This window comes from Phalacrocorax aristotelis, chromosome 5, assembly GCF_949628215.1.
Source record: "Phalacrocorax aristotelis chromosome 5, bGulAri2.1, whole genome shotgun sequence".
Lineage (NCBI taxonomy): Eukaryota > Metazoa > Chordata > Aves > Suliformes > Phalacrocoracidae > Phalacrocorax > Phalacrocorax aristotelis.
In genome coordinates, this window is record NC_134280.1 from 35,481,990 (window position 1) to 35,543,157 (window position 61,168).

Sequence of the window (61,168 nt, forward strand, 5' to 3'; positions counted from 1 at the left end):
TAAGACTTACGACAGAAAGGCAGGTAATTGCCAGGACAACCTCAATAAGAGGCAGGCTAAGCACAGCTGCAAGCTCCTCATGCCTTTCTATATGCATTTTTGCAGCACAGATATTCTCTCAGTTGCAACAGCGATGCTCTGTGCATCACAGGCACCGAGCCTGTCTTCTCTTGGCTTCCTAAGACACCAGAGCCCACTAACACCCTCTAAAGTCGTGTGTTCCTCCTCTTTGATCTTTCCATCCACATCCCTGGTCACCAGAACACGAGCTTTAAGCTTTCTAGTTTTCAAATGCCTGCATTGTTCACTGCATTGCCAACTTCAGCCAAGGGCTCGACAGCTTTCCTTTGGACAGAGAGGCATTGTAAGGAGGGGACAGACTAAAGGCAGCAAAAGAGAGCAGAGGCATGTCCCTGGAAATCGCCTTTCAGTGTGACTTTGGAAAAGAAAACCTGCAACTGACACACAGAGGAATAGGTTACAGGCTCCAAACGGTGGCATCTGAAAATCCTGACCTTTCCCACGGTGGGGATAATTGTTGTGCTACTGTTCCAAGTAACTCCTCTACAAGGCTTACTAATAACAACAATTAGTGATAATAATAATGGGTTACAGAACAAATTTGGGTTTCTGACTATCATTCAGCAAGGAATGAAATGTATCACAACTGTCTCTTTTAGAAGTGCTGGGAAAACTTGTCATAGTTAAGAATGAAAGTATTAGGCAGACGTGACATTTAATATCTGAACAGCTATCAGGCAGGAAATTGCATTGTTACCCAAGTTAAATAAAAAAAAAAAAAAAAGAAAACCTGGCAGTGAGCACTAGGGACCAGCTTCATCCCCAGCACAGCACTGTTTGCTGTAGCCCCTGACATCTGATGGCAGTTCCCGTTCAACAGCATCCTTTGGGAGGCAGCCCTGCGGCTGGGAACGTGAGCAGGCTTTGCACAGAGTTCCTGTATGACTGTGTCAAACATGTTGCAAGTTTCTAGGCCAAACTATATGGGATGCAAACCAAACAGAAACTAAGAAACTTTCCAAACCAAATTAAAGTCATCTCTACCACCCCGCCCCCCGCCCCGACTTGTTTCTGAAATGTCTCGCTGTGTTTGCTTCAAGCTTTCAGAGCTCAAAAGGCTGCAGCACAAAAGCAGCAAGCTGCAGATGGAGAACTTAGTTCCGTCAGAGTTGGATGGAGCAGGAAGGAAGTTAATGGGGAAAAAGTTTTCACTTTTCAGTAGACAGAGACAAGAATTTCTCTATAATAAGACAACAGGACTTGACAGAATTTCTTGTGTTTTGAGCTTTGCATGCCTTTCTTAATAAAAGACTAAGCTCCCTTTCTCCTTCTGACAAGGTGCATTGTGCCTCAGATAAAATCCTTTTGAAGCACAACATGCACACACAGTATAATCTGACATTACTCCATGCTACAGGGAACATCTTGAACATAATTGCACCACATGGAAGTTGACTTGCTATGATAAAAAACACACAAAAAAGCCTTCACAACAAATCTGTAAACACACTTATGCTCCCAATAGCCATGATAAATCCAATTAAACAGCCAGGATTTGTGCTACAAACTGACACTAAAGGAATTAATGCAGTTTCTATGGCAGGGAATATACCAGCTTTAAGCAAGAAACCACAGTTCCTAGCTGCCTGAAGTTCACAATTTTGTAGTCAAGCCTAACTTGAGAGGGCTGGCAGCCAAACCAACTCAAGTTCACTCGTATCCCGTCCACAGTGGTACTGCACTGTCTCACCCTCACTCTGCCTAGTCTTGGCATCTCCTTTCCTCTGCCCCAGCTATCTCCTTCAAGATGCTCTAATGCCTCTTCCAGAAGTGCTGGTAATAGGACTGAGGACATCAGAATGAGGTGTGCCTGGCTTTGTTACAAGCATCGTTTCATTTCAGGTATGACACTGACATTTGCAGAACAAAAAATACCAAAAGTCAAATATGATCCTGCAGATGCACGTGCCATGCCCCACACAATACCAGTAAGCCCAATTTCAGGGTGCCACACTACAGAGAAGCAGTCGTAAAAGCACAAGCCTTAAATGTGAAATAACTCATTTGCCAAGGTGTTGTTCGATTTCCCCACAGTTGTTAAAAAACTGATAATAACCACACTTCTAAAGCCAATTGAGCAGAAGGCCTGGTTCTAGTCTGATGTTCTGCTCCCAATACACTGAAAGCATAGAGCTACCACAGAAGAGGAATTACCTCATCCTGGAATTGAAGATTTTTTCCTGCAGTTGCCAGTACAGAACAAAGGAGGAGTGCTGCCTTTGCACTGGAAAGATCATGGTGTCTTGCAGCATCAGGGAACAAGAAACTCAGACCAGAGAACACCCATTTCTGAGGAGCATCAAGCAATGTATGGTGAGGTTTGCACAGGCTACCTGTTAGCCCTGCTGAAAACGAAGACTACCAAATTAATAACAGCACCATATCTATAGTACCATTGCTTTCCATCAGAATAATCAAAACAATTTAAATCTCATCAGTATCTCTTGTGAGGGAGGAAATTCTATTTATGAAAGCTCGGAAAAAAAGTGGCAGTGGCTGGTTCAGATGCCCACTGAAAGCTGGTCCCAGCTGCAGCACAATAATGGAAACCCTGAGTGGTGGGGGACATCTCAGCACTGGGCTCCATTTCTGAGCACCCTAATGGCACGTTAGCCATTTAGGTGAGACTTCAAAGCTTAATTATCCTTCAAACAAAGGGAGTGCAGTGACCCCACGTGTTCCACCCTTCAGCTGGAAGGGGCTAAGGAACACTCTAGCCATTGCTCCAGTGCAGTCTCGCCATTGCCCTTCCCCCCCAGCTGGTAGTTTCTATGCATACAATAGGTAGCCCCTTCACAACCTTCTGATTTCCAGTATTCTTCTTCAAAGGTTCAAGGCCTCCATATTCAGTAGACATAACAATGGTCTCTCTCAAGGCTGCCATACTATGACTCACAGCAAAAGAAACTAACGTAACACCTGCCTTGAATGCACAGCTAGGAGGTAAAACCATCTACAGGAAACATTTACAGAGCAATGTATACCTACTCAGCATTGGCCAACAACTTTGAGCGTTGCAAGTTTTGGTCACTTTGAGAGTAAGAAATTTTTAAAGCATATCTAAAGCAGCTGTACCCTGTCTTTTTCCAAAATGAACATTCTTCTAAAGGCATCCCACAACCCTGCCAGGTCAGTTCAGAGAACATGAGCATCTTGGGCTGGAAGATGCTGTTGCCGACAGCGGGCATGGTGGACAGAAAGGGCAGGAGCAGAGCTGTGCCACTGGCAGCAGCGACCTGCCTGCAGAGTAGGATGTTTCTGAGCCCCTCCCAGCATGATGCCTGCAGGTGCTGCTTACCCCCCGCCCCCCACCTTTGAACACAACCATGAATGTTTTCATTCCTGTCCTTTCTGCACCCAGGTACCTGGAAAAGCCAGGATCTTCTCTCCCTACATAAGGGCTAGAGAGACATACATATGACCAAGTTAAGAAACAGACAAGTGTTAGCTGCATGACTTTAGCCTGCTGAGTTTCTTGGGGCACCCAAGCTGCCAAAGCCACACCTGTCTGGCTCACACATTGTTCGAATATTTGCAGAGCTGCTGGACACCTTGAGCAACAGTGATGAGGCTCAAGTGTTTTTTGAGTGCTTCCAGGTGTGTCTAAGTTGTTTATGACCTCCTTAGACTGCAGTGTGTTTGGCTTACAAAGCTGGCAGGGTCCCCTGGTGTGTTTAGTACTGGTAACTTCTTTGAAGCAGGGAACAGTGTTTGCCAGGTTACCAGTTCTGCGGTGTGTTACTACACTGAGGAAGCTTGCTTGGAGCTAGGAACAGCCAAAGGTCTAAATCAGCTGGTAAGTAACACCTGCCTATGGACGCTTTCCTTTGGAAATACAGTTCTGGGAATTCAGACTAGAGGTTTAATGACACAGAAGAAAAACCCCTGATACTTCCAGATTATGCTGCTTTTGAGATTAAAAGCTTTAAAAGGTTTTTTTCCAGGAGTGAAAGAAAATGTCCAAGTCAGAAACTCACTGTCTGGCTAACTTTAAACTTGGACATTGGTTCATTTAAAAATGGACAGACATAACATATCCCTTTGCTTTAATACCTGCGTTATACAGCTGGAAAGCCAAAAAAGTGCTGTGCAGTTAAAAAATCTAGCATCTCATGGAAACAAAGAGTTTTGACTTTCAAGCTGGAGTCACTCTTCTGCCTCCACCTCTCATGCTTTTTCTGCAGTAAACATATACATAGTTCAGCAGGCCTAATGCTGAGGTGAGACTGTCCAGGTCCCAGTGCCACAGGGGAGCCTGGTACTGATGCCACAACCTTTAGCAGATTTATAACCAGAATGAATGTGGCTCCACATGTCAAGAAAATGGGAGTATGATACAAGGTTGGTCATGAGTAGACAGTAGGAACCAGAGGGACCAGCCCAGCATCTACTCTAACTTTCAGAAGGAGGTATCAATCCACAGGTTGCTATGGTAAATGACACAGTACTGTGAAAGAGTCCGTCTCCCTGCGCGGCATGCCTGTCCTTCCCCAGTCTCAACTAGCCAAGAAGAAATTACAGCTCTCACTAACAGCTTACCCTGCTAATGTCATGGACAGGGCTCTCCTGCTGTTTTATGCTGCAGAGACATGCCCTACAGTCAGGAGCAGCAGGATTTTTGTACAGGCTGGGCAGCAGCCTCAGCATCAGAGGAACCCTACCAACTCCAGCAGAAGCAGAACAGCAGGGCACAGACAGGCATAGCAGGGCAGGTGCAACACTGTAAAGACCCAGGCCATGTCCCGTTGCAAGGGCATTTGGCAAGTACCTCTATTGCATTTGGCACCGGATTAGAAAATAAACCCTACTGATACTTTGAAGAGGACGCCTCTCTCCGTGCCTTGCCACCCCATTTCTTTAAGTTATTCTTTCTTATCTTAGAATAGATGACGGGTGGAAACACTTTGTGAGGAGGATGGAGCGGGGAAAAGTATTACTTTATGCTTGTTTTATTCTTTGACTCTCTTGAAGCTTCTCTGGCCACTGCCAGAGACAGGAGCCTGGACTTGTTCAACCTTTCATCTGAGTCAGCATAGCAAGTCTTTACCTTCACTTTCTGGCTGGCATGAAAGGGGAAAAAAACAGTATTTGTACTCTGCTGCAGTCACTGTCACGAAAATCCCGTTGTTGTCAGCAAGAGTTAATAAGAATGCCGGGAAAGGCTGAAATGACTGCAGCGGGGAATATTTGTAAAGATCTATTTGGGGCACATCCTGCATTCCTCAAGTGCCTGCAGGAGCGGCTGTGACTAGCAGGGGCAAAATGACTGTACATCCTGGCTCTCCCTACCTAGATGTTCACACATGCACCAAGTATCTCCTGTTTATTGGTATTTTACAAAACAGAGCCCGTTAAGCAGATTACCTTGTTTTAGGGAAAGATGCTGGAAAGCTGCCAATGGGTAGTGTACAATGTAAATCCATTAATCATGCAAAGCCACTGCCATATCTTTACTTAATCATTCAATAGCACTTATTTCTTAGTCTCTCCCATGTTTATATTCAGATAGGAAAAATGCAGCAGTGAAAAAATTCTGGGTTGCTAAGGAAAAAAAGTTGGTAAGCAGCTTCTCTGGAGATGCATAGGAACTTTATACTGATGTAGCACTGTGTCTGAAAGCAGGAAAAGCAGAAATTTAAAAACACTGGGTGTGCTGGGAAGGAAGGGGGTACATGCCAAGCTGGCATACTTTGCTGATAACAGGAATTGCACGCCAGTGGATTTCACATGGGTGTGGGGTGAAGGGGTACAGCAGTGCATGGGTAAGCAATGGCAGGCTGTGAAAAGAAATGGTCAGCAACCCAGACCAGCCAGGCTCTGGGAAAGCAAGGACAAGTTTCAGGTAGTTTGGAAGTGCTTAGTTATGGGTGTGCTAACAGCAACCAGCCTGAGCTGGACCAGCCAGAGCACACACAGAGGATGCAGCAAGGCACCCAAAAACTTCATGGGTCAAAAGGCACCAGAGAGCCACAGGCTACCTTTGTGTTGTACCTGAGAGCTGTAAGAGGCGCTGTCCTTCCTGGGCCTTCACACCAATAGGGTAGCTTAGGCTGCCCTGTCTTTCTCACTGTTTACTTGCTTAAAGCCAGCAACAATAATTTCAAACTCAAGCAGGGCTGGCCCTGCTGTGGTGCCCGGGCTCCCCTAGGCAGCATGCAGGGCAATGCCCGCACCCTGTGGCGCTAAGGCAGCAGGTCCCTTGAATTCCCCTGTCCTCCATATCTTTGTTAAGGCAGGCTACCGCCTCTCTTTAAATCTCACGTGAAGCTTCACAAGAAGGTTTCCACAAAACAACTGGCTATTAACAATTAATCTACTCAAGCTCAGAACATCAATATAAAGAGCTAGGTTTTGAGCCATTTTAACCCTGTGGGGCTGCGGACAGGCCCGGTTCAGAAGAGGTGCCTACCAAACATGCACCTGGCTGATCAAAAGTCCTCAATTTTCCCCAACCAGTGTAATGGCACACCAGCAGCTGCAACTGCGTTCATGCAGAAGTGTGATTACAAAGTAATTGAAAGACATTATCAGAATCTTCTTAATACAAAACAGCATCCCTTAACCTAAAAGAGCTTGACAGTCTTCTCTGACAATACAGAGATTAATCATGAAGGTAGCTGAGCACATCAGGGCTAAAATTTCATTTCAAGAACCATTGGAAAGAGAGTAATTCTTTTCACATTTAACACTGCCAGCAATTCATTTTTCCAGGAGTGCTTCAGCAAATCCCAGAACAACTACTGGAGGTTACTGTGTAAAGGTAGTAACAACAGTTAATATGAAGGTAAAGCTGAAAGCACAAGACAGATACACACATGCTTATCCATAAATAAGACATTGTTCCCATGGCCTCTTTACAAAACTGTATCACCTCCTGTGGCTTCTCATAGCAGACACAGGGGCTGAGTCTATCCGTTCGTTTTCTTTCCTTCCCAGGCTCCCAACACTTGTTTTTTGAATCAGATATGGAATGATGTTTTAAAATTCACGTGGGTAAGTCCCCTGTTTCTCCACAGGAGGGACACAACAAGACAACTGGTCCTGCAAAGTGATGACCCGCCTGTCTCTCAGCGGTGAGGGCTGTTCAGCTGCCAGTGGAATCCCGGGTACGTGTCTGAGACTATCAGTTGGGATGGCAACATTAGTGATAGGGCTTGGCTTTTGTGATGTGGTTATTTGCCAAATTAAGACCAGGCCAGGATCACCGTGTTTGTTTACTACAGACCATCTATAATCAAAAGAAAGTAATAGAGTTTGGTAACTACTAAGCTGAACCACATATAAACTAGCGGCCTAAGAGCTGAAAGCGCTAATTTCTGAGCCAGCACATACAAGCAGATGCTATTTTCTAGCATCTCTGTCACCAGCCTAGTTTACTCTTCACGGATCTTTTCAGAGGGAACGTCCTTCCCCACCACACTGACATAGATACGGGCTCACTTGCAGCAGTACCACCACCTGCCTGTCCTACATCCAGCAAAAGCCTCTCGTAGGAGAGTGTATTTTATTCTAGGATTTTATTAGTAAGCAAATAACCAACTGTAAATATGCTTTTTCTTTCCACCATGCTAGATGTTATAAAAGAATACTGGCTCCTTTCACACTGTTTGCTCTGCCATGGAGCCTCCTCACAATTTTGGGACCTTTCCCCGTGGATAAATCCATGTAAGGTAACCACCAGGCAGACTCACAGCGGCTCTTAGGCTGCATCAATGCTCCTTTAGATAAGTAACAAGATCCCTTATGCTTAAAAGTGTGGGCTAAGAAGCCCTTGAAAAAGTCTGTAATATATTGATTAGGCAAGTTAAATATAATAAATAAGAGCTTGTGGTCAAAAAAATTAATACTGCCTCTCTATTGCAGATTCAAAGAGAAGGAGGAATCCAGTCAGATTTGTATCACTGCTTCCTTGCTATATAAATAGCTACAATTGGCATGCTAAAAATAAAGCAGATAAATATTTAAGGCCCACTGCTACTTAACTTACTCTTGTGCTTACTTACTTACTGCTTACTGTTGTGTAAATCAGGAATCGTATCAATGAGAACAATGAATTTACACCAGAATACTTTGCTGAAGTCAGAGGGAGGAACTGAGTTACCAGCAATTGCAGACAAGTCCTCCCATGAGCACTAACCATCAGCTGACTGAGCTTTCCTTCCTGCTGACCTACAGGTCCCCTTGACAGCGATGGGAAAATGAGTGCAGGGTTAAATACCAAGAAAGCTGTGTAAATCTGAAGCCATAGAAGAACAAAAAAAAGCTGCTTTACTCAGAGGCATTTTCCTAAAATCATTCAGATTGCACCCATCACAGACACACCTGACCCCCACCAGTGATGCAATGAGAAAATGTATTATGGCAGATAGATTTTCAAAAGCACGGACAGCTAGAATAAGTATCTTGCACTTAGATTAAATAGGGAAAAGGTTTAGAGAAAAAAAACAGCACAAGAAAAAAATACAGTTCTTTTGCCTAATCCATAAGCTAGGGCACAGGTAACATTTAAAACATTTATTTCTCTTGTTAATTTTTAAGCTTAGCCTGAACAAAGGACTGCAAAAAGATATCTACTACCTAGAACAGCTTAGGAGAAACAAATACTCTGAATAGAGCAGTATCTAGCTCAGCATCTATACATGTCAAATAAAATAGCAATTACCATAAAACTACTGTAAAAATAAGTAGCTATACTTTTCTTTCATAGATCATTTTTCTCCCCCCAAAATAACTCAGTATTTTGCCTGTGAAATACTTCAGACTAATGGACTCTTGAAAAAACAGTTGGAGATGAACAAAATAGTCTCAAATGGCTCTTCTGTCTAATTTTAACTCTAAGAAACCATTTTACATCAAATAAAAAGACAACATAATGTACCTGATAATAAATCACATTATTTGTGAGGGCACTTTAGGAACACGAATTATTTGTATTACTGGAATAAACATTCAACGGAATCCACCAAAGCATGTGAAACCATTTGAAGGGAAATACAGTAGTTCTCCATCCTGAATAAACCAAGGCAAAAAAAAAAACCCAAACCAAAACAAACCGTGCTTAAGCACATACAGGTATTTTGTTATTGTGATTACGTGGGAAAACTTAAGATACAAAGACTGCCTGTTTTGTTATTTTTTTCTTGCTTTTCCAGGAAACCAAATATTAAGTACCTGGCGTACAAACCTCCTCCAGCAGTTGATCCCACTTCCTTTGACGTTCACCTCCTACAAATGACACAATCCAACACCCACACACCAGCTCGAAGAAAGCAAGAATGCCGTGGCTTTAACAAGCCCCATCCACTTGGGACTGGCCAAAGAAAGATAAAACACCCTGTAACTCTGCAAACAAATTATACACATTGCTGATGTAAAGAGGGGGGAAGGGACAGAAAAGGGGAAAAAAAAAATCAGAGGAAGCACTCTCAATCATCTAGAACACATATTGAGATTCTAACAGGATACCTAGAATTTAAAAACCTCTATTAGCTCTAGTTATAAAATAAACAGTAGGCTGCAACTGGGTAATGACATCAGCTCACAGGGCAGGAACTAGGACCCCAAGTGCTTTGTCCCCAGCTTGGGCATGCAAATGCTATGGGGGCAAAAGGCTGTCTCCAACAGCACCAAGGCCCAAAGCAGGAGAGGCTTTGAGGAGCACAGAGGACCACCCCATCAGTAGCTTACACAGGTATAGCCGATTTCTATGGCTGCACAGGCCAAATAAATCATCAGAAGTGAGTAGCTGGGGTCTTTCTGGAAGAAAAAGGATTTAGTACTACAGCTAATGTTGCAGTCAGCTTTTTAAGCAGCTAGGTAAGGGTATTGAGGATTATATTAAGAAGTGTTTTAGGGGCCAGAGTGTATTGGGTGGCCTAACCCAGAGCTCCAAATGCCTGCAAGAGAAGCACATACTGGGGACATGGCTCTGCACTGCTCACCTACCACCTTTCCAGTTCCTGAAGTGGCAATTTGTTGAAACCATAGCACCTGAGAGCCCTGCATGCTGCATCCCAGGAATGTGAGCTGTTCCCAGCACTGCCAGCATCACCGCCTGCCACAGCCAGATCTTCCCCCAAGCTCTCCCAGCCAAAAGCTGGTCTCAACTCTCCTCAGCTTATGAGACCTGGGAATGGCAGAGCTTCCACAAGCTGAGTTGCTTCCACAAATGACCTCCCCCTTCTTCCCCCATTTTGAATTAGATTTGTGAGCAAACAGTTAAAAATACCACCTTTAAGCTCAGAACCCAAGCTTTGGCCTAAGCAACACCACCATTAGGAAGTCGAAGAATCAAATGGGAAGCCAAGAAAACTACGCATAATTACTCAGAGCCACCCTGGAAGGAGGGCTGTAGCAAAAGCACTGAGTCTCTTTTATTAAGGATTTCTTACTGTGGTGGAATACTGCCTAATAGCTGCTGTATTCTGCTTGAGCGAGTACATTCTCCTTGGAAATCAAGCAAAGGTTTCTAATTGTTTTTGACAGAGTGTGGTCCCCTAAAGCTACATTTTCCATCTGATTCATGCTGACTGACTGTAACCCTACGACAGTTATTGAAAGTTAATTAGCAGTGAAGTGCAAAGAGCTCTAGGAATGAAAATACAAGTGAGAACTGAATGTGGAGTGTCTCCTTTTCCAGCAAAAATACTGTCAAGAAGGTTAACATAACAGAAAAAATTATTGCAAATTGAAAATATGAAAGGGATTCCTCTAATAACTTGGCTATGATTGTCCCTTGGTGCTTAAACAGACAAATGAGAGGTAACATATTTCAAACGGTTTATTAGGGAAGTGGGTAAGCACAAAATCCAGCATTTCTTTCTTCACCACATTTGCTAGAGAAAGCGCATGAAAAGTTATATAAAGACAACACCCAAATTGCATAAAGACAAATAAAGATACAAATCAATAGCTGCTTCCTTTGGAGACTGAAGTTTGTCAGATGTTGCACACGCTATCAAATCCCAACTATTTTTGCCCTTGTTCTCCACTTCCTCAGTACTTGCAAGGAATAATCCACAGTTACGTGTGAGCCCAGCCAGCGCAGAGCGGGTGTAGGAGGCAAGGCGAGGAGAGCCACAGCCCCGCACCGCCCACTCCCCGCAGATGTAAGCGTCGAGACAAGGTGCGAGGCAGTGGGCAGCCCCCTTCAGGTGTTAAAAAAGCCCATCCTGGCATCCTGGGAATTGGATCCAGCCCTATACAATCAAAAATAAACCCAAAAGCAATCTTGAAGCAGAGAAACGGCATAGTTTTAAGAACAAGGAAGAGAACGCATTGTAGAAAAGCATGTAGGTTGGAAAGGCCAAATGTAGGGCTTAGTACAAAAACAAGACATTGGTGATGCCAGAATGCCTTGGAAAAATTATGTTTATTGATTTTCATAGAATAGGAAAAAAGCTCCAGCCCTTTCCACCCCTGACTGCTGACAGTGACTCACAAGCGATCGAAAACAACTGCAGTGAGCAAACGAGGACTGGGCTGAGCTGGACCCTGCTCACGTCTTCACAGCACTGATGGAGGAACTGTGTGTCCTGCTCCAGGCTTTTCTTGCCGCTGCCTAGGAAATACAGAAAAGCTGTGGATGTTCACCTCCATCAAAGCATCTCATAACATTTCATCCAGGGAATTCCTCTAGGTGGGCAGAGGGTCTGATTAACGCACTGGTGACCTGACTTGTCCTTTCCCTCCGGCACCGGGAACAGGAACAGAATTAGGAGGCAAATATTAACCTTCCTCTGTTCAGCTGGGGTGTCTGCCTTGGCCGAGGTTTGGGAAGCATTGCAAGCTGCTCACGCAAACCTGTTTCAGGACCAATTTGTACCCTGACTGTGTAAGTCCAGTCAACGTTTTTGAGACCACAATTCAAGGAAACGCTTTTGCTGAACTGTTATATTCATAGGATTTTCCCTTTTCTTTCCAAGCGCGCACTCTTAACCCCACCGAAGTCCTAAAACACCAGTGAGGAAACCAAAGGTAGTCCGTAACGCGCCCCAGGAGGTGCCTCCTGAGAGGGGGGCCGGCTCCCCACACAAGTGTTCGGTATAAGGCGGGGTGAGCCTCCCGCCCAGGGCCGGTCCCCCCGAGCCGCCCGCCGGCCGAGCGGGCCGAGGGGCGACGGGGGGGCGCGGGGCCACCCCGCACCGCCCCTTCCCCGTGCCGCGGCCCGCCCTCGCCGACTCCGTCAGGGGCGAGGCCGGTGCCGGCAGCCGCCACATGAGTCCGGCGCGGCCGCCCCGCCGCTGGCAGCGGCCTCGGCCCCGGCCGGGGCCGCTGCTCCTCCTCCTTCTCCTCCTCCTCCTGCCGGGGGCAGCCGGGGGCAGCGGGCAGGCGCCGTCAGCAGGTACTGGCCTTTCCCTCCCGCTCCGGGGCGGGAGGCGGCGGCCTCCGTGGCGGGGTGGGTCCCCTTCCCCTGTCCGGGGCGGGGGTTCCTTACCCCGTCCCTCTGAGAACAGGGAGCGGCGGGACACGCTCTCCCCCCTGTCGGCCTCCCTCGCCCCCGGTGCAGCGCGACCCGCTGCCTCCTGCGGCTGCCCAAAATGGCGCTACCCTGAGGCGAGGCCGGGGTGGCTGCCGCCTTCCCGCCCGCTCCGGCCGAGAGCTAAAGGCGTTTCCGGGGCCAGGCCTGTCCCTGCGGCGCTTTGATGGTTTCTGCTGCTTGTCCCTATCTCGGTTCAGTTTCCAGTAGAGTATTTTGCGTGGTGCCCGGCGGGACAGGCAGACATAGGCGCTGAGGACCGGCCTGGAGAGCTTCCACGAACAAAGCGGCAGCCAGTGCCTCTCTCATCCGCTTCAGTGGCAGAGATTGGAAGGCTGGGTGCCACTGGCGTGGCAGACTGGCCTGGAGCATATACTACTCCCTCTGGCTTTCTCATTAGCTTGGTTCAGGAGAATTGGGTGCAGGACAGATCTTTTATTAACAAGGGCAGCCAAAACCCTAAAGGTTATTCTCTGTTGTAGTAGTGACACGTAACTCAAGAAACTGCTGCCGCCCTTTCCTTGATGCTCCTGAGTCTTGGGCATCCTCCAAGTTCAGCAGCAGATGCTGAGTCTTTCCACTGCTTGCAATCTCAAAACTTGAGAGTTGCCCTCTGTGTGTGTCCTCACGGTAGCTACAATCCTCCTCCATCTCGTGTTTACCTGTTTGGGAGCATCTTTCTTTTCGGAACATGATTGTTTCATTGTATGGAGCAGTTTTTTTCAAGAAAATGCCTTAAGGGTATTAAGGGGGGGGGGTAGGAAGATACTTTCTAGCATTGTGTATGGAGGATGTTACTTCTAATATGAATGGATAGTTTATCTGTAGTGGCAGAAGATCCTAATGCACCCTGCAGGGAAGGTGTGGGCACTCTCGGCTGCGTTTTGACCCTGCTAGGGTATTGCCATTTCCCATCACTGGGTTATCTCAGTCTTAGCCCTGGGTAGTGCCTGGCCTCACCTCTTGCTGTGTCAGTCGGCAGCACTTTGCAGAGACAAATGAATCCTTTTGCAGCTTTCTCTGAGGACCTTTATGGAAGTGCCTGTCAAGAGGTACAGACAGCCCTTGTCTGAAGGGTTGTGCTCTGCCCCACTGGATTTGTTGTGGATGAAAATCATTTTTTCACAACAAAAATGCCCAAATTTCAAGCTTAAACCAATTTACTTTAGCAGGATCATCTGTGGACTCTTTAATTCTGGAATGACTTAAACTTACATAAGAACATCCACATAGGTATTTTTCATTGGCTTAATTAAATTGGTTAAAAAAAAATTTAGCCTAAGTTCAGCTTCCGTATAGAGACAGGTTTTTACCTGCAAACAGTATCTCCTTGTCCAGATTGAGACACTTTTGCATGTATTCATTTTGCTGTTTTGAGTGTATGACAGTGTTTTAGCAGTTACTACTGATCTTGGCTTAGACCTACATTTTCTATTCAGTGAGCCAGATGATGCCCTCTGTTCAGATCTGTAATTATTTCCTTTATTCTTGTCTTTAATTATGTTCCTGGAACACTGCAGTAATGCACTGTAGGGTATATTTTACACATGTATAGAGATTGGAATGCATGTAATTCTTCAAAGTTTGCTCCATAAATCTTTTAGGTGCATTTCTGCTCATAAGTGCAATTTAATTCTGAAGATCGTAGGGGGTCACTAAACGTTTCAGGAGAGTTAGACTAATTAGCATCCCTAATTAAATGACTTACAGCAAGCTATCAGTGCAGTTGCCTTATTACATGTCATGGCTGCACTGTCAGGAAAATCTGTTTTGAAGAGAAGAGTTGTGTTATTTAACGTTAGAAACACTTCCGAGGGAGAGGAGTATGATTGTTGCGATCAGGAGCCATGTCATGTGCTAAGTGACTATTTTAATATGTACGCCTGTTTACCTGCTCAGACTCCCACAGTTGCATTTACCACTGGTATAAGCATCGACTCCGGTGGAGTTACACCCACTCGTGCCAGCAGTGAATTTGGCCCAGAGGCCCTATTGCAGTGCCATCAAAACACTGACATCGAAGCCAAGCTTTTAGGGATTACATTTTTTAAAAATATCACCCTAGATTAATATTCCCGCCCCCCAAAGGTGTTGCAGTTTACTCTGGAGCCTAAGTGACTTGATGAGAAGTCTAATTTGAATTTTCATCTAAATCACATCGAACATGCTACTCTGCAGCATAGTTTGTACATTTGTTTATCTGCAAATTGCTTGTGATCCCCTCAGCATGTACAACGATTAAATGGAGGAAAATGATACATTTGTATTTGATACCTGCTTAAAATTAACTTTTCTGCTCCCCCAGGTAGAAACTGTAGCTTTTTGCAGGAAATGGATGTCATCCAGAAACAGGATGAAAACTGTTATTGCTATGTGCAAAACAGAACCGTTCACTTACAGTACATTTGGTCAACTCTTCAGGTAAGAGACCATTTTGGAAATCATTCAGATATGCAATACATTTCACATGAACTTTTGCCAGCAAAGTGTACGATCAGTTAGCAAGATCAAAGCAGTATCTCTGTGTCATCAGTAATTTGAACAGCATGTAGGTAGGACCATATAAAAACGCAGCACTGTGATCCTCCACTTCGGATGCAGTTAGGTTTTATCTCCCTGTATTAGAAGGATGTCAGCCAGGCTTAGAGTATGATGCCGCACAAACATTAACTTAGCGTTGTGTGTTATTCTGTTGCACACCTTTTCTACTGATAGGCCACTGTTAACCTCTGCAACAAATATTTTTGCTTGTCACCAAAGGCCTTTATAAAACTAAATTGGAGGATAAAATGCAGTTCTGTGATTTGCTCGCTGTAGCATACCAGGCCACAAGTGTAGGAACCAAAGGTGTATTAAACTGTGACTAATGAGAAAAGGAGCAGTAGCAGTGTGTTTCTGTTTTTCTGAGTAATAGAGGGCCGTCTTATGAGAAACATGTTTAGAGATTAGCTCGAAACAATATAAAAATCTCTTTAACAGTGGAAGCATTAATAGCTAAAGGAACAAGCTGACTATCTGTTGACTATCTGTGTGGTTCTTTCCCACCCCCCCCCGGGAAGTATGTCTCAAGAAAAGTGAAGGAAACATTTTCACTTCATTGCTGTTGGAGGAATTTGCTCTCAGATACAAGTAGCACATCTGTTTGTCTGTTTCCAGGACCATTTTCCTTAGGAACATGCTGCAGATGTTTCTATGAATGTTAGCAGACTTCAGGTGGTGAAACCCTCCAGCAGTCAGACAAGCTTTCCTGGAGTAAATGTTTAAAAGCAGGAAGTTCAGATTTTCCCCACAACAAATTGCTTGCTGACGTGTTGTCTTTTCTCCCAGTAAAAGCCTGTTTTATTCCCTGTTGCATCACTTTTTTGTAGATGGGTCTTTGTTGTCTAATAGGCCCTAACCAAGAGCTCACAATGAATCACAATCTTCAGGAAGATCATCCCATCTCAGAAGATCAATGAGACTTTTTACTAGTTTGGTGGGGAAGGATGCTAGGAACTAGCAAGAAACCCTAAAATACTCAACAGGAACGTGCTTATATTTAAATTTCTGGTTCTGTTATTTTTAATTTTCCTTATCCTGTTTCTGTTGCTAACATGAAAATGGCATTATTAACTACAAGAAAAGCAAGTCCAGTTTCTTACAGTTCAGAAGGGGAATGGGGAAGCATATGACACCCACAAAATAAACTGTGGGTAGTCAAATATTGATGGTTTTGTTAGAAATTTGTGAGTGGGTGAGCGTCGTGGTAAAACCAAACCCACTGAGCTTTTGGATGGATTGAGAGGCCCCTCAATAGAACTTACCGAATGTTGAGTTCTCTGAATCACCTTGTAAGGCCTAAACAATTAAATACTTGCATAATATTAATAACCAATATGAAACAACTAAGAATTGCACTAGCATTTTATTCTCGAGCTCTCTATACTGATTCTGATTATCACACGTATGGCTTATATGCTGTGTAGTTCAGAAAAACAAAAAACCCCAGTGATTCTGAGCTACTTGTCTGCGTATTCTGTTGTTTGTTTTTAGGTAACAGTTAACAGCAGAGAAATGTTCAGGTTTGAGCCAATTTCAGAAAAAAGCAACTGTCGTAATTCAGAAACTGTTTTTGAGTTTGCTGCATGTGCTATTCAAATCCTCCGGAAACCAGAGACATCTACAGTAACTTTCATAAGCATAAAACAATATGGAGAGGATATTTGTTTCAACATACAGCCCTTTAAAAACGAACCGTACACTGTGAGTGTGAAACGAGAAAGTAAGTAAAGAAGCTTTCAGTTTAGATTACAGACAGATTGGTATTGCCAGGGTTACTGAACATACCGTCTCTTCTGTAAGAAGCTTGGGACTTTTCTGTTGGTATTTTATATCATCAACATTTCAGATTGAATCAGTCTAAAGTCCATTTCTATTTTTCCCCCTTTTTTTAGTGCTAGATGGAAAACTCTTGCTTTTGTTTGTAGCTGGAATTTTTCTGTACCATTTTGCAAACAGCCTGAGCAGGTGAGTACTGGCTGCTGGTTTTTGACCTTCTTTCCCAAAGCCTGTGCATCTTTGGTCTGTTTTCTAAACTAATGAGGTGGTTCTTTGGAAAGTGAAATAAGGAAACTGAACATATATTTAAAACTTCTTCGTAACATTTGTGTTTGGACAGATTGTGACCTATCTTGGAGTGCTGCACTCTATGAGCTGTGGTAGGGTTCTCGTATCCAAGCTTCCTGCACTGGGTGACACCAAGACAATCCTCAGCGAGCAACCATATAGATTCAGAAAAATTCTCTCTCCCTTTCGTACACCAGTGAGGTTAGCTGAATTGTAAATAATGCTGCAGGTATTATGAATGATGCCTTCCTGCAGCGAGAAATGCTTAGGATGAGGTCATCTGGGTCCTTGTCTGCCTCCACATTTGCCCATTGTTCTTTTGGTGCACATTTTGTATAGCATGTAAGGGAGGATACTTACTGTTGTAGCAAAACGTGTCCCATGACTTCAAAGCAAAATGAGTCTCAAATTAATTGTCAGGAGGCACCTCGAAAACAAGCAGAGCAGCAACAGGTTTTATAGAGTTAACTCCGAATTAAAAAGTCGGACTTTATAAATGTATAAGCTTAGGAAAAAAACTAGTGGGTTTGTGGAGGACTTCTTACATTTTAAATTAAAAACATAAAACTCTTGCAGTACAGACCCATATCTATACATAGAAGAAAGTGAAATTACTAGAAACTAGAAGGTCAGTCAGAACTAGTGTGAGCTTTAAAAATATCCAACACAGTCTCCTAGCCTGTAACAATTCCAGTGACCTTAAGTATCTGTTGGGAATTTTTCCTTACACTGATTTAATATATAACTGGACCTGCTAATTATGTAACTACAACTCTAACTTATAGCTGTGTTAAGTTCTTACTGAAGATCGCTACTGTTTTTACAAATGTTGGCATCTTAACCGATTACAAATTATACTTCTCACCGTATTCTCTCTTGCTCTCTTACAGGAGTACCAAGTTCTTTTACCTTTCTGGAATAATACTGGGTGTTCTTGCTCTACTAGTCTTTGTCCTGTTGACACTTAAAAGGTTTATTCCAAGGGTAAATCTACATTTATAAAACAAAATAATAATAATCAACATCATAATATAGGAAGTGAAGAGTACAGAGCCAGATTCTGATCTTGCTCTGTTTTTGTGGCCAGGTAACTCCACTGAAATGCCTGCAGGGTTGGTTGCATCAAGTAAATATAATTGGGTGAGAATCAAGTTCCAGTTAGCTTGCTCCTGAGTCTAAAGTAAACGGGAGATTGTTGATGTACAAGAAGAGTTTATTCTGAAACAAATTATTTTTATTGGACTAGAGCTAAGCTTAATTTTGAACCTATGAATCAATCTAAATCAAAATGTAGTTTTAGTCGCAACTGGAACAGATTCTCTTCTATTCACTGGGGACAATTCATTGCAAGGCAGATTTGGATTTTTCCTGTACTTTTACAAAGTCTGTGCATTTGCACAATATTGCTGAGATATGTTAACTGGAAATACACTGCAGTAGGCTCAGGCCATGACATTGGGATGTGATGCACAAACACGGAGATGCAGTTGCTCCGCTTAGAATTGATGTTGTTTAGTTGTAGCGTGCAGAGTACTGTACAGTGGAAGTCTAACATAGCTCATAAGCCCTGTAGATCTACAGAATATCACATCTGGTTTTACCTGATTCTGACTTGAAATTTTTTGATTTTTTAAGTTTTTTAAAAATTTTTTCTCCCCCTCTCATTTCCAGCACAGTACCTTCTGGATCTTAATGAGTGGCTGCTGGATGTCCTCCCTCTATTTTATTTACTGCTTCAAAGAGAATATGCAGTGGTTGTGGTCTGAACACAGAAACTACTTGTTGGGTAAGAAAATTATCAAAAGTGTACTGCAGATTTTGGTTTAATTTAGTGGTTAGATGAATACCTGCCAATAAAAAACCAAAATCAAGTGATTCATTTGTGGAGTACTTTTCTTCTCCTGAGCCGTAGATGTTGGAATGTTCCAAAGGTTCATAATCCACTCAAATGAGCATTTACTCATATCGTATCATTAAACAGGGAGTTTGATTTAATGGGCCAGTAGGAGCTTTAAGAGCAGATTTTGCCTATACTATTTGTTTATTGATTTGCCATTACATACTTGCCCTGTAACAGCGAAAGGGCAGCTGTGCTGGTTTGCATTTTGCTAGATCTGGGAACTGGATGTATAAATTGCTAACTGGATGTGCTGCAGGGGCTGACAAATCTATTGATCTGGTATCTGCCTCAACACTCTTGCACAGAGATAATTCATGGGCAGCTCACAGCATTAGCCTGAAGGCTGTTCACAGATCACCTTGTGAACTCTTTGCACACTTTTGAAATATAAAGCACATACAAAACACCATGCATGTGTCTATAAGACAACACAAGGCCAACTTCACATCAGTTGCAAGCTTTGTGAACCAAACTACTGAAGTTTATATGGGTAGTTTGCATCTTTTTCTCCATGTCCTCCTTTTCTGTTTCTACAGGGTATTTTCTGGCTGTTGGAATTATCAGCTTTGCCACTTGCTATCAGCACGGACCGCTTACTGCTGAACTGAGCGTAACCTTGTTCATGTGGACCCTACAGTTAACAGCCTTTGTCTTGATTTATTGTGGTGTCACCATACCTCAAGTTGCGTACGCAGTAATAGCAGTCAGCCTCTGCTCAAAAGGCCTGGGTTACCCGCTTGGTGCTGCTTGTCACATAGGCAGGTTTGTATGTATTTGTGAATGTCCAAGTCCCTATGTCACCAGGAAATACTGGAGGCTGATAATGAAAACACCCTTACATTTCAGTAATGATTCATAAATTTGCAGTGCTGGTTCATATTTTTACCAAATGTAAAGCTGCAGTAGAAAAGGTTTAAATCCCTGAGACTCAGGAATTTAGTTATTTTCCATTTGGAAGTTTTAAGCACGAGTTTTGTCCTATGGAGAACAGAGAAAAGTGACTGTGCTTTTAAGTCCAAATGTAGCACCTTCTAGTCTGCAGCATATGGTAACCAAAACATTTCTGTTTGGTTGATTGATTAGACTGCAGCAACAGTGCCTTGGTTTCATGTGTAGCAAGAGAATCTGCAGGTAACTTGTACTGAATCTTAGGGGATAAAACAGCATACTATCACCTAGGAAGCAGATGTTAAAAAGTGACAGTCCTTGTTGGTTAGTGTAGAGTTCAGAGACTAAAAACCTGCGTCCACAAAAAATAATCGTTTCTACTCATTTTAGTTTTCCAAGGTTATTATCCTAGATGTACATGTCTACCTTTAATCTGTGGAAACAATCTGTTATCACTGTGGAGGCATTCCCCGGTACTCCCAGAGCCCCATTTATATTGTGGCATTTGGAAAGGGAACTGCTTGCATATGTAGACCTTAGTTTGCTAAGTATTTTCATCAGCAATATGGGAACGACGTGTTTGCTCATCCTTGATTTTGAAGCATGTTGTATCACAGATACAACACTCGAAGATTCTAAAAAATCCTGCCAATTTACATCTGTTTTTTGCCTTCAGTGATGGCATTCAGATTAAGAGACTGTAGTGCAGACTGTGTTGTAGCTGTGGACTTCTGCTGAACTGCAGAGAACGAGGAAGAGGCAAAGGCTAGAACTGGCATAACCAAAAGAATCAAAACCAAGTAATTTCATTTTTAGTCTTTTACACTTTGTTTAGTTTTGAAGAACATATTACTTGCTCTGCTGTTCTTTTCAGATCTTGAAGTGTGGACTGGGTTGAAGGTTTTTTATTTTAGGCAGAGTTTATAATTTGTTGAAGACTGATTTTTGCCTGCAGCTGAGAAGCACCAGCTGTTTCAAAAGCGACATATTGGATCAGTACTTACCTGATGTAAGCAGGTTCAGCTCACTCTGAAATCTCAGATTTGGCTACAAGTTCATTCAGAACATACCTGTTTTACCGTGAAACTCTGTAGTTTTTCCTCCATGTGGACTTCTGTCTGTTTCTCACAAACTGATGCTTCTGTAAAGCCAGAAAGCACCAAAATATAGCTCTACAAATTCCTCTTAGGAGAATAAGGGTGGTGTAACTTTTTTCTGTTTCAAAACACTAAGCAGTAGCACCAAACTCAGGCTGTGATGCCAGATACATAGTTCAGAGCAGCAGATACATCAAAATACTTAAGAAGCTTGCATTATTTGTTGTTAAGATCAGTGTTGATGCCACTCAGCCAGCAGGACCTTTACCATTTGACCTAAATAAGGGCTACAGTTCATTCTTGCTTTACAAGGAAATAAGGAGGAAAGTGAATGCTGCTGGTTGGAGCAGGTGTTTTTATACAGAGCTGAAAGTTTTATGGGCATCCAGCCCTTGCTTATCTTAACTCATCACAACATTTAAATTGAAAGCAGTCGACAGAAGGGAACAGAACATGGCACACTTTCTAATTGATACCTAATTATATTATACACTGCTACGCAGCAGCTAAAAAAACATCAGATTGTAAACATTTTGGCCTCAGACTACTCAGTTTTGTAATTTAAAGCAAGATTTAAGAGAAGCGATCTAGTAAACAACATGAACAACTCATAACAGACTTAGAGCATTGCTTATCTTCAAGTTACATATGCAGACTGGGTTTTGATTCAGCCCATGTCTCTTCACAGACACATCTTGCATATTGCACCTAAAAATGGCTGAGCAAGCAGCCATCTATTTAATTCTATGAGATTTAGTCCATGCATTCACAATACGGACCTGATCCAAAGCTCATCTGAAGCTCATTAGCTATCATTCTGTGGAATTCTACAACTTTGGTTAAGACCTAGGATAAACAGGCTGGCAATCATCAGACACCTTGTCCTAAAATTTTAATGCAAGAATCCAGATTGTCCTCTTAACGGGATAGAAGTGATTAATGCATGTTAATAGCAGGTAGTAGAGAAAAAGGACGACAATAATTGTTTTCATTTCATTCTAGAAAAATTAAGAACCACTTTAAATCAAAGAAGTTAGTGTTCAGATGCCTTACTGAAGAGGAGTATCGAGAACAAGGTGAAACAGAAACTATCAGAGCTCTGGAGGAGCTACGCTCATTCTGCAGGAACCCTGACTTCCCATCATGGTTAACTGTATCCAAACTCCGGTCCCCACATAGGTAAGAAAATCTGGCCCCTCTAAAACAGGAGGTGTGTTGCACAGATGCTGGTACACAGCAGACCCAAACACTATTTCAGGTGCTGTTCCAGGTGCATTTACCTTGCATGCAGTCAGATCTGCAGGCAGCTACATCTACTTGAGTAATCCCACTAAAGATCACTGCCACACCTCTCAAGGATATTACTTGCTGGTGGAATTAAACCCCTTGTTTCTTCCTCTCTGACCATAATAAATTGCTCTGAGGGTTTGCAGATGTTCACAGCTAATTCGTGGTAATGGCAGCTTTTCCTAAAATGCACAGCCTTCCTACACTGCCTCTGCAAGCTCCTGCACAGTGGCTCAGGTGGCTGCCTAGCCAGTGAAATGCCCCTTTCTTCAGTTTTTAAGAGCAATATGCTTTTGCATTGTGTCAAATTGGGGCAGGCTGAAGATTGGTCAAATATTGCCTGCATTAAGCTCTCCAACTGCAAGCCTGGCACAGCCAAGAAATCCTATTACTTGAAGTATCAACCACTTCCAAAGACTAAGAATACAGAGGAAAAAAAAAAATCAGCGTCTGCACCTAGGAGGTACAATAGGTAGAAGAGATAGTTCAGATACAGCTTAAGTTTGTCTCTTAAGACAAATACGGGTTAGGAAGGGAAGGGTCAGATGAGTGCAGATAAATTCTGCAGAAAATACTGCAAAATATAAAATTAATCATAATAGCAGTGTTATTTCCATGAAAACTGAAACTTTGAGGTATCAGAAGCAGAGTTTCACATATTACCCAGTCACAAAAACTTGGCCCTTGCTACAGAACCAAGTATCACAATTTCAAAGGTGCCCAGTCAGCTTGGAATTTAATCAATAAAAAGTTAAAACTAGTTTCAGAACCTGCATCTCCCTTGGACGGGCACACAGCCAGCCTCCCTGGCAGGTTTTCTAGATTAACTGTTAAACTATTTCATTGTCTAAGATACTTGCATTCTGTAGCATGGTTGAGATATGCAAGAAATGAAAACTCACTGCAGTATTGCAAAACAAAATACTGCCAAATGCACAAGACAAACAGTTGGGGCACATCTTCTATCCATCACTTAGTTAATATTGTTCACTATAAAAACACAAAAAGGAGAACCAACAGAAGCCTGATTTACAGTTGTGTACCCTTCCAGCTTCCATTAAGCATCAGAAGATAGTTCAACACAAGGCAAACCTGTAAAACACAGCCAGTCCAACTCTGTTCCTCATTTAGACTAACAGTGCTTCCAAGAAGAGCGAGGTGACAACATTCATCTCACAGAAATGTTAATCTAAAATGTAAATTATTGATCAGTTTACCAGAACTCCAGAATGTAGCGCATTTCCTTTTTCTTACATTTCTCTGATGCTGTCGACACTTACCCAGGTGTCAGAACTGCCGTCTGTTTCCACACGTTTGCCAGAAACCTCCAGCTCCGTTCTCTCTCTTCAATGTAGCTGTCCACTGAAAGTAAGACTTGTGGTGCATTGGAGTGTAGGGACAGTGCTAAGTTCATGCTTTGGTCTGCCAGAGCTCCAGTTTGGCATTTACTCAGAGCAGCTGCAGAATTCCCAGGCTGCAGCTCCAAGTTCACCAAAAGCAGGAATTCTCTGGCAAGACTTCAAGACTTTAGCTCAGCTTGCCCAGAGTGTGCATGCAGCACAGAAGCAAGGTGATAGCATGGCAATGTAGGAACATGAAGTTCTCCTCATTTTTCCTTTGACTAACAATGTCAGCTTACCTGAATTCTTACAGCCTTTGTCTCAAACATGCTACAGCTTTATTTTTAGAAGCTAAGGTACCATCTATCCAACTGCACAAATGCTTATGCCAGATCACCCCACGAGCAGTGACAAGATGTGAAAATGAAGTTAGATCTTCTTGCTTAGTCACAAGACCTTGCAGATGGCCTCCAGAGGAGCAAAAGTTACTTATATAGAAAAGACTGAAAACTGAAAAGAAGATGAGGCAGGAAAACGTATCTTCAGGGTTGCTGCCATCCATTGCAATTTACTCTGTTGTTCATGACTCTCTAGCTCATGCTGCAGCTTCCCCTCATCTGTGCTGCCTGTGGGCATGTCCTTATAACATCCCTGCTTAACTGGCAGCATCCCCTGCATTTACAGTATTTTCTCCATTCCTCAGCTGATCACTTCTCCCTTTAAAAATCTGGCAGGTTTGCAGGTTTTGTTCTGGGATCTCCCCACATCTCACCTGCAGAAACAAAGGCACATGATGAGGAATATGGCATTGGGAGCTCCTTCCTGGAAGAGCAGCTCTTTGAGACAAGGGCAGAATCTGAGCAAGATGACCCAGCCAATTCCATCCATGAAGGTGATGAGGAGGATGAAGATGAAAGGCATAGACAAATTTCATTTCCATATGCTACTGAGTTGCTCTGAGCTTTGGGAAATAACAAAAAAAAAAAAAAGAGAAAGGAAGAACACATTTGTCCTAGAAAGGAAGGATACAGACTGAGAACACGCGTGATGATTTCTTGTGGTTCCTGGTGGGCAAACAAGGATTTTTTGAAAAAAATGTTTCCTGTGTCATTGTTGTTGCCTGAGTGGAGCATCAGAAGGAAACCACATGGATTGTTCAAGTGAAGAGGATTCTCATGATATTGGTACGTTAACTGGGAAAGTAAACGTTGCTTATTTCCAAAGCAGGTACTGGCAGCACCCTGTCCCACCAGGATGCCTTGTTTTTTCAAGGATACTACCTCTAGGGAACAGAGACTCTGTTTTGGCCCTCTTCATAGTGAAGTCCTCTGTGCTGAGCACTAGATGGAGGAGAAGCCATTATTAATACTCTACTGTTCCTAAGTACCCTATGCGTCAACAATTTTAATAATGCTGTTAGTATGCTGATTATTTATTGTTATCGTTAGTGAGACTTTTCAGTGCTAAGATCAGTAGAGAGTTAACACAGTTGAATGACGTTTGTTGGCTCTTCTGGCTAGGCTTGCTGTCTGTTAGCTTCATTTTGCCTCTCCACGTTTGCTTTAAGCGCCTCTTACTCTTCAGAACCCTGCCTGACTTTTCAGCCTCTGCTTATATTGTTCTGGTTTTGGTCTCTGCTCTAATTATACTGCACTTGGTTCCTTTTGTGTCTTTGTTTCTTCACATACTCTTCTTCCCTTTTCTACAGGTCCCTCTCTCCTGAACCTTTCCTCAGCCCTCTGCTTCTCCACCTCTGAGTTCTGCAGATGATTTAGGAGAGGATTTCTGTCCCCAAATGTGTTTTTCCTATTGCGTCAGTTTCGCTGCCACCTTACCTCAGACAGGGCCTGCCCTCCATTCCAGGCCTCTCAACAGCCCAGAAAAGGCAACAAAGGCTGAGGCTGTTTCAGCTGCTCGGAACTGCTCTGTCAGCAGGGCCGGAGCGATGCTGTAACCGTGTAATTGGGAGTACAGATAACCCACGTATAGCTCCGCTGCCCTTAGAGTACTTGGTAGTTCGCTGATTCAATAAAAAGTGGAAAGTAATTCCTGGCAAAATGAGGAGGGGGGGATACCTGGCTCCCACCTCCCCTTCTTCAGTCCTCTTCGGGACTTGGCATAGGAGGTGTGTGGAAAAGAAAAGAACAGAGACAGACGTTTAGACAGTCAGATGTCCTTCAGCATATGTATTACACAGTCCTAGGCTAGGGAGTAGATCACGTCCCCTCAGTTCATCCACCTGCAGAGGTAATTTCTTTCTTTTGTTCTTTAGACTATCGCTATATTCTTCTATCCTCACCTTCATGTCTCCAAACTGCAGAAAACAAAAGACCATTAATTCTGTCACTGTCTTATCTTACAAACCCACCAGTGTGGGTGGTGGGAAGCAGTTAGCTCTCCAGAAGCGCACTTCAGACCAGGATATATTTGTTTTCTAAGGGCTATCTTTGTAACATGCCCAGGGATGCAGCGTAACTTCAGCAGCGCATTCACTGTCGTGGTTTCTCATCGTCCATCGGTGGACAAGGGAGAAAATCTGTTACCTCTGACAGTGCTGGGAAGTGCTGCTGTACCACGTCCCAAGAGCTCCTCTGTATAAAACAAGACTCAGAGTTCATGCTTGAAAGCTTTATTTACAAGGTCCTTCCTCCTTTATATTCCTTCGATTTTGCTTAGTTTTAAAAGGAACTCTTCCATTTTACAGTAGAGAGACATATTCCACCCTTTTGTGCCATAAATTTATAAATACGTAAGCAGAATCTATAGCATGTTTAGCAAAGAGACGGCCTGTCAAGCAGGTGATCCAAAGTACACTCACTGGTAAGTCCACAAGAGCAAGGGAGTTCTGTTCAGGAAGGCTGCTGGCAGCAGGAGCCACCTCTAAGAGAGGCTGCTACTACCAAATTCACTGTTAGTTTGCCAGCCACACTCTGGAAGGCGGGCTTGGCTTGGGGGGTCCTGTCACTAGCAAGAAGCCGGAAGCGTTGGCTGTTGTGAAAATGGAGGAAAGCCTCATTACCTCTGATGGTTTGGAAGGCTGGAAACACCTCTGAACAGTTGTCTTGGTAGACTAAAGATTTATTTTACCTTTGCCTTTGTTGCCATCATGAAAATGAAGTACTCAAAATTACTACACATTAGTCAGAAAAGGCTACTTGAAGAGATGTCTTAAACGTTTTTCGCATGTTTTAAAGCACGCAAGTTTTTTCAGTGTACTTTGTAGCTAGCTAAGAACTCCCATCCATGTGATTTGAGGTCAAGGGGGAAAATCACATTTATCCTAGCTTAAACCCACAGTTTTGCTTGATTTCCTCTCTTTACTGAGCTAGTGATGATTATCCTTCTATAAATACATTTTATGTATTTATATACAATAGCCCAGATAATACATTATGATAATATTTTACCTATGCAATAGGTTAAATGGAAAAGCCCCCAAAAACCAGGTAATTACATTTTTCAGACACTGTCCCTTCTTATAAATTATTCGGCACGCCACCAGGTACACCTACTCCCACAAGGGAAAAAAAAAAGAAAACCCAGACAAACAAAACCAAAACCCACCACCAAAACCCAACCAAGCTACATTTTATGTAGTTGCAAAGTCCACTGTTTCCGAGGGATGAGTAAATACTATCACCGGTAGAGCAGGACACTACTAAGTGCATGCAAGACAGAAATGCAGCAGCACATGAGAAGGATGACAACTGCTTGGGTGGGTAGCTGAGACTGACCTTAAACATCCCGCCAAGCCTGTTCCAACATTGGAAGCATTTGATAAACCCCACCAAAACCTACTGCTGTCGTTTGAGCCCTTTGCCAATGGCGAGTTTACTTGCACGGTGCTCCTGTGATGTATGGAGCTTACATGGGTTTATTGAAACACAACTGTTAAGTATTGTCCAGTGTTCAGCCAGAAAATCTGCGAACAGACTCTAGATGTTAATCTTTTGCCTTAACTGTTATAAAAGCTTTTCTTCATTCATGAAGGATGAGTTACATTTATCTTCTGTTTCATGGTGTTAGGATTTTATATTTATTTTGTATTCACGGTACATCATACTCGATATATGATCTTGCACTTTCAAGATTTTTTTTTTTTTAAATAAAAGTATTTTTCAACTCTGTGGTTCTCCTTCTTTACACATTTACTCTCTCCAGAACAGCAGGACATATGACGACGAGCTGCCACGCAAACTGGGTGTGTTTATGTCCCGAGGTTTTCTCCCTCCTTGCAGACTTAAGGAACAGTAGCTGTGCATTAGCTGTGGTTGCTCCAAAACGGAGCATCCCCTCTACCTCGAATGCGTCTCCCCGAAGGAGCCTGCCCTTCCCATTCTCCACTCACGACAGATCCAAACCAGCGCCAAGCCAGATTCGTAAGGTGACAAATAGGTCCGGCAGTTACATGCAAGCACCGCCACTAGGATCTCCCCGTCATCGCTTTTGTATGCATACAGATTAAAAATTTCTAATAGTAAAAAATGAACCATACTAGACCTGAGATAAAAATAAATTCCAGCCAAATGCACTGGGCATGTGCAATAGTGCAAATATAATCAGAAATAACTGGAAGTATTTCCCTACGCGCCAACGTGACCTGCACTTAGCAGCCTCTTACCTCAAAGCTGCTAGGTGACAAACGCCATCCCATCTTGACCTTCACTCATGATGTCCTGCACGCTTCCGTATCGGCCCGTTTGTGATGCACATTGGTGTGCATCCTCTACATCCTCCTCACCCGGCAAAAGGAAACTTGTGCCTACAGTCCAATTTTATCCTGAAACCATTTTCACGCCACACAAGAGCAGTTCCCAGGCTCTAGGTTCACTATCCTCCAGGCAGTGAACCTAGCAAAAGGTAGTTAGCATGGAATTATTTTCGATTCAAGTGCAAATGTTCCCTGCTGGCACCATAATATGAGCAAATGTAATAAAGGTTCAGGTTGATACTGTTAAATAGATTATGGATATTTTATATTTCTTACCACAGTTTTTACAGTTTCACAAATATCAAAACCCAGGTGTACATGTCCATTTTTGCAACACAGAATGACTATACAATTCCAAAAAGAGCAGGCATTTCAAATACACAATTCTGAAGTGTAAACACAGTGTACAAGCTCTTCACCCCACGATCCCCGTGCTATGCAGTAGCAGCTGAGGTAACGCCGTACAGCGTGAACTCAGCAAATGGTCGGTTTGCCTCAAGATGATTTTTCGCATCCGTCCTGTCACCTGTGCAGTCTGTAGTTCTCCCCCCAAGTTATACAAACATACAATAAATACATTTCTGATTTTAAAGGACACTTAGACAAGTCATGAGGATTTATGTGAGTACAGTACATTTAAGTTCAAGTGCAAAAAAAGTAACTAGTGGCTAGTCATCAATGCTTCTTTTTATTGTGTATGGTGTTGGTCCCAGGCACCGCCAGAGCACGGGTTGTTCTAAAAGCACGGCTAAAGCACAGCTACGGGACACCCCTCCAGTCAAGCTAAATGGATGTCAAAGTGGGTAAAACAGCTCACCCCTTTCCTTCTTAGCTGCTGCCATCTTCCACTCCCCTAACCCTGTGCTCCTGTTAACCTTGCCTCTGGACCACGTACGGTCCCGCAGCACGCGCCCTCCCCACGGCCGGCCGGACACATCACATGCGTCTGCTGTCAAGGAGGGCTGAGGCTGAGCAGCGCTCAGCCCACAGGAGCTGGGTGCTCAGCATCTCCCAGGAACAAGCTGTTAATATAAGCAAAGGGGCCAAAACACTAGCCTGACTAAAACCCCCCGGCTCCTCCCAGAGCACTGGGCTTTCCCTGCAGCAGCGATTTTCACTACGCACCAGTAAGTGGGCTGGCTGCAGTTAATATTGAAAAGCATAACACAATATAATCCCAAGTCTTCCAGTGTCTTGACACTGAGTAAAGTAATTCCCTAAACAAACTGCAGTTTAGTTCTCTTTGCTTCCTCCTGAGAATGCCTCACTCGACTTGGTTTCTGCATCAACAACTTTGCCCCTATAATCCTCAACATATAGATTTTTAAATGATTCCTCTCTACGCCCCACCTTCCCTAGGCACTTAAAGCTTACCATTTTCTTAATAAATAACCACAGTAACTACACTGCATTAAATAAACCGTTGTATAGATGATTAAATAAAAACCCCAAAAGACAGCGTGTCCATTGAAAACCTTGATCAATCTCAGGTAGTGCAATCTTGATCAAAGATTCTTGTCTCAGAACAACATCAAACCTAAAATTACCCAAACGCACACAACCTATGCCCAGCTGAAGGGCTGCAAGCGCAGAGGTTAACTTCTTCAGAAGCCTTCCTCCAGCTTTTTTGTTTCATTAAAACACCAGTTCAAAATCTTTGCTTTGCTGAACTAAACCTTTATCTCAAACAAGATAACATTAGCTTCAAAAACATATTCTTTGAATATGTGTTTCACTTAATCTGTCACCGTAATATGAAGATACACTTGTTAAAGATACTCTGTTTCTGAGAAATCTTTACAGAGACAGTTTCATGCTGTTCCTATATTTATTGGATCTGATATTTCCTAATAGACTATGCAGGGAAACTCAGTTTCTCTCCTAAAAAGTCTTTTCGTTTTGTCTTGGGAACAAATTCAAAAAAGAAAATTATCCAATCAAGTCAGACGCTCTCTGAAGAGTGAGCTCCCTTTTTCTACAGATTGCAAAGAAATCTCATAGCATTTGACTCAGCTTTAGCAAAGCAGCCAAGAATTCTTCCTACCGTTAGATCCGGCGACATCACTTCCCTCAAGAATTCCGAACTTTTGGCTTCCCTGCTCATGTTGCTCTGTGTGGTCCTATGAATATTCTTTATATAGTTAAAAGCTTGCACTGCATCACGTTATGATCATTAAGATGAAGGAAGTCCTACTTTTGAGCTCCTACTCCGGCGTTTCCCAGGTAAGAAGCAGAATTCCATGCACTGGATTTGATAAGATGAGCGCATCTCAGGGCGCTGGAGCAGCAGCAGCAGGCTGAGCATCATGATCCAACACAACGCGGTTGCCATCTACTTGGGAATCTGATGTTGCTGTAGGTGTTGGTGCTGAACAATTTCTGGACTGCCCAGAATCTGTCGGATTCTGGGCTTGTCTTGCTGAGCTGGCTGATGAAGCGCTGCAATTCTCATTGATTTTCTAAAGAGAGGGGAAAGGATTGCATGCGGAAGGTAAGTATAAACACTCACGACACTATCCCCAGCGGTATGCCCCCAGATGCATTCAGGCACTTCTGGAAATTCACAAAGCACTTACTTCAAATGCCCGCAACATAACAAATCAAACTTAAAGCAGCAAAGCAAAAGTAGTACATTTAAATCCAGATGACACTAATAGCAAGCAGAGAGTAGCTTACCTTCTATCTCTTTTCCTAACTGCACTTTCCCAAGAAGCATGCAAAAAACAAACTTCTTGTGTTTCAAGGAAAAAAAAGAAACAGTTAACTGGACTTCAAAAGTGTTCAGACAAGATCATTGTTTTGACCAAACAATTCTGTAAAATTTTTTCATGCGCCTTAAATACAGCTTTCCTCAGTGGTTCCCTCCCTCCCCGAGATACTGCTCGGACAACAAGAACCACTTTTATATCAGCACTGTATTTTTACAGAAAGGAAAGAATAATGAAGAGATCATGTGCCACAGAGGTGCCAACAGGTACGAAAGCCTTTCTGGCCTCTTCACAATTCTCAGTGAAGCGGCTGGGCAGTCTCCAGCAGCGGTGGACAAGTCCCCCTCCAACACCACACGACTGCAAAACATCCTTTTCTTGCCACGTTCATTGCTTAAGTTCCATGCAACTGCTTTTCTCTGATTTCCCTTTTTAAAAGACAGCAGCTTACACTAACCAAGACCCTGAGGACATTTACCAATGGGAAACAGAGCAGTTTGTCTGGACAAATTACTTCGATGTCAGAGACCCAGTGGTACCTTCAGTGTCACTGTAAAAAACTCATTCTTTGAGCCAGGGAAGTTCAAAAACAAAAACCCAACCAACCTAAAGCAGACATGCCTGTAAATATATTTTCAGGAATAAAGACAAATAAAAAAGGCAGGAATTTCACCTGGTCAGTGATCTCCTACACACTCTGCTCCGCTGATTCACACTCATACCCCAAATTACCCATTCCTAAAGACAGCAACAGTGAAAAAAGGATTTCTGTGTTTATGCCTACTGGATGCCTAAGAAGTAACCTCAGCCACTCCTTCCAGACAGGTAAACACAGTGGTTTTAACATTAACCGTGCTGTTCTAGAACTTGCATTGACAGCATTTCCCTGCTTTGCTTAAGCAGCATGCTTCAGCTCCATTCTAAAAGGCATGTCCAAAGCATTAGATGGTAGTTCAAGATCCAAGTCCATCCAATCACTGATGAAGCTAAAGGCATTAAAAGGTATTTTGGGGGGAGACTAGACAGAAAGGAAATGGTGTGAAGTAAGCACCAGCAATCAGACATTTTAAGTCATGGAATGGCTCTCATCTGGTGTAACTCTAGATACAAAAAACAAACAAACAAACAAACAAAGACAAACTTTATTTGAACAGAAGGCTCCGCACCCCACCTGTAGTTGTCTTGAACACCTATTTCTGCAACAATGTAGACATTTGACAGCATCAGCCAAGGAAGAAAAACTAAATAAAAATCATCTCACACTGTTAAGCAGCTGTGCACCTTCATGCTCAATTATCACCTTGTGATAATTTGCAAAACGCACAACCCGCAGATTCCAACTAAAATGGAAACAAATGTAAACTTGAAGGGAATTCAAGTATATGCAAGCCTGTATAAAACAGAGTCTTCCTATGTCTCCCCCTCACCTCCCATCTTCAGGAAGATAATACTTGTAAAAATAGTTATTCCTGCTGTTCTCTACAGAAGAAGCAACTCAGTTCCCTGCAGTATTTCAACTACTGTTTCACAACCCCAAATTTATTACAAGCCAACAGAGAATACCTGCCAGGTACTAACAGATCTACACAGGTATAAAGGTTTTCAAGCACCCAGCAAACAGGTAGGAACCTCCTGTACATTAGAATATTACCTGCAAAGGCTGATTCTCAGGACTTGGATTGGTTTTGGATAGTTTAACCATCTCTTTTATCTGGTAGACAGCATAAGCTAAGGTGACCCAAGGAGAAGAGCTGATGCCCCAGGCAGGCTTGTTCACATCCTCTTGCTCTTCTTGGTGTTTTGTTTTCTTTAGAGGGAGCCTGGGCTCAGTCCGAGGCATGATGTCTTCTGACTGCTGTTGTACAAGGTCAATAGTTGCTATGGGAACAGGACTGGAAGGCACTGGGATCCTTTCCGCCAGCATTGCCTTTTCTGAAATTTAAAACAAAATAATCACTGGCAAAAGCCAACAAGCTTAAAAAAACATGTGAAGCAGACAATGAACACTGAGTGTTTCTTGCCTTCATAATACGGTTATCACCGTACTGAAGGCAGAACACTGGCACAAACAGCCAGGAGCGAGACACGCCACAATCTAGTTAGGGAAACATGGCGTGGATGTTGTCCGTACAAGCCAAGGCTGCTCTGCAACTGCAGCGAGGTATTTTTGATAGCTGCATTCACAGGAGGGTCTAAGGAGTATGATGCATCCATTTATTCCCAGCTAGCTATCAGAAATACGTATTTTCATGTTACATGGAAATTTAAATTATTTTAATGCAAATTGAAAATAAGGCTTTCAGACCTGTAGCAAACTTATTTCTCTGCATAAAGCCTGCATCTTACAACTCATTTGTACTCATATTTTGTTTACAGGCTCTCAGACAGTACTGGCTATTTGAAGCAATGGCTGGGTGTTCTCTAGTGGTGAAGAGATGAAGAGACTAATCCTGCACACACTTGACCACATGCTTAGTTTTACTCATCCAACTGGTCTTGTTGAAAGCAACCTAATTACTGCCATGCTTAAAATTAAGATACACGCTCTTAAGATGGATAGCGTGCATTAAATGAAGACCAAAGACTGAAACAAACTAAAGAGAACAAGGCCACTGAGAACAAACTGTTCTTTTGTAGGTTCACATGTAACTAACCAAAGGTTGATGGGAAACTGAAACAGCAAATATCCTTTTCACCTCTCCATTTTTTGTTATTATCGTTTGAACAGAGGTGAAGAAAATTCTAGCAAAATAAATATTTGAACATTTCAGTACGGGCAACTTGATAACTAGTCAAGGACAATCTATTTAATACTCCAGCTAAAGAAAACTAACTTTCACTTCATACTCAAAGCCCATATTGGAAAGTAGCATTTGGGTAAAAAGCAGATCATAAATTCATGACTTCTCAGAATCTGCCACAGTTTTATTGTCTTTGTAAGAATCAGATTCATGTTAAATCCTTAACTTTGCACTATTTCATTTCAGGTTTATATTAATAAAGGCAAAGATGAAAAAGTTCAGGTTCCACCGGAGGAGAGATTTCTCATGTGCCAGAACAAATCTGAGGCACTTAAAAAAGCTTCTGTCCTCTGAAGCCACCTCTACGATTTCTGGCAGAGGTGGCTTGGACTGGTGGAATATGAGAGCATGCAGTGGTCAAGGTGACCTTAAAGAACTGATGCAACTGAAATGACTCGCTACAGCTGTTAAGACTAACCTAAGGGATTCCCAGAACTGAGAGGATATTCAGGTAGTAAAACGTGTTATGCTTTCCTCCTATTGACCTCCAAGAACTCAATGGTGCCCTTATGGTGCCCTTCTTACAGCAGAAGCACACCACTTCAATCTCTAGCATTGCTTGGGCAAAAACCTCTCACTTGAAAACAAACTGTGTTGTCAAAATCTGAGTAAAGACACCAAACATACAAAATTAAAGCTGCAGGGAGCAGCTTCAGAGATACCTTTTTTCACTAACTCTAATTTTGTAGTGTCTCAGTGACATAAATATTTACCTTCTTCTTCATCGGGAACCAAGAGCCACTGGATCAGTGCAAATAGAAGAAGAATCACTAAACAAGCCATCCCTATTCCTCTGAACGTGGCAGCAGGACCTGTAATGAGATATATATTTTTTTTTTAAATGGAGAATCTACTTACTTAATAAAATAATACCAGATGAGTCAGCATTATGTGCTCCTTTGGATGTACTGTCCCATGTAGACTCTTACTAGCTTGTTTTATCGCATTTTCCTCCCCCAGCAATTCTTCTACAGGCTTTGCAAAAGATTTTTAACAAGTAATTAGATTCTCATTTGTTCATCGAGAGGCTGTACAGTATCAACCTACTCTCTCACAAAGGATTCATTTACTTCACTTAAGGAGCAGGGTGGAGATTTGCTCACACAATACTGAAAGGATCTAGGCGTAACTTATTTAATCAGTCTGTAACACTGACAGGACAAAGCCATAAGCAACCTGGTCTGAATTCAGAGCTAACCTTGCATTGATCAGGGGCCTGGACATCTCCTGAGGTCCCTCCCACCCTGAGCAGTTCTATGATTCCATGATTTATGCAAAGTATATTACTCTTTAAAACATAACAATACCTTAAGCATAAATAATTTTAAAGCTGGTAGCTCAGTAAAACCAGAACTTCAATAAATAAAATAAAATACTTCAATACAATTTTTGCTTACCAAAGTAATTGACCAAAACCCCTCCAACCATAGCCCCGCATCCTCTGCCCAGACCCAAATGGAGACCTTGCAGGATTCCCTGGGCTGATGTTCTCAGCTCCGGAGGCACCGCTGCGCTAAGGTATGAAATACAAGCCGCCCATATAGCCGCATGTGTGACACCTAGAAAGATGAAAAAATGTGAAGAGTATAGGGTCGCAAGTGTACTAACACAACATCAGAGCAACTGCACTGGTCGGCTGGAGCATGCGTTGCAGTAAAACAAAATCCTTTCACTGACAAACGTGTGTGATCCAAAGTACAGATCAGCTTTTGGTAATGTGATACTGGCAATGCAGCCACAGGGAGACATGATGACTCCTCCTTCTGCAGGGTCTGTCAATAGCTCTTTCTCCCTCTAAGATGACCTCACTTCTCGAGACACAGTCCCTAGGAAGACTAAATAGAGCACCTTGAAAGTCTCTCTGCCAGATTCCTGACCCTTCAAGAGTAACCCGGGGCCTCTGAAATATGGTCCGGATTCCATAAACTGCAGGCAATTAAAGTATTGATGCCTCTCAGCAGTCTCCTTACTGCCACAATGAAGGCAGCACAAAGGTCATAAAAGCCGAACAATATCGGAGATATCCATGTCATTTCAGAATTCATTCCCTCCTGCCCTTTCTCACTCACCCCAAAACCAATCCCCAAACAAACTCCTTCTGAACTCAACACCAACAGGCTCTGCATTTAGCACTGACTGGTCTGGACAGGAAAAGCATGCAAGCTCTTCAGGGCAGGCCAAAGATGATGATTTTCACGCCTGCTGTTTAAAGGCAGAGTCAGCATGCCCTTCCTCCGGCGATGACTGCATCCTGCGTAGGCGCTGCCACACGCTGCCGCCGCCTCGCATTTCACCCACTCCGGGGACCGAGCGCAGCAGAGGTCCTCGCTGCTATAAACGACGGCCATGTATCCAAGACAGCCCTAGCTCCCCAGCAGAGATTTTGAAAGTCTCTTTCTGGCACATGCCTTGTAGGCTCAGGGTTATGAACGCCTTTTCCTACCACAGAAGGAGGACAGCTAAGGGGAAAGGCAGTGCGTGACCATCAGCATGCAGAAGCAGGCTGCAGATGGGGCCCTCGCCTTTGAGCACCTGCTTGGTAGGTTTTTGTGGACTAGAGAAGAACAGGACAGGAAAAGGCAGGGTTGTGGAGAAGCTGGAAAAACAAAACAGTTTTGTAGCTCATCGCACATTAAATAAGCCTGAACTATTTTGCCACCCTCAGATTGAGTGGGAATATTTTTTTCTTATTTGAGTGGTATTAAAAATAGTCATCACAGCTTACCAACGCCTAAGCTCTACTGCCTCGGTTTAAAAAAATAATGTTGGCACAACTGATGATTCAGTCAACATGTTCCTGTCCTCTACACTTGACTTATTAATGAACAGCTGGACACTCAGTCATGACTTAGGCTTTTAGGCTGAAGACTCCTAAGAGCAAGAAAACACATGATTTTGTAATGTACTCACAGAGTAACTTGCATTTTGTTTAGCTGTAAAATGATAAATAGCACTGCATGGAATTGATACAGTTCAGGTATAGACATCTTGGATGTCCACAAGGCCATACAGTTCATTTTTGTTCAAAATCTAAATAAAAATTTCTCAAACTTTGGGTTTGTAGAGGTCACCTTTATATATTGCAGAGCTGGTTTTGTTAATACTACATCACCTTGTTAAAAAATAAAAGGCTTACATTAGGACAAGTGTATTTTACCTTACCATTTACAGTTTAAGGCTTTAAAACTCAGATCTTCTATCAAAAAAGTTCAGAGTTTTAAAACTCACTGAATATCTACTTTTTTTTTAATGCATGGAAAATAACAACCAAGAACTTTCCAAGTAACAAAGCGAAACTAATCTAATATAGATCATACGGTTTTGGTTTTAAAAAGGATATCAATTAATGTAAAACATTCAGTTTCATCAGAGAAAGTCAAGTTTTAGAGCCAGGCAATTAAAAACACATCAGAAATTATTTGAACCATGAAGCACAATACCACTGTATTTGTTTGAAACAAAAGGCCATAACTTAACCAACAGGTTCTTGGATGTTTTCACCTTTACTAGGCAATCCAGACCGAAGATAGTGTTCCCAGGTCGTCTGAAAACAAATCCATACCATTACACCAGCTTATTTCACTTGCCTTTAAAGGTACAGGCTTTTTTTTCTTTTAAAGTATGTCTACATTACTAGTGTGATTTTTTTTTTTAATAATTATTTATACAACAGTGACTATTTGGAACAGTTTTTACAACAACTTTTATAAGAAGTCTGGTCTGAATTACTGATAACAACAATTCTTCTTTTAAAAGAAGTTGTTTACGATATATATTTTGTGACATTATTTGCTAAAACCACTAAACACCATTTAACCATCTGGACTATAGTTCCAACAAGTGGAACAACCCTAGGGTTATGCTTAGAATAACAATGTTTAGCAAACTTAGGATAAGCTACATATAAACCAATAGCTGAAGATTTGGTGAGCCACATTTATGTCCAAAGGGATATATCCTAATTATTGCCAGTTAAAAACCCAAGCTTTTTGCTCTCTATACATAACTCTCTTGCTGGAGCATCAGTAGGCATCACTACTTAGAATAGTGCTTGTTTTGGAGTTTGCTGGATAACTGCTAAGTGAAAATAGCTAATTTTCAGGTTATCAAGGTAGTTTTGTAATTTAGAAAATTCCTGTTATGCAAATTGGTGAGCTAGCATCGATGTTACCAGAGAATTTGGACCATTGCTTTGGAATAAGCTGCAGCTAACTAGCATATCAAAGCTTATTCTGTTAAGTGCAAAATGAACAAGACTGCATGTTTGCAGACTGATGACATACATATACACACTACATGCATTTGCCTACAAGGATGTCGTGAAATTTTCAGTTATTAGAGATTCAGCCTAAGCTCTTATTTTCATACATTGCACGTGAAAGTCAATACAACATACAGCTTCAAAACTCTAAATTATGAAGTGAGTTTAAATCTCCTCATTTACTCCTTTGAGAGTGCAATGTACTTAAAGAGTCCTCCCCACCCCAGTTACAGACAGCAACTGAAACACAGTTTCTTACTGCAATCAATAGATGCAGTTTGCAGAACCATCTTCCAGAAATGCCTCTATGCCCTTCAGCACAGCACATGGGGATAATCCTTCTTGTATTGCAGAAGCATATTAAGAAGAAAATTAAATTCTTTACAAAAGTCAGCTGAAACTATTGTTGACCTTAAACCCCCACACTCCCCCCTGGCTGATGGAACTGGAATTTACACAGAATTTGACAGCTTCCTGGAAAAAGAGTTATGTACAATTACAACAAGGACTTCACCAGCAGATTTAAAAGACTTATCAACTTGACGCAGTCATGCAGCCCACGTGGTACCCACGTGGTCTGCACAATCTACTCTTTCTTTTGTTTTCAAATACTCCTAACCTTACCTATGCAAAGCAGCTACAACTCTTACCTCAATCTGTCAACAAACTCACTGAACAAAAATAAAGAGCTTCCACCTCACCAAGTTTCATTAAGGTGTCACCTCTTACCCCTACCGACAGATTCAGTGGATGTGTAGGAAAGAAAGCAGAACCCACAGAGAACAGGATTTCGTAACTGCTACAAGAGAAATAACGAATCAAGAAGAGATTAAAACTGTAAGAGCAAGGAGGGGGAAAGAATAAAGAGGGGGGGGAAAAGAGTCAACGCTACTTCTAAAAAGATAAACCTGATCCCTCATTAGAGCAATGCTGAATGAGATTATTGGAAGGTAACAAATGTAGTGTTAGTAATTATACACACATATAGCGTACCTATGGACTTCATGGACACTAATAAACCATGCTAGATGCAGGCTAGAACACGAAGAGGCTTTCAGGGCAGGGGTGTATGTGTGTGTTTGGTTTGTTTTTAACTTTCTTATTTGCTAACTATAAATAACTGCATATAGCAAGATTAACCCAAGTGTACATGATTCAGCAGTGGCTAGATATACAGAAAGTGTGCCAGATAAATTTGTGAGAAAGTATTATTCTGAAGGTCTGTAGTTTTTTCTTTAAATCTCGATTATTCAAGAGACACCACACAGAAAAAAACACCAAAACAGCGCGCTCACACCCTTGTTGTAAAAGCAGACCTACATATTAAGCAATTCATATTGAAATTTCAGCAGAACAAAAACAAGATTCAAAATAAAAGAAACTTCTTTCTCAGCCATGACTACAAGATGCTTCTGGGCACAAACTTACGGCTGCATTGTTGAGACACAAGTTTTTTTCCTATATTTTGAGTTGAGGTGTCTTTGAAACAGGATTACCTAGAAGGTAATATCCAAAGCTCTATATTCATCACTTGTTCCTCCCTAGATGTTTAAGCAGGCAAGAGTATAACTCACAGGCATTTTTCAGGTTCTCTGCAACATTTTCATATTTAACACTTAGTATGAATGATGAAGTATCAATTCAACAGTTGTGGTTTGGGGCTTTTTAAATAATAAAATTTAGAAGCTTCCTGTTGTGGCAGTTTTAGTACAATCAACTGGTTTTGTTAGCAGGGAGGGAAGCAGCCAGGACAAAAACACAATATATGTATACTACATATATGTAGAGGTCTACATGGTGCTCTCCAGTGGCATTTTATAACTCAAGTTAAAATCTACCTTACAAAGATTTCTGTAAATCTAGTAGAACAAGGCAATGCAAATTCAAATTATGCTGACCTAGAAAAATAAATCTTCTAAGTATAATCTGTGGAAAATTTTCTGTTTATGAAGCTCCATTTAATCACAGACTCACAGACTGGTAGGGGTTGGGAGGGACCTCTGGAGATCATCTTGTCCAACCCCCCTGCTTGAGCAGGCACACCTAGAGCAGGGGGCACAGGACCTCGTCCAGGCAGGTTTTGAATGTCTCCAGGGAAGGAGACTCCACAACCTCCCTGGGCAGCCTGTGCCACTATTCTGGCACCCTCAAAGGAAGGTTTTTCCTCATATTCAGGTGGCGCTTCCTGTGTTCCAGTTTGTGCCCATTGCCCCTTGTCCTGTCACTGGGCACCACTGAAAAGAGTCTAGCCCCATGCTCTTGATACCCACCCTATAGATATTTATAAGCATTGTTAAAATCCCCCCTCAGCTTTCTCCTCTCCAGTCTGAACAAACCCAGGTCTCTCAGCCTTTCCTTGTAAGAGTGATGCTCCAGTCCCCTGGTATCTTTGTAGCTTATATAAAGCCAAAATGCTGGTTTTAACGAAGATGGTACAATTACTTTTAAAGGCAGGGATAACATTTTCTGCATTTAAATTAACCATTCTCTTGCAATCTTGCAAACCCAAATACTTCAGTATTCTTCAAACAATAAAGAAACAGAAAGTAAAATAGCTTAGATTTTTCCTGGTTTTGAGAAGTGGTACCCACTAAAAGACACAAAAAAAAATGTCGTAAAATTTAAGTTTGAACAATCAAAACTTTAACATTGCAGCGAAGGTCTTACAGACTTCTCTGACAACACAACTTGAAAATGGGGCTCAAATTACGTTCCACAGACCACACCTCTGTCTGTCCTAATTAAATTAAAGGGCAAGTATCTTAAAGAAGCTCTATTAGCACAAAGCTATTAAAAGAAATTCCTCTCTAGCTATTAAAAAAAGAAAATTCTGTAGTCTAAAGGTATTGAGCAAACAATACTACTGAAAAACTCAAAATATTTTAACAGAGACAGAATGCCCCAGACTATGTTCTTTTTTTTTTTTTTTTTTTTTACGGTATTCTTTCAAGAACTGCAACCTTTTGCATTTAATGAAGTTCACATTTACCACCAAACAGGATTTGCAGTAGGTGTGTACCCAGCTCGTGCTTCTGTCTCTTTGTTTAGTTAAAGGGTGTGTTGGTCTCACACAGTTCTGTTTGAATAAACACAGAACTGCGCAAAACTAAATGCAAACCCACCCTTTTGACGTCAAATATTTCCCCCCAAAAAAGAGTAATGTTTTATGAACCTGCATGCTCTGGGATATTTGTGGTCAATAAAAATAGAGAAATAGCAGATTTTTACTTAATCACTGTTCATTTGAAAACAAGATAAATGTAAACACCTGATCTTATACTGGAAGGGCATTACTGCACTGTCTTACCTTGAAGTACTTCCATCGGAAGAACAGTCCAGGCGTTTTCCAGATATGAGACGTAAATGTATCGAGCTGTATTACAGGCAAGGCCAATATAAAGCACTCTAAAGGAAGGAAGGAAAAGACAAGTCAGGAGAGTTTGCACTTTCCTTTATTGGTATGCTGTAATATACCTTACTCTTACTGCTTCAGAAATCATTTGGACCTGTACAAACACTTCACCAGTCTAAAGCATTTGCTCAACACAAAATACATTCTGTAAGTCCTGCACCCAAACATAAACTCTCCTCTTGCCCACTCCAAACACATATTCTAACTGAGGCTGAAGTTAAGACTCTCTTCAAAATGCTAATGGAAAAATAACTTCAAAGGGACAGCAGATTCACTGAGCTTTTAACTAAGCTCTGGAGTTCCATGCCATGTTCTTGCACAGGACTGTATTTCAGTGTGACCATTTCTAAGCACACTCAACATCCCTTTGAAACAATCTTTTCTAATTGTTCAGAGATTCATTCTTCCATTTTAATGTAAGCCTGGTGCAGGTTTGTATTAGATCAATTAATTGTACCCCAATTAATATATAAATTTATAGTTCCCATATCTGCAAACTGCTCAGAACTATTCTAAGAACACATCCCACAGAAGCAATATGGTTTATAACAACATGCCTCAGGATAAAACTTAACCATCCTGTTGAAAAGCAGCAGATGCTGCATCTCAGAACCAAGAGGAAAAAAAGCTCTTCTAACAGTTTTTAAACAATGAAGCATAAAGCCTATTTGTGCAGTGCATTTCCCACTACACATTGAACCTGCTGACTTATCCCCTCCAGTTTTCAGATTTAGCTTAGCTTACCTCCAGGGTGCTTATTCATCCAGCTATTTTTCTCTTATTTTCAGATGGATCTCAGGAAACAAAGAATTAATTCAAAACATGTTTTTAGCTTGAGAAGAGATGCTATTGCAACCTTTAAAGATTTTTTTCAGGGACAAGGATTATTTAGTGTCCAAACATGGCTTCTTGGTCAACCCCTCGGTTGGCACAAGTGGAATAAATGCAATTGATATTAAGGTGTAAGCACAGGCACTATGAAAGAGCTCCTTATTATTTGTGCTGCTTTTTCAGTTAGTTATTTTACAAAAGCACACCAAGATTTAATTAAATGGTACATAGGGACAGAAAAATCTAGAGAGAGACGCAATCATAAAAATGCAGCATCTTCTTAACATTTGAGATCTCCAAATATACATGTTGACAGCTAAAATACCAGTACGATAGTTTTCATCACGTCAGTGATATCAAAAAACATTCAAAATTATAAAGACAGGTCTGTGCATTTCACAACAAGGTGGTTTTACAGGAGCCAATATATTTTACTTTCAGCAAGTTGGGTAAGCTTGCAGGAAGCTCCCCCCGCCAAATCACACATCAGACCAAGCTGTGTTGCTTCCAGATACATGTAAGGTCCATGAATAGCTGCTTTAAGCTGCCTTTAGGCACCACAGGCCCCTGCATTCATTGAAGAAAACATGGGAAGCCATGAAAAAGTTCGGTATTATACAATAAAGAGAACAAACTTGTTCTTTGCACCATACATCATAAATGTCATCTCCCCATTTAATTAATGCCTTCTGTTCCAAACAAACAACTTAGTTCCTTTCATAGCCACAACTCAATGTAATTCTTAAGTACAATCGTATTTCTGTAGAGTATCAGGACACATTTGCCACAAAAGGTAAGCAAACATAAAAGGTCTGCAGGCTCCTTTCTTCATCCCCCTATTAGTAAGGCCCAGGGTGATGCACGCTTTTGGGGATACAAAGGGATCACCTCACCATATACTTGTTTCTCAGCAGCACAGATGCACCCAGCTCTCTGTTTAGGACCAGTTCTTGCCAGCTTAATTTCGTTTTCATCTAGCAAAAACTTTGCCTGTGCACCAAGAACTTTCTTCCCATCTCAGCTGTTCCCTATCACAGCCAGACCAGAGATGTGAAGAGGTCTCCTCCTGCTTCATAGTTTTTCCATCATCACCAACACACTTGGCTATCTGTGCTTTTCCGCCATGTTACACTTGCAGAAAGATTTGGATTCAAAGTTCAAGAGCAGCAATTTAGTCAGGTTCTACCTTTTAGTTTGTCAGAATATGTACAGAGTTTCAGGTAAATTACAGTTTATGAAGATTTCTATAATTATGCTTCTGGAGGGGTATGCCACATGAGAACTGTGTATTTACAGAGTCCTTTAAAAAAAGTATTTATAATAATCACTTAGGCTCTTTATCTGACCTAAATGGATAATGTAAACATGTTCCTTATGAACCCTATATGCAGTATCCACAGAGACACCGTATTCAATTTACAGGTTAAACATTTAAAGCACTGAATCTATATTTATGTCAAGGAGATTAAGCCGTTTACAGCCATGACTACCAGTTTCTTCTTCCTATAAAAACTCAAATGCTGGAATTATGGTCAGACAAACACATTCAAGCTTACCCTCAAGTAGGAACTTATTTTCACAGATTAACATCATCTTCCCAAACTGAAGGGCAGTTATGAGTGCTTCTGCACAGGATACCATTCAACAATGGTGTCTAAATATTTGATAGCCAGTTTTGCATGCTTTTCCATCACAATATCCTCTCAAAGAACTTGTGAGCTTCGCCACACTTTCTGATCACTTATTTCTTTTTAACTCTTTAGTTTACTTTTAAATGAACATTTACTCTGTCATCTCTCAGAAGGTGACTGGAGGCAAGGCAAAAAATAACTAACATCTGCAATATTCCATCCCTCGTAAATCTGTACAATCACAGAACAGCTTTCCAGATGAACCGATCACTGTCATTACTCCAGATTCATACTAGATGAATATACCTGCTAATATACGATGTTAGAAACACTAGCAGCATGTATAACACACACATGCAGTGCACATGTGTATGAACAATAAAGCTAATGAAGTCAGAAATCAGGGATTTTAATCAGCATGTTTAGTATAGTCGTGCTTAAAAAGCTTGGACAATAATTTGAGTATTAGTTAAAAAAACCCTGTTGAAACAGAATAGGTTTCAAAATGTTGTAAGGATCTTATATGCCAACACATACAATGGTATAAATAGAAAGCTTTAAAGGCTAGAAGAGGAAAACTGAGCTTCTACCTGACAAAGGTGTAAAACCTGTTTTCTTGTAGTTCTACAAAGGACAGTCAATAGCATTTTTTTCCTGCTACTGTGACAGTGCATGCACTTCTGGTACTCATGCCTGTCTTCAAATAATTAGGACAGGAAGGAAAAATTAAATGATAATGTTCAAATAAATACTGCAAAAAGACTGTCTACATCTAGGAGTCTAACAACACAGGAGAAAGAGCGCAAATATCCTTTTTAAAAAAAAATTTTAAAAAAACATTCAGGACAGAAGTTAGTGGAAGGTGAGACAACCTCAGCACTGAAGTCGTCTTACCAAAAAGAGATATCAAGCCACCTTTCCTCTAACTGTGAAATACCCTGTGAAATATTCACAGCTGTGGATTAAAAGGGGCTTCTATCTCATTTCATACAAGACCTTACACCTGAATTCCATAACTGTTTTTATGCCAAAACAGTAAACAAGGAATTTTCAGGGTTTTTTTAAATTTATATTTATGTAATTTTATACATTTATAGATATATATTTACGTATATATTATGTTTATATATATAAAATACCAATCCCAAATGCTTCTGTCTAGGACGGCGCCAAGGATATATGGTTGGAGGGTATTGGTTCTTATTAATGGGAGAAAGAATATCTGTACTATAAGGCAACAGACATATACAGAACTATCAAAGAATGTAAGCTATGAACGCCGATACATTCGTCTTTAACAACAACAATAACAAAATGTTTGCCTCCTCTTGAGCAAACCATGCATTATACGAAGTTCAAACAGTACAAGAAGAAAGGCAACCAGGAGACATCTCATAAACTCTGATGACTAAATACAAGCAAGCATTAGAAAACTTTAAAATGTGACTAATATGCATTTCCCAGGTGTAGGTATAAAGAATGTGTTCATTGCAAATAGGAGCTAGTGTTCTAACAACTTAATCTTGATCCAATCTTGGCTTCATAGTCTTAACAGCAAAGAGGGGGAAAAAAAAGGAGTTAATCCTGTACGTCATCTTTATTTTTACTGGCCAGTGTTCCTATCCCCTTCTATTTCATCTTATTCACAAGCCTACCATTCTTTTGGTTTTCATTCTTCCTCTGTTTGAAGTCTAAGCTCAAATTTTATACTATAACAATATACATTGAAAGAGCATACCCAAGCTATCTTTAGCTATCAAGATTGTGATCTGTTCTCACCACTCCATCATCATATCCTTCCTCCAGTCTTTGCATGCAAGGTGTCCTGTTTTCTCACACTAATTATTGTCAAATTCAGGGATTAAAAGACTGATTCAAAGTAAAGAGATCCTTCTCAGTTTAAAGGAAGAAAAAAATCCTATGTTTTAACTAATCTCTCAAATTACTGTACTAAGCATCTCAAACATTGTTAGTAGAAGTCAAATGAATCAAAAAATTCATCCCAATAAAAGCAAAACAAAAAACCAAAGAGGAAAACCACAGAAAAGAATGCACAAAAAGAACAGTGCAGACAGCTTAAAAAATACTTATATCTCAATGACTGTATGATTGTAAACAGGGCATTTGGAAAAAGCCACGATGCTAACAGCACAGAGCTCTGTGCTCAGTTGCACAGAGTACCTGAGTAAATATTAAAAAAAAACCCCAAACCTTTATGACTTAATTAACTCCGACTCCCCCTCATCTTTCCTCCTGAGCCTTTTCAAAGAAGAATGAAGGGATTTAGAATATGTAGAAATTAAGTTAATTGTGAGTTTAGAGGAAAACAATGTTCACTAACATGCTGGAAGTAATCAGTTTAACTTACAGGAGGCAAAAAACTATGGGCGAAGCCCTGCACGGCTATCTCACTTCAGTAGCTAACACACACCATTGCAACTAAAGGAAGAGAGCAAGGAACTGAACTGGTAAGTGACACTACCAGGCTGCAACCTCATTCTGCCAACACCCAGAGCCTGATTACAAGGGCATGTGCACAGGAGGTGCTCACCTCACTGCTTCATCTCATCCTCCTCCCCTTGCAGCACGCGATCGACACCTTCCCAGGCTACTGCGGGGGAAAACAACTGCCCTGCAAGGAGAAGCAGGTTTCCAGAACACTGCTACTCATCAGGAAAAAAATAGTAAAATTAATGGTATTTATATATCAAAACAGACAATCCTTGAGTGGGTGGCAATTTATAAAGATCTCTACCAGAACTTTGCATGAGTGAACTAGGATATCTTCTGGAACAGTCTGCAAAAGGTTATGGTGCCAGGCATAATGCACATACTAACACACAACTAAAATGCAAAGGAAGCATTTCAGAGCATTTTCAACTCCTAAAGTAATAATTAAAAAAAAAAACTCAATTGGCTATGTAACTGAGCAGGACTTGGAATTTGAAAAGAAAAGGATTAACTTGAATTTCACTTTGTAACACAAGGCCAGGCCTGAAATTCAATATTTTTTGTATAGCTCTTCAATGATTGCTAATATCTCACCTGATATGACCAACCAATTCAATCAATTTGTGGCTGAAGAAGTAGGCAGTCAGCTCAGACACGTGACTGAGCACAGAACAAACTCCAAAGAGAGTGGTGGTGCCGTTCAGGTCTTCCAAGTGCCAGTAAAGAAAGGTGAACACAAAGCCATATCCAAACCCCATGAACCACGCCACGAAGAGCACTGAGCCATATTGGATGCTACACAGCAGTTTTATTAGGTCCCAAAAACTGAAAGACTGTGACTGGCTCATACTGGTAGGAGTGTTATTGGAGGATTCATTGGAGGCACTTCTGTCCACCTGTGAGATTTCTACCTCTTTTCTCTTATTTTCCTCTTGCTTGAAGTGCGCATAATGAAATCGAAACTGGGTGGCCACAATTAATGCCATTGTCATCAAAACACCAAAAACAATGAAAACTATCCTGTAGTTCTTGTACTCGGGAGCTTTACATCCTTGACCTTCAATGCCAACCTCTGTACGGGTATAGTCAATGCCAATTCCCACGGAGAGCATGGCCAGTCCCCAGCCCAGAGACCCCCACATACGCTGCAATCCATACCGGTCCCTGTGTTTGCCAAGGTACTGCAGTGTTACGGTGTCCACAATAGTAACAGAGGAAGCACTAAAAAATTCTCCTATTATGACAACCAGCAGAATGAGTAGAAAGATAGCTTCTACTTCTTGTTGGTCATAAACGAGCACAGCTTGGTCCAAAGGCATTGGCTTTGTGGTGATGGCAGCTGGGGTGGTACCTGGAGTTGCATTCCCTGGTGAGACAGGGCTAGTGGTGGTGTTTTTCAAAACAAAATGGGTACTGTTTTCCAAGACAAACTCCACATCATTGCTCTGCGTAGGTAACAGGAATGTTATTTCAGAATTAGCTGTCCCAGTTGTTTCCAAAGTGACTGGACTGGAAGCAGGCAGGCCTCTCTTCCCCCGAACATTCGTGGATGCAGTACTCACTGTGGTTAGCAGAGAAGACATTGAGGCATTTTGCAAAACTGTTGTTAAAAGGCTGCTTGCATTGGTGGGAGGTGCCGGGGGAAGGCCCTTTGGTACGCATCTTAGGGTGGCTGGTCTAACAAATCCAATCCCCAGGTTAAATAAAACCCAGCATAAAAGCGAAAAGAGGAGGACAATCTTCCCTTTCTTGAAGCGATCTGCCACCACTCCCCAGAAGGGAGCACTGCAAAACTCAATAAAGTACCTGATGCCCACCAGAAGTCCGCTCTGACTGGGTGACATACCCAGCTGCTTGTAATACACAGGCAGCAAGGGGTAGAGAGAGCCATATGCAGAGTAGAAGAAAAAATAGAAGACCTTTGAGATCAGAAGATCATTGTTTATTTTGACACAGTGCTTCTCTAACCAATCTAGCTCTTCATCTGGGACGGTGGTTGTCTCCATTGAAGGGGATTCATTCTGGGGTGGCAAGTCTTGGTCCTTGGAAATGCTATTGAAAGGATCTGCAAGCACATACTTTCTCTTCTGTTCTTCTTCATCATCAGTTAGAATAGCAACCTTGTCATCAGCTGCCATGGTTTACCACAAGCATCCAATATCTGGTGTGCTCTCAAGGAACTGGGGCTACCCTGCGAACAAATAAAACATAATTAAGGGACCACAAAGGAGCAGACCTGCAATGCCAGTCATCAAGGACAAAAGTTGGCTTCTTTTTTTCCCTAAGTGACATTCCTGAGCAGTAATGCAGTATCAGGGAGGGGAAAGCCAATTGTCTAGACTACCGGTACTTGTTAGCATCAATAAAAATATGTTTTATGACCAATTCTGTGAAGACGTTCTCCCAACAGCAGCTTTAACATGGTGCAATAAAACACCTTTCATGTTTAGGACAGCGAATAATTTATATACTCAAAGTTACTGTGGCAATTAACTGGTAAGCATTTCCAAGTCTTTTCTTTCAAGTTGCCTTTTTTCCCCCCAAGGCTATCTGCTTTATTACCAGTATTCCCTACTTACCAAAGGATAGCCACAATTTCATAATTAAATAGTGCAGCCATATAGATATATATGGGGTTTTTTCAATTATCAAACAAATTATTATCCAAAGCCTCACAATGGCCTTCAAAAGGTTCATCAGTTTCCTCTTGAAACATTTTTCTAAGCACTCCACAACCACAACAGAAATTGGTGGGACGCTTGAGCTTCTAGGTTGAATGGGAAGAGAGGTGGGAATTAGGACAGGGTGTTAAGATTACAAGGACCCTCAAAATTAGGATAACAACCTCAAAGGCATCAAAGACCTGGGAGCAAAGAAACACAGGGACAGAAAATAAGTACAGGTCCTGCAATGATCTCTTCAAGTCAAATTCTGAAATTGAAGAAAGGTGGATTGGGAGATAACTGTTCTGCAGCTGCCCACACTTACCCTTTGCAGAAATAAAAGATTGCAAAACTGACAAGCAACACTTAAAAATAAATTCGCCACTACTTAGACTTTGATTTGACCAACCAGCTTTCATACGTAAAAACAACAAACTATTCTAATAAGCTAGGCTAAAAGAGGCTTTCCTTTCAAGGAATTAAAAAAAAAAGCTCTGCCAGCAGGCTACCAGCTCAACCAGCTCATTGTATCATTATATTAGGCAACTATTTTGCTATATTAATATTTATAAAGTTAACCCAGGAAGATCAGCTCATGTTCATTATGAGAAAGTTGAACATCTAATATATTTTGCTTTTGTCATCCCTTTGGTTTTTGGATTAGTGTTACTATCACACATGAACCCTTTTTCAAGGACCAATATTTGAAAAGAACATTTTATTCAAGACGAACCTGAAATTTATTTAAGAGCACTCAATTTATGACCAGGAATATCTTCTCTGGGAATCTGAAGTATTTTTTTGCAGGTGTGCACTTTATTGCCACTAAAAGAGCTCCAATGAAATCGCAGTCTTTCAAAACTCAACCAAAAGCACCATATCGTCCCCTTGAAAGTAGTCATGCATCGATATATCCAGTGCCTTTAAATTATTTCATTATAATTCAGAATTTATTTAAATACGGACAATAGATTTGCAAACCGATGCAAGGCTAGTCACAGAAAAGAGACTCTAGTACTCACAAGTATGTCAAATTCATTATTTCTTACTGATCCAACATACACGTAACAGCTGACAGAAGTAGTCATGGATACTTATAAAAACAACACTCTATTAAAATAATCTAAACCTTACACAGATCAATGACAGACAAGTCTAAAAATACCATCATTAAAATCCCAAACACTCATGAGGTTTGTGCGTGTTTTTCACTTTTACATGTCATTTCCGTGGGATACTATCTACGAGGATCTCTGGTTTCACTTAAGGAGGAAAGGTTGCATAAAAATCTTGGAATCTTAAATATTTGTGTATTCAAGGTCAGAAGTTAATCAAAACAATGCCAGCACATACAGACTGTTTTTTTCACCAGTTTCTTCAGAGACAATCAGATTTAAAAAGTACTTGAAGTGTCAAAATATTAGAAAAAGTCCTAATTAAGTTGTTAGAACAGTCAAATGTGAAAACAGGTTTTCCTGCTCTTACCTGTTACCATCAAAAGCCACATGAACCAAAAACCAGGAGCTGTCTAGTTAGCTCCTGCAGTTTTCAGCTCAGTCAGCCACTTTCACCTGACAGCTCGAAGAACTGTGGGTTTTTTGCTCATACATTTGCTCATTTTTGGCTTCTATATCCAGAAAACAATTCCTTCTAATGAGTAAATTAGATCAGTCATCATCTGTGCTTTTATTTTCTTTACGCCTCCCCTTGCTTTGACAACACAGGCGCCAGAGCTTGTGCAGGGCCCCAGTTATGTCAAGGGGACATACCTGAGGTTTCAGTGGTGTTCCTGTGTCCTACCAAAACCAATATATGCTCATCTATTTACAGCAACTTGCTTACTAGCTGTATCAGAGGTTTATGGCATTTAATTTTGAAGAATAGATTTCCTTCTCTGTACCCATGATATGATAAGATAGAACTCGCATGTTAACCACTTGGATGTTAGGACAACTTCTTTGCAAGCATGAACTGAAATTTTATCCTGGTTTAAACAATGCAGCCATATTCCCTGTCCCCACATATGAACTCTAAACCACCTGATTTCGTATAAATTACACTGAAGGCTTTTAGAGCAATTAATATTAAATCCTTTTTAATTCAGTTTCCCTTTTCTATTGGAATGGGACTTCAATTTTGTACGTCGTATGAATAGTGAGCATATTAAAAATTGTTATATGGCTAATCTTTAAACACTTGAGTTGCTGCATCTTCTTGCCCCCTCCATTACTTATATCTGCCCCAGCATCCATCTTCTGCTAACCCATTGTGTGCAAGGATTAATCCAAAAGATATGCTTCTAGTATTTTGACTAGAACATCTTGTGTAAGAACGCTATGAAAAGTATATTTCATAAAAATTTCAGTAAATATTTTCCCACCCTGGGAGTGTTTCATTGAATATTATTAATAACACAGAATATACTCTTCAGAAATATAACAGCATCAAGACTGGTAGGAGCCATATGGCATTCTTTAGTGTTTTGATCACTAGTTGGTTTAGGAGTCAGGTTTTTGAAAGTGATTTTATTTAGCAGTTTTGTTAAATTCTAAAAATAAATGACTGAAAATGAGAAACCCAACAAAGCATTATTGTTACTGAAAAATCTACAAAAAACGTAATAATCTACAGGGCTTTCCTTCTACAAAAAAAGCCATGCCAGTCAGGGATTGAATGTGGAGCAAATCAAACAGATGGAAAAACAATGTACTTTTAAGTGAGAAGAGACTAGTTATCTACTCGTTATTTTAACCGTAGCCTGCAAATACTATACTTTCACGTTGCAAAGATGTTTTCTGATCCACAAGACAGTAGGAAGATAGAAGACATCTGGCACGTTTACTGCACTACCGGCAAGTTTAAAATGAACAACAGAGAATAGGAGTGAGGAAGAAAGGTTCAGAGAGTAAACAGAATGGATTGCAATGTGGATATAAATTTTAACTTGTCTGAGGCAGAACAGAGCGTGAAGGTTGATAGAGGCCTGTTGAATGTCATCAGTCCAGCCAGGACAAGTGAGACCAGAGAGGCTGCGGAGTGGTAACATCACAGGGAAAACCAGGAGTAATGGTTTTGAGGCCATCTTCCCTCAACTTAGGTAAGCGCCCAGACAAATAACAAAGCCCTAAATTGCAAATAGGAAGAAACTTCTGCAAAGATCCTGAGAAAGCCCTGCAAAGAGAAGGGAAAGAGGTGCAGCAAGCGGACAGCATGGCAGATGTACGTCACTAGAAAGCACCTTAGTCCTTCGACATACAAACAAGCTTTTGTCTTCCCACAGGTTTATGTTTCCAAAACCGCTACAGAACTCGGAACAGGGAACCAAGTCTTTGTTCCCTCATCACCCCATCACCCCTGACATGGCTAAAACCAAAAAAGTCTTCATTAAAATCTGAACTGCCCACTTACCCCCAACTCATGATCCTGCCATACAGGCCCTGGAGCACAAGTCCCTCGCTCACAGCTGCACAGGAAGCTTGCGGCCAGCCCGGCTTTCTCAGACTGGGGTTTATTCTACAAGATCACTCGCGCTCTGAGCCTGTTTATGCACAAGTGCATGTGCTTCTTTTCAGACATAAAGAATATTTTTGTTAACCACAACACTGTTCTTCCTTCAAGCTTTGCACAGATAGGATTTTTTTTTTTTCATGTAAGCGCTAGAGTCTATTATTTTTTCTAAGTTTCCTGGTGCAGATTGCTGCTGCCTGGTATGTATCTATACTGCCAGCAAGTCAAATTCACTTTCAAACCCTTACACCTATGACACGTCTTCCATCCAGTCATCTGCTAACAGCTACAGCAACTTTCCTGCAGACTTGTACCTTTCAGCAACTATCTGAGGAACAGCGGAAAAACACATTTGTCCCAAGGAATTCAGTGATGACAATGTGATGGTCATTTCAATGACTGTAATGAGGCTCTTTGACAGAGAGGTGGAAAGAGGCAAATATGGGTATTTTATATTTAGTTAAGTATCTTCTTGGCGTTCTTGTCTTTTTTTTTTTTTTTTTCTTAAATCGATCCTCATTTACTCTAGCTTTCCTAATAATTAAGAGGATTTCAAGATCAGAAAGGATAAAGAGCTAATCTATTCAAGACAACCTGACATTATGAGAAGGTCCCTATAAAACAAAGCAAAATGATAATAAGGAAAAGAATAATATAGTATACTAAAACCTCAAATTTCCTCTTGGAATCACTTTTCCCAAAACCTTGGGGAAAAAAAACCCAAAACACCTGCTTTGCACTGTATCTTGGGGCGGGGGGGACGGATGGGACAGGAAGCCAATCAACAGATTAGACTGGGGTAGCAAATCCTTAAACCTCTTGGGGAAAATACCATAGCACTTATAGCACAAGGCATTAAAACTCCACTTGCAGACCAACAGACACTTAGATTTAGGGTGAATGAATACTGCTGTCTTTAAATAAAGTTTAATTCAGCATATATATTCCATTCACTAGGCTTTGAGAATTGAAGTATAATTAGGACTCACAAAGCAGAGCCTCAAAATCAGGGTTTGGATGTATACTGAAAGTAAAAAAAACCAAACAAAACCACACAGGACAGTTGATTGGAAGTAGCTTAACCTGTTAAATACCAAGAAAAATCACTGTAGAAGATTTGTATTTATATACTCTCATAAAACACACTCTAACAGTAGAATTTCAAAAAAGGATCATTAATTAATCTCTCAAGCAACATGCAGCTGTAAGAACAGAGCAGACTAGCTTGCTATTTGCATTGTGCAGATAAATCAAAGCCAGCCAACATGGCATCACATCTTACTTTACCCCTTTCAGACAAACTAGCAAACCGACTTTGTAGCAAACACATGAAATTGTACACGAAGCTTATATATGAACAATTTCGAATCTACTAATAGAAAACATGTTTCTTAAATAAACCTTTAAGTCACTATTTGATTCACAAGAGGTCTGTGCTAGAGAAGCAGATTTAAAAACTATCCATCTTCCAAAGAAAGCTCGCCTCATCCCCCAGCTGGTGAAAGTGCACCCATTGTATTGCTCATGCACGCTACCTCCTCCCCCTCAGCCCACCTTGTCTCATTGATCTAAACTACAAAACCTTTGGATCAAAGGCTTTCTGCTACAGTATCTGTGCAGTGTCTCTCAGAATTAAGCCCCACATCCAGCAGGCCTACAAGGCATCGCTGTAATAAACATAAATAATAGACCGCATTTTCCATTTCTGTGCAAGTTTCACCCACAAGGAACAGCCTGGTGCTGTTGCCTGCATCCATGCCAAAAAGGAGAATGCCATGATGAAAGTTGTTTACATACCAGAGGAGTGCATAGACTTCACTTCCTCTTGCATCACATTCCCAAACCTCTCCCAAGTACGTCAACCTCCAGGCGGAGCCTTTGGAGGGGCTGTCCCCTGCTGAGCCATACAGACCAACTTGGGGCAGGCTGGCCCACCTGTCCACATCACCATCCCCTGCTCTCTAAAAGTAAGTGGTCCTCCTGTGAGGCCTCAGCACGGGCACCTTACTCAGAATTTATAAAATCAGGAATAAATTACGCTTAGTGAATTAACTTGGTGCTGGGAAATATATTTGTTTCAAATCTGAAGCGAGACATTAGTGTTGTAACATTAACCACCATAATTAGGGTTTCCATGAAGTAAAACCATCTTGTTCTTAAACACTTGACGCTTAAAATTGCTTTATTTTGTGTTGCTCGGCGTGCACTTACTTAATGTGTTGGTCTATCAGTTTTTCTACCTCATTCAATATGCATATAAAACCCCACATACTTTGACACATTTAGTCAATTAGATTGAGAGACTACAGCATGTCTGAAGTATGTAAAGATCAGGTTTATAATAGGTTTAATGCACTTTATAATAGGTCTGAAGTTGCTAAGATGATACAATAGTGCTAGTATTAACATTAAAGACAAGAACACTATCAGATCCTCATCTGTTAAAGAAAAACCATTAAACTTACTCCTGCTGTCCAATCATGTTTTCCGTTTAATATGTGCAAATTAAGATGTCCTAGTAGGCTCTATTTTTTAAACGGTTTATTTTTAGTCAATATCAGACTCCCATTATTTCAACCAGTTTTTAATTTACGAACTACATATCTACACTGCCAAGGTTTACACTTCATTAACGATGGTAAATAACAAGAGTGCCTTCAGCTACAGACCAGGCGAGTGCCCAGGGCCCGAGCCGAAATACTGCCCAGGCACAGCTGGTCCCAGCGCTGGGGAGGGACACAGGCACCCAGCTGCACCACCGAGTCTGGCAGCGGCAGGAGCGGCAGAATGTTTCAGAGCAGAGAGGCCTGCCAGGCAATGCCCAGCCTCGGGGACCAGCCGCCGCCACTGCAGCCGGATCACGTCGCTGGCACACGATCTCCCACGCTGCTATATAAACTCAGCCCATTGTGCTGTAGCTGAAGATTAAGACAAACTTTAGGCCATGTTTAAGTTGTGCCCTAGCACCAGCCATATTAGTGACTGACCACAGCTTCCTCAAATCATCAGCTCTTGCTGTCATATTCTCACTCCACCTGTTTGAATTTTTTTTTTTTTAAACCTGTTTAGGATTTTTACTGGGTTTATGACTGCTATCACAACAGTATCCTTAAAAACAGGATTGTTTTCTTTTCCCCCATTCCCCAGTGGGTCTCCAGAGAATACAAACAACAAAATAAGCGCCGCCATTGTCCACTATATATCCAGGGAGACAAATGCAATAAAATAACCAAGCTAGAAAACTAACATTTTACAGTCTTTTTCCTTGGACTTTACTAAACAGAGTGGAGAACCAGATGCCATATATTTTAGCAATGTCATACTGTTCTGGGTGAGTTTTTCCTGAAATACATCTGTGTTATGTTCAGCCAGCCACTCTCCTCCCCCCCCCAACCTCCAAGTTTATCACTCTTCAATGCTACATTTTTCATTAACACAATGTTTGAAAAGAGCCTGCTGTTAAAACTTTAGAGCTGCTGACCAAACACGGGCTCTAAACTCCATCTAACTTGGGATATAGCCGGGGGCCGTAAGACCCTTGGTACCTCCAGCACTGATTTCCTAAGGAAGCATCTATTCCTACGCTTGTTTTCATAAGCAGAGGAGCAACTGACAACCTGCTTACTAGAAATCACTGTATTTTAAGGATTTACGGGTTCAGAAGCCAGGTGACAGCTGCCCGCAGCACAGCGCTGGCAGCAGGACGAAGGCGGGATACCAGGGTGCCCCGGGCGGCCCCGCGGGGCAGGGCCCGGCCAGCGGCCACCGCCGGGGCCCCTACGCACCCGCCGGTGGTCACACGGGAGGGCAGCGGCAGCGCGGCCTCGGGTGGCTGGGTCGCACCTTCGGTGGTTACGCTCCAGCCACAACGCCGAGCTCCTGGAGATGCGGCCCGACATCCTGATGAGGCCAGGCTTAGCCCCGGTGAGCGCCGGGGTACCCAGCGCCAGGCGACCACCGGGCTCGGCTGAGGAGGAGCTGGCGAGCTCCGGCCCGGCGCCGCCAGGAGACACCTCCGACAGGGGAAAGCTGAACCGAGCAGCCGTGCGGGCGGGAAGGGCGGGTCGAGGCAGGGGCCACACGGCAGCACCCCGGGCGGCCGCGGGGACAGGGCCCGGCGCCCCGGGCGGGGAGGGAGCGGGAGCCGGCTCACAGATCGGGGAGGGGCACGTCCCCACCGGCCCGGCGGCCGCCCGCCTCCGCGGTGCGCCACAGCCGGCCTCGCCAGCCCCGCCGGGCCGCAGCGACCCCCGCGCCGGTACCAGCCGGCCAGCGGCCCGGCCCGCCCGGCAGGGGAGGCGGCGGCGGCGGCACCGAGCCGGGCGGTCGGTCGGCCTGCCGCGGGCCTGGCTGCCGGCCCGGCCCCCCGCGCACCGCGGGGCCGCGCTGACTCACCTCGCCCGGGGGCGGCTCCGGGGGGGCGCTCAGCCGGCAGCATCGCAGCCCCCTCCCTCCTCCCGCCGCCGCCTCCTCCTGCCGCCGCGGCTCCGCGCTCCCTCGGCCGCCCCCCCCCGGCCGGGCCGCGCCAGGCGCCGCGGGGAGGGAGGGAGGGAGGGAGGGAGCCGCCCCCCGCCGCAGAGCGGGGCCGCCCGGCGCCGCCCCCGCCGCCCCCGGTCCGGCCCGCCCGGCGAGCGGAGGGCTGGCGGGGTTCGGGGCGTGCTGCGGTGAGGCCGCGGGTGGGCGTTCGGTTTGCAGATGGCGCTTGGGGAGCGTTGGTGGACCCCGAGCAACCGCGTAACCCAGCATTCCTAACGCTTCCTGCTCCTCAGAAGTTCCAAACGCGTGTTGCAGCATCAAAAATTAAGTATTACCTGCGGTGCCTTCTGCAGCCACTGGCATCATCCCTTCAGTAACGTTGTTTCTAGAGTTATATACAAATAAAGTTACGTAAATCCTTAAAACAGTAACGCAAACCTTCCCCCCCCTCCCCCCCAGTAATTATTGAGGCAGAAGAACACAGGCAGGGAGGATAACTTGCTGAGCAACCACTGAGCCGTGTTGCGCTATCGATAGGTCAGTGGTGTTAAGCTAAAGAACAAGGAATAAGACAAAGTGAAAGGCCAGCCTGACAGTCGGGGCGTTTATCAGCCCTGAACTGAACGGGAGGTAGCCAAGTTGTTCGAGGATTAAGCTGAAGTGATAGTGCTCTGAAGGCAGGACCTCAGACTGGGCCGCAGTCCAAGCAGGGTCAATGAAGCAAGCAGCTGCCACCAGTCATCCCTCTCAGCAGCACAGTGCAAGCGGCTTCTGCCCAGACAGTGACCAGCAGGCAATGATAACTTGGATTCCACAGGACAAATGCATTGCTACTTGCATCTTATTTGCACCTCCCTTTCCTGAGGGAGGACCCCCCTTTCCTCAAGGAAAATATAATTTTCATTATTTTGACCAAAGGAAGAAACAGAAAACTACAGGTTTGCATAATTCAGGCAGAGGGAGAGGAACAGGGACACAACAGGTGTGTTCTCACCGGTGAAAGGGATACCAGTCCCCACGGAAGGCAGTGCTCTCACAAGGTTGTTCCCGTCATGCTTAATGTACTGATGGGGTGAGATCTTTGTGGATACGAAGGCCATTGAGGACACCATCCGATTAAAAGCTTGCCTGCCCCTACAGCACAGGCCTCTCCTGAAGGAGGCAGGAGACAAAAGCTGAATTTCACTGGGGAGATGACCCTGGGGCAGGAGAAGTCTTGTTTATCATATGTCTCTGGAAGGATTTTCAAAATGCTTCCTCTTTGAGAATCTCCCCCGTGGCTTGTTAACCACAGAGGGAAACCGCATCTGATGAGACCCGGAGTCCAGGCCTCCTGCAATCCTGCAGAATTCAGAGACAACTCATATAGTGGGAGTTTTATTACAAAATATTACTGTAATAAACCAGATGTCAGCTCTAACCAAAATTATTTAATCTTGATGGAGACTTTTTGGCAAATTACTACAAATGCTTTTAGGGAGAACCTATATTTCAAATCGTTTCCAGTAATTGTGAACTGAAAAGGGAAAGCTGATCTTTGTCGTCGTAGACTACATTTACTGGAGCTATAAAAGCAGTCTTTCCCTAGACTCTGATAATCTAACATTGCCCACCACACACTAAGAATGTGACCATCTTCTGCAGCTTTGCTTGTATTTCCTTTTCCTGAAGCTGTGTTTTTGAGGAGTTACACCCTGATGATCCCCCTTCCTTCTACTTGGCTTTGGAGGTGCCAGAAATACTTCCCCTCCTGCCCCCCCCCCCAAATGCTTTCCGAATGGAGAAATTATAGAATCGTAGAATCTTGAAGGTTGGAAAAGACCTCGAGGATCATCAAGTCCAACCATCAACCCAACACTACCGTGTCTCCTGAACCATGCCCTGAAGTGCCACATCTACACATCTTTTAAATACCTGCAGGGATGGTGACTCCACCACCCCTCTGGGCAGCCTGTTCCAATGCCTGACCACTCCTTCAGTAAAAAAATTTTTCCTAATATCCAATCTAAACCTCCCCTGGTGCAGCTTGAAGCCATTTCCTCTCATTTTATCACTAGTGACATGGGAGAAGAGACCAACACCCACCTCGCTACAACCTCCTTTCAGGTAGTTGTAAAGAGTGATAAGGTCTCCCCTCCCCCTCCTCTTCTCCAGACTAAACAACCCCAGGTCCCTCAACCCCTCCTCATAAGATCTGCTCTCCAATTAATACAAAATATGTAAAATTTCTTTGCAGGCTGTTGCATAACCTGGTGTGTGAACAAGAAGTTACAGCTGAGGATCAGAGTATAGAATATGACTAATACAGAGTAATTTACAGTATTTTCTTTATATATAAATACCTTTTTATATATATTAATATGAGTATATATCTATATACATATATATGCATGTGTTAAAATGGTTTCTTACTGAGCTTAAAGGCCCACTCCAGTACCGAGTTTGGTCACGTAGCTCAGAGTGGGGTCCGCTGCCTCCATTCGGTACGAATCGTATGGTAAGCACTGCGAAAAGCCTGAGCGTTGAACAGTATGATTCCAGCCTGACCAGCTACTCCAGCATGTGCAAAACTGAACATAATAGGGCTCTGCATGGTTATTTCTTTCAGTGAGGCTCTATGTAAAGATCTGGATTACAGCCTGTTAGAAATTATTACACTTGCTCAGAGAGTTCTTTCTCTGTTCTTTCAGCTATGAAAATGAGGATTAGCAGAAATGGAGAAACTGCGGCACTGCACGCAAACTGTCCTAATGTATTTTTATCACAAAAGGCCGTATATTTCTAGCCAAAGAGAAAAGGAAATGTAGTTGTAAGCTGCTTAAAGTACCAAGTTTTCTACTGAAACACTTGCTAGTTTAAAACATTACAGAAAATAAAAAGCTGAGTCAGGTGTAAAATCCATTGAAATTAATTGAATTATCTCTGTTTTCAAAGACCTCTGGATCAAGCTCTGAATCACAGCAAAATGTGATATACGGAGAAACTACCAAACAGCAGTCTCTTTCTCTTAGCTAATAGATAGAGTGACACTAATAATAAATATATACCTGACCACTGGATATTAGAATATTCAGAAATAATTATTTATAAATTAAATATAGTTCATTCATAGACAAGCCGTAAAACAAACTCTGTGCTATAAACCCACACCTGGGTTAAACTTATCCATGAAATTGAAAGAATGCCTCTGGATTTCTGTGGGCTTTGGTTAAATGCTTATGGTGCTTTATAAAGATTTCAATTTATGTGTCTTATACCACTTTACCATATATCATGGTGAGGATACTTGCCAAAAATAGTTACAAATGCCTCGCTGCTTAAAAAAAAAACCAACAAAAACCTTTAGTGTCTAAAAGAAAGCCCAAAAAACCCTGAAAAAATAAAGTAGTTATTTTTAAAAGTACAATAAATAAAATTACATACAAATACCTGCTGGAACTGCACATGGCTAACCACAGTAGATTTTGCTTGAAAAGGACTCAGTGGTGTCAGCTGACTCAGTGACTTGTTCGTTAGGTTAGGGGAAAAATAAAGCAAATACAGCATAACACAGAAAACTGTCATGGAAAAACATCTTGTATGTTATCTGTATGATATCTCCATTTCCGCTTCTGATATTTTCCAGTAATGGCAAAGGTAAAGCGTCTGACCCCATCTTATGGAAATGGTTTCCAGGAGCTTAAATTTTAATGCACAGAAAAACTTCTTGGTTTCTTTCATAAGCTAGAGCTGTACTTCGAAATCAAGAATTTCCAGTTGGCACAAAATATTCTGCTGTCCTTCAGCAGCTTTTAACTCTGAGCCAAAAAAAAAAAAATTTACATTAGCCAGAAAGATAAGTTGAAGGTGAGATTTGTGCTGCTAGGACTCACTCTGGAGTACAATGAAGACAACAAAAAAGCTTTCATTTCCATCAGAAATATTAATTTTGCATAACATGAGCAAGACTACTTTTTTAGTCCTTCCTTTCCTAGGAGAGGCACTGCATTAAGGCAACTATGGCATTCATTTCTTCTTTTTTGGGAAGCTCTTCATAACAC

General features: G+C 42.2%; 2 protein-coding genes and 1 long non-coding RNA gene across 6 annotated transcripts; 1 reads left to right on the forward strand and 2 right to left on the reverse strand.

Moving 5' to 3' along the window:
• Positions 1 to 10,846: 10,846 nt before the first annotated feature.
• Positions 10,847 to 12,668, reverse strand: LOC142057605 (uncharacterized). Its single transcript, XR_012660690.1, has 3 exons — positions 12,518 to 12,668; positions 11,522 to 11,641; positions 10,847 to 11,279 (listed from the first exon to the last, which is right to left on the reverse strand). It is a non-coding gene; the product is annotated as an uncharacterized LOC142057605 (long non-coding RNA).
• On the forward strand, positions 12,225 to 24,671 carry NEMP2 (nuclear envelope integral membrane protein 2). 2 transcript variants are annotated; one of them, XM_075093936.1, is made up of 9 exons: positions 12,225 to 12,424; positions 14,865 to 14,980; positions 16,592 to 16,820; positions 16,993 to 17,065; positions 18,055 to 18,148; positions 18,836 to 18,950; positions 19,601 to 19,826; positions 22,052 to 22,228; positions 23,621 to 23,799. In XM_075093936.1, the coding sequence occupies exons 1-9, from the start codon at positions 12,298 to 12,300 to the stop codon at positions 23,700 to 23,702; spliced, it is 1,239 nt and encodes a 412-aa protein (XP_074950037.1). In that variant the 5' UTR covers positions 12,225 to 12,297; the 3' UTR covers positions 23,703 to 23,799. The 2 variants fall into 2 exon arrangements, with proteins under 2 accessions (XP_074950037.1, XP_074950036.1); XM_075093935.1 differs by lacking the exon at positions 23,621 to 23,799 and adding an exon at positions 24,411 to 24,671 and having other exon boundaries at positions 12,228 to 12,424.
• Positions 24,672 to 28,630: 3,959 nt separating this feature from the next.
• MFSD6 (major facilitator superfamily domain containing 6) lies at positions 28,631 to 60,741 on the reverse strand. Of its 3 annotated transcripts, XM_075093934.1 has the most exons (9): positions 59,541 to 60,741; positions 58,123 to 58,469; positions 57,464 to 57,513; positions 47,077 to 48,673; positions 41,465 to 41,562; positions 35,294 to 35,455; positions 34,610 to 34,708; positions 32,747 to 33,027; positions 28,631 to 30,846 (listed from the first exon to the last, which is right to left on the reverse strand). In XM_075093934.1, the coding sequence occupies exons 4-9, from the start codon at positions 48,618 to 48,620 to the stop codon at positions 30,658 to 30,660; spliced, it is 2,373 nt and encodes a 790-aa protein (XP_074950035.1). In that variant the 5' UTR covers positions 48,621 to 48,673; positions 57,464 to 57,513; positions 58,123 to 58,469; positions 59,541 to 60,741; the 3' UTR covers positions 28,631 to 30,657. The 3 variants fall into 3 exon arrangements, with proteins under 3 accessions (XP_074950035.1, XP_074950033.1, XP_074950034.1); XM_075093932.1 differs by lacking the exons at positions 57,464 to 57,513; positions 58,123 to 58,469; positions 59,541 to 60,741 and adding an exon at positions 57,048 to 57,172; XM_075093933.1 differs by lacking the exons at positions 57,464 to 57,513; positions 58,123 to 58,469; positions 59,541 to 60,741 and adding an exon at positions 56,496 to 56,517.
• Between the last annotated feature and the right edge of the window lie 427 nt (positions 60,742 to 61,168).

Bases quoted from the DNA above. Each gene is read 5' to 3' on its own strand.
- NEMP2 (XM_075093935.1), top strand. From the start codon at position 12,298: ATGAGTCCGGCGCGGCCGCCCCGCCGCTGGCAGCGGCCTCGGCCCCGG. The intron at 14,981-16,591 runs GTAAGAGACCAT...GTTTGTTTTTAG, and splicing joins ACATTTGGTCAACTCTTCAG to GTAACAGTTAACAGCAGAGA. The intron at 17,066-18,054 runs GTGAGTACTGGC...GCTCTCTTACAG, and splicing joins TTTGCAAACAGCCTGAGCAG to GAGTACCAAGTTCTTTTACC.
- MFSD6 (XM_075093934.1), bottom strand. From the start codon at position 48,620: ATGGCAGCTGATGACAAGGTTGCTATTCTAACTGATGATGAAGAAGAA. The intron at 33,028-34,609 runs GTAAATATTTAT...TTTAAATTTCAG, and splicing joins GGTTCCCGATGAAGAAGAAG to AAAAGGCAATGCTGGCGGAA. The intron at 30,847-32,746 runs GTAATATTCTAA...CCCTCTCTTTAG, and splicing joins CTGAGAATCAGCCTTTGCAG to AAAATCAATGAGAATTGCAG.